At 44.6% G+C, this 72,089-nt stretch overlaps 2 protein-coding genes across 7 annotated transcripts in view; one reads left to right on the top strand and one right to left on the bottom strand.

The window, feature by feature from the left end:
- card11 (caspase recruitment domain family, member 11) overlaps window positions 1-11,567 on the bottom strand; it is a 140,091-nt gene extending 128,524 nt beyond the window's left edge. The window contains exon 1 of the mRNA XM_055912603.1: window positions 11,356-11,567. Within this exon, the coding sequence (XP_055768578.1) occupies window positions 11,356-11,404 (49 nt within the window). The 5' untranslated portion in view covers window positions 11,405-11,567. The remainder of the gene's footprint in view (window positions 1-11,355) is intronic.
- A 5,548-nt stretch (window positions 11,568-17,115) lies between these two features.
- ap5z1 (adaptor related protein complex 5 subunit zeta 1) lies at window positions 17,116-61,267 on the top strand. Of its 6 annotated transcripts, XM_055912604.1 has the most exons (14): window positions 17,116-17,271; window positions 31,366-31,503; window positions 34,186-34,369; window positions 36,033-36,177; window positions 43,549-43,661; window positions 43,919-44,093; window positions 49,360-49,500; window positions 52,675-52,712; window positions 54,236-54,398; window positions 54,501-54,679; window positions 56,934-57,076; window positions 58,626-58,744; window positions 60,693-60,820; window positions 60,928-61,267. In XM_055912604.1, the coding sequence occupies exons 1-14, from the start codon at window positions 17,231-17,233 to the stop codon at window positions 61,084-61,086; spliced, it is 1,866 nt and encodes a 621-aa protein (XP_055768579.1). In that variant the 5' UTR covers window positions 17,116-17,230; the 3' UTR covers window positions 61,087-61,267. The 6 variants fall into 6 exon arrangements, with proteins under 6 accessions (XP_055768579.1, XP_055768583.1, XP_055768582.1 ...); XM_055912607.1 differs by lacking the exon at window positions 60,928-61,267 and having other exon boundaries at window positions 17,117-17,271; window positions 58,655-58,744; window positions 60,693-60,781; XM_055912605.1 differs by lacking the exons at window positions 17,116-17,271; window positions 31,366-31,503 and adding an exon at window positions 33,676-33,732.
- Window positions 61,268-72,089: the final 10,822 nt, after the last annotated feature.

The raw sequence follows: 72,089 nt of genomic DNA, 5'->3' as shown, positions 1-72,089 counted from the left end.
AACTCTAACTCTAACTAACCATAATACAACTCTAACCCTAACTAACCATAATACAACTCTAACTAACCATAATACAACTCTAACTCTAACTTACCATGATACAACTCTAACTAACCATAATACAACTCTAACCCTAACTAACCATAATACAACTCTAACTAACCATAATACAACTCTAACCCTAACTAACCATAATACATCTCTAACTAACCATAATACAACTCTAACTCTAACTAACCATAATACAACTCTAACTAACATAATACAACTAACTCTAACTAACCATAATACAACTCTAACCCTAACTAACAATAATACAACTCTAACCCTAACTAACCATAATATAACTCTAACTAACCATAATACAACTCTAACTCTACTAACCATAATACAACTCTAACTAACCATAATACAACTCTAACTAACCATAACACAACTCTAACTAACCATAATACAACTCTAACTCTAACTAACCATAATACAACTCTAACCCTAACTAACCATAATACAACTCTAACTAACCATAATACAACTCTAACTCTAACTTACCATAATACAACTCTAACTAACTATAATACAACTCTAACCCTAACTAACCATAATACAACTCTAACTAACCATAATACAACTCTAAACCTAACTAACCATAATACAACTCTAACTCTAACTAACCATAATACAACTCTAACTAACCATAAAACAACTCTAACTAACCATAACACAACTCTAACTAACCACAATATAACTCTAACTCTAACTAACCATAATACAACTCTAACTTACCGTAAAACAACTCTAACTAACCATAATATAACTCTAACTAACCATAATACAACTCTAACTCTAACTAACCATAATACAACTCTAACTAACCATAATACAACTCTAACTAACCATAACACAACTCTAACTAACCATAATACAACTCTAACTCTAACTAACCATAATACAACTCTAACCCTAACTAACCATAATACAACTCTAACTAACCATAATACAACTCTAACTCTAACTTACCATGATACAACTCTAACTAACCATAATACAACTCTAACCCTAACTAACCATAATACAACTCTAACTAACCATAATACAACTCTAACCCTAACTAACCATAATACATCTCTAACTAACCATAATACAACTCTAACTCTAACTAACCATAATACAACTCTAACTAACATAATACAACTAACTCTAACTAACCATAATACAACTCTAACCCTAACTAACAATAATACAACTCTAACCCTAACTAACCATAATATAACTCTAACTAACCATAATACAACTCTAACTCTAACTAACCATAATATAACTCTAGCTAACCATAATACAACTCTAACTAACCATAATACACCTCTAACTAACCATAATACAACTCTAACTCTAACTAACCATAATACAACTCTAACTCTAACTAACCATAATACAACCCTAACTAACCATAATACAACTCTTACTAACCATAATACAACTCTAACTAACCATAATACAACTCTAACTCTAACTAACCATAATACAACTCTAACTCTAACTAACCATAATACAACTCTAACCCTAACTAACCATAATACAACTCTAACTCTAACTAACCATAATACAACTCTAACCCTAACTAACCATAATACAACTCTAACTCTAACTAACCATAATACAACTCTAACCCTAACTAACCATAATACAACTCTAACTCTAACTAACCATAATACAACTCTAACCCTAACTAACCATAATACAACTCTAACTCTAACTAACCATAATATAACTCTAACTCTAACTAACCGTAATACAACTCTAACTAACCATAATACAACTCTAACTCTAACTAACCATAATATAACTCTAACTCTAACTAACCATAATACAACTCTAACTCTAACTAACCATAATACAACTCTAACTAACCTTAATACACCTCTAACTAACCATAATACAACTCTAACTCTAACTAACCATAATACAACTCTAACTCTAACTAACCATAATACAACTCTAACCCTAACTAACCATAATACAACTCCAACTAACCATAATACAACTCTAACTAACCATAACACAACTCTAACTAACGATAATACAACTCTAACCCTAACTAACCATAATACAACTCTAACCCTAACTAACCATAATACAACTCCAACTAACCATAATACAACTCTAACTCTAACTAACCATAACACAACTCTAACCCTAACTAACCATAATACAACTCTAACTAACCATAATACAAGTCTAACCCTAACTAACCATAATACAACTCTAACCCTAACTAACCATAATATAACTCTAACTAACCATAATACAACTCTAACTAACCATAATACAACTCCAACTAACCATAATACAACTCTAACTAACCATAACACAACTCTAACTAACGATAATACAACTCTAACCCTAACTAACCATAATACAACTCTAGCTCTAACTAACCATAATACAACCCTAACTAACCATAATACAACTCTAACTAACCATAATACAACTCTAACTAACCATAATACAACTCTAACTAACCATAATACAACTCTAACTAACCATAATACAACTCTAAATAACCATAATACAACTCTAACTAACTAACCATAACACAACTCTAACTCTAACTAACCATAATACAACTCTAACTCTAACTAACCATAATACAACTCTAACTAACCATAATACAACAATAACTCTAACTAACCATAATACAACTCTAACTAACCGTAATACAACTCTAACTCTAACTAACCATAATATAACTCTAACCCTAACTAACCATAATACAACTCTAACTAACCATAATACAACTCTAACTCTAACTAACCATAATACAACTCTAACTCTAAATAACCATAATACAACTCTAACTAACCATAATACATCTCTAACTAACCATAATACAACTCTAACTAACCATAATACAACTCTAACTCTAACTAACCATAATACAACTCTAACTAACCATAATACACCTCTAACTAACCATAATACAACTCTAACTCTAACTAACCATAATACAACTCTAACTCTAACTAACCATAATACAACCCTAACTAACCATAATACAACTCTTACTAACCATAATACAACTCTAACTAACCATAATACAACTCTAACTCTAACTAACCATAATACAACTCTAACTCTAACTAACCATAATACAACTCTAACCCTAACTAACCATAATACAACTCTAACTCTAACTAACCATAATACAACTCTAACCCTAACTAACCATAATACAACTCTAACTCTAACTAACCATAATACAACTCTAACCCTAACTAACCATAATACAACTCTAACTCTAACTAACCATAATACAACTCTAACCCTAACTAACCATAATACAACTCTAACTCTAACTAACCATAATATAACTCTAACTCTAACTAACCGTAATACAACTCTAACTAACCATAATACAACTCTAACTCTAACTAACCATAATATAACTCTAACTCTAACTAACCATAATACAACTCTAACTCTAACTAACCATAATACAACTCTAACTAACCTTAATACACCTCTAACTAACCATAATACAACTCTAACTCTAACTAACCATAATACAACTCTAACTCTAACTAACCATAATACAACTCTAACCCTAACTAACCATAATACAACTCCAACTAACCATAATACAACTCTAACTAACCATAACACAACTCTAACTAACGATAATACAACTCTAACCCTAACTAACCATAATACAACTCTAACCCTAACTAACCATAATACAACTCCAACTAACCATAATACAACTCTAACTCTAACTAACCATAACACAACTCTAACCCTAACTAACCATAATACAACTCTAACTAACCATAATACAAGTCTAACCCTAACTAACCATAATACAACTCTAACCCTAACTAACCATAATATAACTCTAACTAACCATAATACAACTCTAACTAACCATAATACAACTCCAACTAACCATAATACAACTCTAACTAACCATAACACAACTCTAACTAACGATAATACAACTCTAACCCTAACTAACCATAATACAACTCTAGCTCTAACTAACCATAATACAACCCTAACTAACCATAATACAACTCTAACTAACCATAATACAACTCTAACTAACCATAATACAACTCTAACTAACCATAATACAACTCTAACTAACCATAATACAACTCTAAATAACCATAATACAACTCTAACTAACTAACCATAACACAACTCTAACTCTAACTAACCATAATACAACTCTAACTCTAACTAACCATAATACAACTCTAACTAACCATAATACAACAATAACTCTAACTAACCATAATACAACTCTAACTAACCGTAATACAACTCTAACTCTAACTAACCATAATATAACTCTAACCCTAACTAACCATAATACAACTCTAACTAACCATAATACAACTCTAACTCTAACTAACCATAATACAACTCTAACTCTAAATAACCATAATACAACTCTAACTAACCATAATACATCTCTAACTAACCATAATACAACTCTAACTAACCATAATACAACTCTAACTCTAACTAACCATAATACAACTCTAACTAACCATAATACACCTCTAACTAACCATAATACAACTCTAACTCTAACTAACCATAATACAACTCTAACTCTAACTAACCATAATACAACCCTAACTAACCATAATACAACTCTTACTAACCATAATACAACTCTAACTAACCATAATACAACTCTAACTCTAACTAACCATAATACAACTCTAACTCTAACTAACCATAATACAACTCTAACCCTAACTAACCATAATACAACTCTAACTCTAACTAACCATAATACAACTCTAACCCTAACTAACCATAATACAACTCTAACTCTAACTAACCATAATACAACTCTAACCCTAACTAACCATAATACAACTCTAACTCTAACTAACCATAATACAACTCTAACCCTAACTAACCATAATACAACTCTAACTCTAACTAACCATAATATAACTCTAACTCTAACTAACCGTAATACAACTCTAACTAACCATAATACAACTCTAACTCTAACTAACCATAATATAACTCTAACTCTAACTAACCATAATACAACTCTAACTCTAACTAACCATAATACAACTCTAACTAACCTTAATACACCTCTAACTAACCATAATACAACTCTAACTCTAACTAACCATAATACAACTCTAACTCTAACTAACCATAATACAACTCTAACCCTAACTAACCATAATACAACTCCAACTAACCATAATACAACTCTAACTAACCATAACACAACTCTAACTAACGATAATACAACTCTAACCCTAACTAACCATAATACAACTCTAACCCTAACTAACCATAATACAACTCCAACTAACCATAATACAACTCTAACTCTAACTAACCATAACACAACTCTAACCCTAACTAACCATAATACAACTCTAACTAACCATAATACAAGTCTAACCCTAACTAACCATAATACAACTCTAACCCTAACTAACCATAATATAACTCTAACTAACCATAATACAACTCTAACTAACCATAATACAACTCCAACTAACCATAATACAACTCTAACTAACCATAACACAACTCTAACTAACGATAATACAACTCTAACCCTAACTAACCATAATACAACTCTAGCTCTAACTAACCATAATACAACCCTAACTAACCATAATACAACTCTAACTAACCATAATACAACTCTAACTAACCATAATACAACTCTAACTAACCATAATACAACTCTAACTAACCATAATACAACTCTAAATAACCATAATACAACTCTAACTAACTAACCATAACACAACTCTAACTCTAACTAACCATAATACAACTCTAACTCTAACTAACCATAATACAACTCTAACTAACCATAATACAACAATAACTCTAACTAACCATAATACAACTCTAACTAACCGTAATACAACTCTAACTCTAACTAACCATAATATAACTCTAACCCTAACTAACCATAATACAACTCTAACTAACCATAATACAACTCTAACTCTAACTAACCATAATACAACTCTAACTCTAAATAACCATAATACAACTCTAACTAACCATAATACATCTCTAACTAACCATAATACAACTCTAACTAACCATAATACAACTCTAACTCTAACTAACCATAATACAACTCTAACCCTAACTAACCATAATACAACTCTAACTAACCATAATACAACTCTAACTAACCATAATACAACTCTAACTAACCATAATACAACTCTAACTAACCATAATACAACTCTAACTAACCATAATACAACTCTAACTCTAACTAACCATAATACAACTCTAACCCTAACTAACCATAATACAACTCTAACTAACCATAATACAACTCTAACCCTAACTAACCATAATACAACTCTAACTAACCATAACACAACTCTAACTCTAACTAACCATAATACAACTCTAACTCTAACTAACCATAATACAACTCTAACTAACCATAATACAACAATAACTCTAACTAACCATAATACAACTCTAACTAACCGTAATACAACTCTAACTCTAACTAACCATAATATAACTCTAACCCTAACTAACCATAATACAACTCTAACTAACCATAATACAACTCTAACTCTAACTAACCATAATACAACTCTAACTCTAAATAACCATAATACAACTCTAACTAACCATAATACATCTCTAACTAACCATAATACAACTCTAACTCTAACTAACCATAATACAACTCTAACCCTAACTAACCATAATACAACTCTAACTAACCATAATACAACTCTAACTAACCATAATACAACTCTAACTAACCATAATACAACTCTAACTAACCATAATACAACTCTAACTAACCATAATACAACTCTAACTCTAACTAACCATAATACAACTCTAACCCTAACTAACCATAATACAACTCTAACTAACCATAATATAACTCTAACCCTAACTAACCATAATACAACTCTAACTAACCATAATACAACTCTAACCCTAACTAACCATAATACAACTCTAACTAACCATAATACAACTCTAACTAACCATAATACAACTCTAACTCTAACTAACCATAATACAACTCTAACCCTAACTAACCATAATACAACTCTAACTAACCATAATACAACTCTAACCCTAACTAACCATAATACAACTCTAACTAACATAATACAACTCTAACCCTAACTAACCATAATACAACTCTAACTAACCATAATACAACTCTAACCCTAACTAACCATAATACAAATCTAACTCTAACTAACCATAATACAACTCTAACTCTAGCTAACCATAATACAACTCTAAATCTAACTAACCATAATACAACTCTAACTAACCATAATACAACTCTAACTAACCATAATACAACTCTAACTAACCATAACACAACTCTAACTAACCATAATACAACTTTAACCCTAACTAATACAACCCCAACCCTAACTAGCCTAACTAGCCACGGTATATACTATATACGTACAGTCCTGTACTATACTCTACTATACTGACGGTATATACTATACACTATACTATACTGACTGTATATACTATATACTATACTATATTGACTGTATATACTATATACTGTACTATACTGTACTATACTGACTGTATATACTATACTGACTGTATTTACTATATAATATACTATATTGACTGGATATACTATATACTGTACTATACTGACTGTATGTACTATATACTATACTATACTGACTGTATATACTATACTATACTATACTATACTATACTATACTATACTGACTGTATATACTATATACTATACTATACTGACTGTGTATACTAAGTCTATGCACATCTCTTTGGTCTTGTTGGTATTGAGGACCAAGTGTGATTCCTCACACCACTCTACAAAGTCATCTATAACCGAGCCATGATGTTCCTCATCATGCAACAGGCTGATCAAGGCAGTGTCATCAGCGAACTTAACGAGGTGTCTGTCAGGATGGGAACTAGTACAACTATTAGTATACAAGATGTACAGGAGTGGAGACAAAACACATCCCTGAGGAGAGCCTGTGTTGGTGGTGGAGTGGGGACAAAACACATCCCTGAGTTGAGCCTGTGTTGGTGGTGGAGTGGGGACAAAACACATCCCTGAGGAGAGTCTGTGTTGGTGGTGGAGTGGAGACAAAACACATCCCTGAGGAGAGTCTGTGTTGGTGGTGGAGTGGGGACAAAACACATCCCTGAGGAGAGCCTGTGTTGGTGATGGAGTGGGGACAAAACACATCCCTGAGGAGAGCCTGTGTTGGTGGTGGAGTGGGGACAAAACACATCCCTGAGGAGAGCCTGTGTTGGTGATGGAGTGGGGACAAAACACATCCCTGAGGAGAGTCTGTGTTGGAGTGGGGACAAAACACATCCCTGAGGAGAGTCTGTGTTGGTGATGGAGTGGGGACAAAACACATCCCTGAGGAGAGTCTGTGTTGGTGGTGGAGTGGAGACAAAACACATCCCTGAGGAGAGCCTGTGTTGGTGGTGGAGTGGAGACAAAACACATCTCTGAGGAGAGTCTGTGTTGGTGGTGGAGTGGAGACAAAACACATCCCTGAGGAGAGCCTGTGTTGGTGGTGGAGTGGGGACAAAACACATCCCTGAGGAGAGCCTGTGTTGGTGATGGAGTGGAGACAAAACACATCTCTGAGGAGAGCCTGTGTTGGTGGTGGAGTGGGGACAAAACACATCCCTGAGGAGAGCCTGTGTTGGTGGTGAAGTGGAGACAAAACACATCCCTGAGGAGAGTCTGTGTTGGTGGTGAAGTGGAGACAAAACACATCCCTGAGGAGAGTCTGTGTTGGTGGTGGAGTGGGGACAAAACACATCTCTGAGGAGAGCCTGTGGTGGAGTGGGGACAAAACACATCCCTGAGGAGAGCCTGTGCTGGTGGTGGAGTGGAGACAAAACACATCCCTGAGGAGAGCCTGTGGTGGAGTGGGGACAAAACACATCTCTGAGGAGAGCCTGTGTTGGTGGTGGAGTGGAGACAAAACACATCCCTGAGGAGAGCCTGTGGTGGAGTGGGGACAAAACACATCCCTGAGGAGAGCCTGTGGTGGAGTGGGGACAAAACACATCTCTGAGGAGAGCCTGTGTTGGTGGTGGAGTGGAGACAAAACACATCTCTGAGGAGAGCCTGTGTTGGAGTGGGGACAAAACACATCCCTGAGGAGAGCCTGTGTTGGTGGTGAAGTGGGGACAAAACACATCCCTGAGTTGAGCCTGTGGTGGTGGAGTGGGGACAAAACACATCTCTGAGGAGAGACTGTATTGGAGTGGGGACAAAACACATCACTGTGGAGAGCCTGTGTTGGTGGTGGAGTGGAGACAAAACACATCCCTGAGGAGAGTCTGTGTTGGTGGTGGAGTGGGGACAAAACACATCCCTGAGGAGAGTCTGTGGTGGAGTGGGGACAAAACACATCCCTGAGGAGAGCCTGTGTTGGTGGTGGAGTGGAGACAAAACACATCCCTGAGGAGAGTCTGTGTTGGTGGTGGAGTGGAGACAAAACACATCCCTGAGGAGAGTCTGTGTTGGTGGTGGAGTGGGGACAAAACACATCCCTGAGGAGAGTCTGTGTTGGTGTTGGAGTGGGGACAAAACACATCCCTGAGGAGAGCCTGTGTTGGTGGTGGAGTGGAGACAAAACACATCTCTGAGGAGAGTCTGTGTTGGTGGTGGAGTGGAGACAAAACACATCCCTGAGGAGAGTCTGTGTTGGTGGTGGAGTGGGGACAAAACACATCTCTGAGGAGAGCCTGTGTTGGTGGTGGAGTGGAGACAAAACACATCCCTGAGGAGAGCCTGTGTTGGTGGTGGAGTGGGGACAAAACACATCCCTGAGGAGAGCCTGTGTTGGTGGTGGAGTGGGGACAAAACACATCCCCGAGGAGAGTCTGTGTTGGTGGTGGAGTGGGGACAAAACACATCCCCGAGGAGAGTCTGTGTTGGTGGTGGAGTGGGGACAAAACACATCTCTGAGGAGAGTCTGTGTTGGTGGTGGAGTGGGGACAAAACACATCCCCGAGGAGAGCCTGTGTTGGTGGTGGAGTGGGGACAAAACACATCCCCGAGGAGAGCCTGTGTTGGTGGTGGAGTGGGGACAAAACACATCCCCGAGGTGAGCCTGTGTTGGTGGTGGAGTGGGGACAAAACACATCCCTGAGGAGAGTCTGTGTTGGTGGTGCGTATGTCCGACACGTGGGGACCTATTATGACTCGCTGTGACCGTTCACAGGAACCGGCTCAGGAAGTCCAACTGCCACAAAACCAGCCCCCCATCTAAGGAGAAGTCCCGAATGAGTCTCTGTGCCAGAATGTAAGGCTACGATACTATACTATACTGACTGTGAATACTATATCCTGTACTATACTATACTGTACTATTCTGACTGTGTATACTTTATGCTTACTGTACTGTACTATACTGTACTATACTGACTGTATATACTATATACTTGCTGTACTATACTGTTCTATACTGACTGTATATACTATATACGTACTGTACTGTACTATTCTGTACTATACTGACTGTATATACTATATACTTACTGTACTGTACTATTCTGTACTATACTGGCTGTATATACTATATACTTACTATACTGTACTATTCTGTACTATACTGGCTGTATATACTATATACTATACTACACTATACTGACTGTATATACTTACTGTACTGTACTATACTATACTGACTGTTTGTACTATATACTTACTGTACTGTACTATACTATAGTGACTATATGTACTATATACTTACTGTACTGTACTATACTGACTGTATATACTATATACTTACTGTACTGTACTATTCTGTACTATACTGGCTGTATATACTATATACTATACTACACTATACTGACTGTATATACTTACTGTACTGTTCTATACTATACTGACTATATGTACTATATACTTACTGTACTGTACTATACTGTACTATACTGACTCAGTATTAGGGTCTCTCTCCTCTCTCTACGGCATGGCATTCACTCTATCTTTCTGTTTCCTGTAGTCTCTGTTTCTCTCCTCCATTTCTCTCTCTCTCCTCTCTCTACAGCATGGCATTCACTCTATCTTTCTGTTTCCTGTAGTCTCTGTTTCTCTCCTCCATTTCTCTCTCTCTCCTCTCTCTACGGCATGGCATTCACTCTATCTTTCTGTTTTCCTGTAGTCTCTGTTTCTCTCCTCCATTTCTCTCTCTCTCCTCTCCATCGTTTTGGTTAAACTGATACACATGACTATTAGATAATTAAACTATTTAAATCTTTACATCTTTACCCAGCGTTACCCAGCTTAGCAGTTGAAAACATAAATGAATTAAAGTTATTTACCTGACAAAGACGACGAACTGACTGTAGAGAGTCGCTGACACCCAGGCATCTAACGCTGCTCAGAGAGAGAGAGAGAGAGAGAGAGAGAGGTTTACTCCATTCTAAACAAACTGATGTTTATCTGAGGACCGATCAGCTGGACTGAGAAGTTAATTTTTACTACCAAAATGTCACCTGCCACACACACAGACACAGAAAGAGCGGGGGCGGGATGAGGGCGAAAATAACAAGTGCATCGCGCTGAGCGGCGGAGTGTGAAAGAGCCAATAACACCCCTTTGAATTGAATTGAGATAGAGAGAGAGAGAGAGAGAGAGAGAGAGAGAGAGAGAGAGAGAGAGAGAGAGAGAGAGAGAGAGAGAGAGAGAGAGAGAGAGAGAGAGAGAGAGAGAAATAGAGAGAGAGAAATAGAGAGAGAGAGAAATAGAGAGAGAGAGAGAGAGAGAGAGAAATAGAGAGAGAGAGAGAGAGAGAGGGAGGGAGAGAGAGAGATAGAGAGAAAGAGAAATAGAGAGAGAAAGAGAAAGAGAGAGAGAGAAATAGAGGGAGGGAGAGAGAGAAATAGAGGGAGGGAGAGAGAGAGGGAGAGAAAGACAGAGAGAGAGAGAGAGAGAGAGAGAGAGAGAGAGAGAGAGAGAGAGAGAGAGAGAGAGAGAGAGAGAGAGAGAGAGAGAGAGAGAGAGAGAGAGAGACAGAGAGAGAGAGAGAGAGAGAGAGAGAGAGAGAGAGAGAGAGAGAGAGAGAGAGAGAGAGAGAGAGAGAGAGAGAGAGAGAGAGAGAGAGAGAGAGAATAAATTGTTCTTTAAAAAAAAATCCCATATTTGCCACCATTTCCATTTGACAATAAGTTTGTTTTAGAAGTTACAGCTCTCCAAAAGACTCTACAGAGTCAATACAATGGATCTGGACTGGACCCGGGGGAGGTTTGTTCTCCAAAAGACTCTACAGAGTCAATACAATGGATCTGGACTGGACCCGGAGGAGGTTTGTTTGCGGAGCGCGCTACCTAGTTCTGCTTTGCATAGACTGTGAAGTCACTGTGGAGAGCCCATAGAGGTAGATAGAGGACTCATCTTTGTATATGAGCCATTATAGAGCCCTACAGTGGAGGTGTCAAAATACCCATAAAACCTAGCGGTCAAACAGGGAAATGGTTCCAATGGTTTTTCCACCATTCATTTTCCACATAGGGGATTTAAGAAACTCTTTAAATAAGGGCTGTGTTTTGTGTAGGCTTACCCTGGCCTGACGTTTTGGTAACCATGGAGGCTTACCCTGGCCTGACGTTTTGGTAACCATGGAGGCTCACCCTGGCCTGACGTTTTGGTAACCATGGAGGCTCACCCTGGCCTGACGTTTTGGTAACCATGGAGGCTCACCATTGGCCTGATGTTTTGGTAACCATGGAGGCTCACCCTGGCCTGATGTTTTGGTAACCATGGAGGATCACCCTGTCCTGATGTTTTGGTAACCATGGAGAATCACCCTGGAGTGACGTTTTGGTAACCATGGAGAATCACCCTGGCCTGGAGGATTTGTTAACAGGTATTGATCCTGCAGGTCATCTCTAACAGGTATTGATCCTGCAGGTCATCTCTAACAGGTATTGATCCTGTAGGTCATCGCTAACAGGTATTGATCCTGTAGGTCATCTCTAACAGGTATTGATCCGGTATTGATCCTGCAGGTCATCTCTAACAGGTATTGATCCGGTATTGATCCTGCAGGTCATCTCTAACAGGTATTGATCCTGTAGGTCATCTCTAACAGGTATTGATCCTGCAGGTCATCTCTAACAGGTATTGATCCTGTAGGTCATCTCTAACAGGTATTGATCCTGTAGGTCATCTCTAACAGGTATTGATCCTGCAGGTCATCTCTAACAGGTATTGATCCTGCAGGTCATCTCTAACAGGTATTGATCCTGCAGGTAATCTCTAACAGGTATTGATCCTGCAGGTCATCTCTAACAGGTATTGATCCTGTAGGTCATCTCTAACAGGTATTGATCCTGCAGGTCATCTCTAACAGGTATAGATCCTGCAGGTCATCTCTAACAGGTATTGATCCTGCAGGTCATCGCTAACAGGTATTGATCCGGTATTGATCCTGTAGGTCATCTCTAACAGGTATTGATCCTGTAGGTCATCTCTAGCAGGTATTGATCCTGCAGGTCATCTCTAACAGGCATTGATCCTGCACGTCATCTCTAACAGGTATTGATCCTACAGGTCATCTCTAACAGGTATTGATCCTGCAGATCATCTCTAGCAGGTATTGATCCGGTATTGATCCTGTAGGTCATCTCTAACAGGTATTGATCCTGCAGGTCATCTCTAACGGGTATTGATCCTGCAGGTCATCTCTAACAGGTATTGATCCTGTAGGTCATCTCTAACAGGTATTGATCCTGTAGGTCATCTCTAACAGGTATTGATCCTGCAGGTCATCTCTAACAGGTATTGATCCTGTAGGTCATCTCTAACAGGTATTGATCCTGCAGGTCATCTCTAACAGGTATTGATCCTGCAGGTCATCGCTAACAGGTATTGATCCTGCAGGTCATCTCTAACAGGTATTGATCCTACAGGTCATCTCTAACAGGTATTGATCCTGCAGGTCATCTCTAACAGGTATTGATCCTGCAGGTCATCTCTAACAGATATTGATCCTGCAGGTCATCGCTAACAGGTATTGATCCTGCAGGTCATCTCTAACAGGTATTGATCCTGCAGGTCATCTCTAACAGGTATTGATCCTGCAGGTCATCTGTAACAGGTATTGATCCTGCAGGTCATCTCTAGCTGACACCTTTGTTAATTCTTTCATTACAATGAAAGAATACCATGCTATTGTTTGAAGAGAGTGCCCAATTTTGAACATGAAAAGTTATTAATAAACAAATTAGGATAATGCAATAGTATTACCGGGACACCACCCAGAGGATAATGCAATAGTATTACCAGGATGTCACCCAGAGGATAATGCAATAGTATTACCAGGACGCCACCCAGAGGATAATGCAATAGTATCACCAGGACGTCACCCAGAGGATAATGCAATAGTATTACCAGGACGCCACCCAGAGGATAATGCAATGGTATCACCAGGACGCCACCCAGAGGATAATGCAATAGTATTACCGGGACACCACCCAGAGGATAATGCAATAGTATTACCGGGAACACGCTGTCAAACATGTCGATCCAGAGCAGTCATCTCTAGCTGACACCTTTGTTAACAGGTATTGTGTCAATTTAAAAATTGCACAAGACAGTTCACAGAAATGTCCATTTAGAACTTATTCGGGATCGGTGTCCCTTCCATGGGACGGTTGAGCCAGCGTAGGCTAATGAGATTAGCATGAGATTGTAAGTAACAAGAAAACCTACCAGGACATAGACATATCTGATATTGGCAGAAAGCTTAAATTCTTGTTAATCTAACTGCACTGTCCAATTTACAGTAGCTATTACAATGAAATAATACCATGCTATTGTTTGAAGAGAGTGCCCAATTTTGAACATGAAAAGTTATTAATAAACAAATTAGGATAATGCAATAGTATTACCGGGACACCACCCAGAGGATAATGCAATAGTATTACCAGGACGTCACCCAGAGGATAATGCAATAGTATTACCGGGACGCCACCCAGAGGATAATGCAATAGTATCACCAGGACGCCACCCAGAGGATAATGCAATGGTATCACCAGGACGCCACCCAGAGGATAATGCAATAGTATTACCGGGACACCACCCAGAGGATAATGCAATAGTATTACCGGGACACCACCCAGAGGATAATGCAATAGTATTACCGGGACACCACCCAGAGGATAATGCAATAGTATTACCGGGACACCACCCAGAGGATAATGCAATAGTATTACCGGGACACCACCCAGAGGATAATGCAATAGTATTACCAGGACACCACCCAGAGGATAATGCAATAGTATTACCAGGACGCCACCCAGAGGATAATGCAATAGTATTACCAGGACGTCACCCAGAGGATAATGCAATAGTATTACCGGGACACCACCCAGAGGATAATGCAATAGTATTACCAGGACGCCACCCAGAGGATAATGCAATAGTATTACCAGGACGTCACCCAGAGGATAATGCAATAGTATTACCGGGACGCCACCCAGAGGATAATGCAATAGTATCACCAGGACGCCACCCAGAGGATAATGCAATAGTATTACAAGGACACCACCCAGAGGATAATGCAATAGTATTACCAGGACGCCACCTAGAGGATAATGCAATAGTATTACCAGGACGTCACCCAGAGGATAATGCAATAGTATTACCGGGACACCACCCAGAGGATAATGCAATAGTATTACCGGGACACCACCCAGAGGATAATGCAATAGTATTACCAGGACGCCACCCAGAGGATAATGCAATAGTATTACCAGGACGTCACCCAGAGGATAATGCAATAGTATTACCAGGACGCCACCCAGAGGATAATGCAATAGTATCACCAGGACGCCACCCAGAGGATAATGCAATAGTATTACCAGGACGCCACCCAGAGGATAATGCAATAGTATTACCATTACTCCAACACCCTACTCAGCAAATTGGATGCAGTCTATCACAGTGCCATCCGTTTTGTCACCAAAGCCCCATATACTACCCACTACTGCGACCTGTATGCTCTCGTTGTCTGGTCCTCGCTACATATTCGTCGCCAAACGCACTGGCTTCAGGTCATCTATAAGTCTTTGCTAGGTAAAGCCCCGCCTTATCTCAGCTCACTGGTCACCATAGCAACACCCACCCGTAGCACGCGCTCCAGCAGGTATATCTCACTGGTCATCCCCAAAGCCAACACCTCCTTTGGCCGCCTTTCCTTCCAGTTCTCTGCTGCCAATGACTGGAACAAATTGCAAAAATCACTGAAGCTGGAGACTTATATCTCCCTCACTAGCTTTAAGCATCAGCTGTCAGAGCAGCTTAAGAAACAGTGTTGTGTCTTTTTGGGGCATTGTATTCATGTAGATTTATAATCAAACACATTTATGAAGATTTTACACTATTATGGAGAGATGTACTGCTTGGATTCTTTACTTAGGATAGAAAGAAGTTGAAACTATTTTATGTAATTCATTTCATTATTCTTTTGACCAAATTTCATATTCACAAATGTACATTTACAAACAAAACATTTTATTACCTTGCAAAAATAAATTGAACATTATTTTAAGACAATTAAATACTCTGGTGACAAAAAAGCTGTTAGAATTATCAGTGTGTATGTTAAGGTCGTTGTGTAATGTGATATTGTACCCTTAGCCCCGCCCTTAGCCCCGCCCTTAGACCAAATGTCCTTTTTATATTCTATATATATACTTGTGTTCCCCATATACTTTTTGTATCGATTTGATGTTAATAAAATAATAATACAAAATAATATGTATATTTTTGTAACTCGTTGGCAGCCATATTGGATTTTGTATACGCTGATGTCCCTGGAACAGTGACCACGTCTGTGTAGATGTCCGGGTGGCGCAGCGGTCTAAGGTACTGCATCACAGTGCAAGAGGTATCACTACAGTCCCTGGTTCAAATCCAGGATGTATCACATCCGGCCATGAATGGGGGTCCCTATAGGGCGGCGCACAATTGGCCCAGCATCGTCCGGTTTTGGCCGGGGTAGGCCGTCATTGTAAATAAGTATTTGTTCTGACTTGCCTAATTAAATAACGGTTAAAAACTACAGCGTAATGAAATACGTCACGATGTTAACGGCAGACTCGCTGACAACGCGGAACTAGTAGAGGATTCACGTGATTGTCAGTCGGACATGTTTCCCCAGCGGACAATTTACAACTCGTCTGGACGGCTACGATGTATTCAGCAGGAACAGAGAGTTTGATCAAACAAGCCAGGTAAGACCCAGCACCGGCAGTTAGCGGTGTTCAGAACAGAGTCAAGCCGGGGAAAGAACACTGTTCTCCGCCTGCTTCTGTCCGTTGTACCCCGCTGCTGTCATGTTGTTTGGTGTTAGCTTGCTCTTGTCACTGCGCAAACACAAACCGAGTTGCAAGGTACACTGGAACATAAATATAAACGCAACAATTTCAAAGATTTTAGTGAGTTACAGGAATATAAGGAAATCAGTCTATTGAAATAAAAATATTTTAGGCCCTGATCAATATATTTCACGTGACTGAGAATACAGATCTGTTGGTAACAGATACTTTAAAAAAGGGGCGTGGATAAGAAAACGCGTCAGTATCTGTTGTGACCACAATTGTCCTCGTGCAGCGCATCTCCTTCGCATAGAGTTGATCAGGCTGTTGATTGTGGAATGTTGTCCCACTCTTCAATGTTAAATAAAACAAATACAATATAAATGGCTGTGAGAAGTTGCTGGATATTGGCGGGAACTGGAACACGCTGTCAAACATGTCGATCCAGAGCATCCCAAACATGCTCAGTGGGTGACATGTCTGATGAGGATGCAGGTCATGGAAGAACTGGGACATTTTCAGCTGCCAGGAATTGTGTTCATATCCTTGCGATGTGGGGCCGTGCTTTATCATGCTGAAACATGAGGTGATGGCGGTGGATGAATTTTGGCTCCCGAGTGGCGCAGCGGTCTAAGGCACTGCATCTCAGTGCAAGAGGCGTCACTACAGTCCCTGGGCTGAATCCAGGCTGTATCACATCCGGCTGTGATTGGGAGTCCCATAGGGTGGAGCAAAATTGGCCCAGCGTCGTCCGTGTTTGGCCGGGGTAGGCCGTCATTAAAAAATAAGAATTTGTTCTTAACTGACTTGTCTAATTAAATAAATAACAAATTAAATGAATGGCGATGGGCCACGGTATCTCTGTACATTAAAATTGCCATTGATAAAATGCAATTGTGTTCGTTGTCCGTAGCTTACGCCTGCCCATACGATAACCCCACCGCCACCATGGGGAACTCTGTTCACAGTATTGACATCAGCAAACCGCTCGCCATCAGCAAACCGCTCGCCATCAGCAAACCGCTCGCCATCAGCAAACCGCTCGCCATCAGCAAACCGCTCGCCATCAGCAAACCGCTCGCCATCAGCAAACCGCTCGCCATCAGCAAACCGCTCGCCATCAGCCCGGTACAGCTGAAACGTGGATTAATACGTGAAGAGCACACTTCTCCAGTGGCCATCGAAGGTGAGTCGGTCACGACCCTGATGAGGATGACAAGCACGACCCCTGGGGTGAGGATGACGTGCACGACCCCTGGGGTGAGGATGACGGTCACGACCCCGGTGAGGATGACGAGCACGACCCCTGGGGTGAGGATGACGAGTACGACCCCTGGGGTGAGGATGACGGTCACGACCCTGGGGTGAGGATGACGAGCACGACCCCTGGGGTGAGGATGACGAGCACACGAATGAGCTTCCCTGAGACTGTTTCTGACAGTTTGAGCAGGAAGTTATTTGGTTGTGCAAACTCAGTTTCATCAGCTGGTACTGTATTGACATAGTACTGGTACTGTATTGACATAGTACTGGTACTGTATTGACACAGTGCTGGTACTGTATTGACACAGTGCTGGTACTGTATTTACACAGTGCTGGTACTGTATTTACACAGTGCTGGTACTGTATTTACACAGTGCTGGTACTGTATTTACACAGTGCTGGTACGGTATTTACAGTACATTTACAGTACATAATTTACATTCATTTCAATTAACAGGTGTGTAATTTCTTTCCTTCTTAATGCATTTGAGCCAGTCAGTAGTGACAAGGTAGGAGTGGTATACAGAAGATAGCCATATCTGGTAAAAGACCAAGTCTATATTATGGCAAGAACCTGACATGTAGCTAGCATTTATAAACAGGCATATAACACCAGACTAGCCTGACATGTAGCTAGCATTTATAAACAGGCAATTAACACCAGACTAGCTTGACATGTAGCTAGCATCTGTAAACAGGCGTATAACACCAGACTAGCCTGACATGTAGCTAGGATCTGTAAACAGGCATATAACACCAGACTAGCCTGACATGTTGCTAGCATCTGTAAACAGGCATATAACACCAGACTAGCCTGACATGTAGCTAGCATCTGTAAACAGGCATATAACACCAGACTAGCCTGACATGTAGCTAGCATTTATAAACAGGCACATAACACCAGACTAGCCTGACATGTAGCTAGCATCTGTAAACAGGCGTATAACACCAGACTAGCCTGACATGTAGCTAGGATCTGTAAACAGGCATATAACACCAGACTAGCCTGACATGTTGCTAGCATCTGTAAACAAGCATATAACACCAGACTAGCCTGACCTGTAGCTAGCATCTGTAAACAAGCACATAACACCAGACTAGCTTGACATGTAGCTAGCATCTGTAAACAGGCGTATAACACCAGACTAGCCTGACATGTAGCTAGGATCTGTAAACAGGCGTATAACACCAGACTAGCCTGACATGTTGCTAGCATCTGTAAACAAGCGTATAACACCAGACTAGCCTGACCTGTAGCTAGCATCTGTAAACAAGCATATAACACCAGACTAGCCTGACATGTAGCTAGCATCTGTAAACAGGCATATAACACCAGACTAGCCTGACATGTAGCTAGCATTTATAAACAGGCACATAACACCAGACTAGCCTGACATGTAGCTAGCATCTGTAAACAGGCACATAACACCATACTAGCCTGACATGTAGCTAGCATCTGTAAACAGGCGTATAACACCAGACTAGCCTGACATGTAGCTAGGATCTGTAAACAGGCATATAACACCAGACTAGCCTGACATGTTGCTAGCATCTGTAAACAAGCATATAACACCAGACTAGCCTGACCTGTAGCTAGCATCTGTAAACAAGCACATAACACCAGACTAGCCTGACATGTAGCTAGCATCTGTAAACAGGCATATAACACCAGACTAGCCTGACATGTAGCTAGCATTTATAAACAGGCTTATAACACCAGACTAGCTTGACATGTAGCTAGCATCTGTAAACAGGCGTATAACACCAGACTAGCCTGACATGTAGCTAGGATCTGTAAACAGGCGTATAACACCAGACTAGCCTGACATGTTGCTAGCATCTGTAAACAAGCGTATAACACCAGACTAGCCTGACCTGTAGCTAGCATCTGTAAACAAGCATATAACACCAGACTAGCCTGACATGTAGCTAGCATCTGTAAACAGGCATATAACACCAGACTAGCCTGACATGTAGCCAGCATCTGTAAACAAGCATATAACACCAGACTAGCCTGACATGTAGCTAGCATCTGTAAAAAGGCATATAACACCAGACTAGCCTGACATGTAGCTAGCATTTATAAACAGGCACATAACACCAGACTAGCCTGACATGTAGCTAGCATCTGTAAACAGGCGTATAACACCAGACTAGCCTGACATGTAGCTAGCATCTGTAAACAGGCACATAACACCATACTAGCCTGACATGTAGCTAGCATCTGTAAACAGGCGTATAACACCAGACTAGCCTGACATGTAGCTAGGATCTGTAAACAGGCATATAACACCAGACTAGCCTGACATGTTGCTAGCATCTGTAAACAAGCATATAACACCAGACTAGCCTGACCTGTAGCTAGCATCTGTAAACAAGCACATAACACCAGACTAGCCTGACCTGTAGCTAGCATCTGTAAACAAGCATATAACACCAGACTAGCCTGACATGTAGCTAGCATCTGTAAACAGTCATATAACACCAGACTAGCCTGACATGTAGCCAGCATCTGTAAACAAGCATATAACACCAGACTAGCCTGACATGTAGCTAGCATCTGTAAACAGGCATATAACACCAGACTAGCCTGACATGTAGCTAGCATTTATAAACAGGCACATAACACCAGACTAGCCTGACATGTAGCTAGCATCTGTAAACAGGCGTATAACACCAGACTAGCCTGACATGTAGCTAGCATCTGTAAACAGGCACATAACACCATACTAGCCTGACATGTAGCTAACATCTGTAAACAGGCGTATAACACCAGACTAGCCTGACATGTAGCTAGGATCTGTAAACAGGCATATAACACCAGACTAGCCTGACATGTTGCTAGCATCTGTAAACAAGCATATAACACCAGACTAGCCTGACCTGTAGCTAGCATCTGTAAACAAGCACATAACACCAGACTAGCCTGACATGTAGCTAGCATCTGTAAACAGGTATATAACACCAGACTAGCCTGACATGTAGCTAGCATTTATAAACAGGCATATAACACCAGACTAGCCTGACATGTAGCTAGCATCTGTAAACAGGCGTATAACACCAGACTAGCCTGACATGTAGCTAGCATCTGTAAACAGGCACATAACACCAGACTAGCCTGACATGTAGCTAGCATCTGTAAACAGGCATATAACACCAGACTAGCCTGACATGTAGCTAGCATCTGTAAACAGGCATATAACACCAGACTAGCCTGACATGTAGCTAGCATCTGTAAACAGGCACATAACACCAGACTAGCCTGACATGTAGCTAGCATCTGTAAACAGGCACATAACACCATACTAGCCTGACATGTAGCTAGCATCTGTAAACAGGCATATAACACCAGACTAGCCTGACATGTAGCTAGCATCTGTAAACAGGCACATAACACCAGACTAGCCTGACATGTAGCTAGCATCTGTAAACAGGCATATAACACCATACTAGCCTGACATGTAGCTAGCATCTGTAAACAGGCATATAACACCAGACTAGCCTGACATGTTGCTAGCATCTGTAAACAAGCATATAACACCAGACTAGCCTGACCTGTAGCTAGCATCTGTAAACAAGCACATAACACCAGACTAGCCTGACATGTAGCTAGCATCTGTAAACAGGCATATAACACCAGACTAGCCTGACATGTAGCTAGGATCTGTAAACAGGCATATAACACCAGACTAGCCTGACATGTTGCTAGCATCTGTAAACAAGCATATAACACCAGACTAGCCTGACCTGTAGCTAGCATCTGTAAACAAGCATATAACACCAGACTAGCCTGACATGTAGCTAGCATCTGTAAACAGTCATATAACACCAGACTAGCCTGACATGTAGCCAGCATCTGTAAACAAGCATATAACACCAGACTAGCCTGACATGTAGCTAGCATCTGTAAACAGGCATATAACACCAGACTAGCCTGACATGTAGCTAGCATCTATAAACAGGCACATAACACCAGACTAGCCTGACATGTAGCTAGCATCTGTAAACAGGCGTATAACACCAGACTAGCCTGACATGTAGCTAGGATCTGTAAACAGGCATATAACACCAGACTAGCCTGACCTGTAGCTAGCATCTGTAAACAAGCACATAACACCAGACTAGCCTGACATGTAGCTAGCATCTGTAAACAGGCATATAACACCAGACTAGCCTGACATGTAGCTAGCATTTATAAACAGGCATATAACACCAGACTAGCCTGACATGTAGCTAGCATCTGTAAACAGGCGTATAACACCAGACTAGCCTGACATGTAGCTAGCATCTGTAAACAGGCACATAACACCATACTAGCCTGACATGTAGCTAGCATCTGTAAACAGGCACATAACACCATACTAGCCTGACATGTAGCTAGCATCTGTAAACAGGCACATAACACCAGACTAGCCTGACATGTAGCTAGCATTTATAAACAGGCATATAACACCAGACTAGCCTGACATGTAGCTAGCATTTATAAACAGGCATATAACACCAGACTAGCCTGACATGTAGCTAGCATCTGTAAACAGGCACATAACACCATACTAGCCTGACATGTAGCTAGCATCTGTAAACAGGCACATAACACCATACTAGCCTGACATGTAGCTAGCATCTGTAAACAGGCACATAACACCAGACTAGCCTGACATGTAGCTAGCATCTGTAAACAAGCATATAACACCAGACTAGCCTGACATGTAGCTAGCATCTGTAAACAGGCATATAACACCAGACTAGCCTGACATGTAGCTAGCATCTGTAAACAGGCACATAACACCAGACTAGCCTGACATGTAGCTAGCATCTGTAAACAGGCATATAACACCATACTAGCCTGACATGTAGCTAGCATCTGTAAACAGGCATATAACACCAGACTAGCCTGACATGTAGCTAGCATCTGTAAACAGGCACATAACACCAGACTAGCCTGACATGTAGCTAGCATCTGTAAACAGGCATATAACACCATACTAGCCTGACATGTAGCTAGCATCTGTAAACAGGCATATAACACCAGACTAGCCTGACATGTAGCTAGCATCTGTAAACAGGCACATAACACCAGACTAGCCTGACATGTAGCTAGCATCTGTAAACAGGCGTATAACACCAGACTAGCCTGACATGTAGCTAGCATCTGTAAACAGGCACATAACACCATACTAGCCTGACATGTAGCTAGCATCTGTAAACAGGCACATAACACCATACTAGCCTGACATGTAGCTAGCATCTGTAAACAGGCACATAACACCAGACTAGCCTGACATGTAGCTAGCATCTGTAAACAGGCACATAACACCAGACTAGCCTGACATGTAGCTAGCATTTATAAACAGGCATATAACACCAGACTAGCCTGACATGTAGCTAGCATTTATAAACAGGCATATAACACCAGACTAGCCTGACATGTAGCTAGCATCTGTAAACAGGCACATAACACCATACTAGCCTGACATGTAGCTAGCATCTGTAAACAGGCACATAACACCATACTAGCCTGACATGTAGCTAGCATCTGTAAACAGGCACATAACACCAGACTAGCCTGACATGTAGCTAGCATCTGTAAACAGGCATATAACACCAGACTAGCCTGACATGTAGCTAGCATCTGTAAACAGGCATATAACACCAGACTAGCCTGACATGTAGCTAGCATCTGTAAACAGGCACATAACACCAGACTAGCCTGACATGTAGCTAGCATCTGTAAAGAGGCACATAACACCATACTAGCCTGACATGTAGCTAGCATCTGTAAACAGGCATATAACACCAGACTAGCCTGACATGTAGCTAGCATCTGTAAACAGGCACATAACACCAGACTAGCCTGACATGTAGCTAGCATCTGTAAACAGGCATATAACACCATACTAGCCTGACATGTAGCTAGCATCTGTAAACAGGCATATAACACCAGACTAGCCTGACATGTTGCTAGCATCTGTAAACAAGCATATAACACCAGACTAGCCTGACCTGTAGCTAGCATCTGTAAACAGGCACATAACACCAGACTAGCCTGACATGTAGCTAGCATCTGTAAACAGGCACATAACACCATACTAGCCTGACATGTAGCTAGCATCTGTAAACAGGCACATAACACCATACTAGCCTGACATGTAGCTAGCATCTGTAAACAGGCACATAACACCAGACTAGCCTGACATGTAGCTAGCATTTATAAACAGGCATATAACACCAGACTAGCCTGACATGTAGCTAGCATTTATAAACAGGCATATAACACCAGACTAGCCTGACATGTAGCTAGCATCTGTAAACAGGCACATAACACCATACTAGCCTGACATGTAGCTAGCATCTGTAAACAGGCACATAACACCATACTAGCCTGACATGTAGCTAGCATCTGTAAACAGGCACATAACACCAGACTAGCCTGACATGTAGCTAGCATCTGTAAACAGGCATATAACACCAGACTAGCCTGACATGTAGCTAGCATCTGTAAACAGGCATATAACACCAGACTAGCCTGACATGTAGCTAGCATCTGTAAACAGGCACATAACACCAGACTAGCCTGACATGTAGCTAGCATCTGTAAAGAGGCACATAACACCATACTAGCCTGACATGTAGCTAGCATCTGTAAACAGGCATATAACACCAGACTAGCCTGACATGTAGCTAGCATCTGTAAACAGGCACATAACACCAGACTAGCCTGACATGTAGCTAGCATCTGTAAACAGGCATATAACACCATACTAGCCTGACATGTAGCTAGCATCTGTAAACAGGCATATAACACCAGACTAGCCTGACATGTTGCTAGCATCTGTAAACAAGCATATAACACCAGACTAGCCTGACCTGTAGCTAGCATCTGTAAACAGGCACATAACACCAGACTAGCCTGACATGTAGCTAGCATCTGTAAACAGGCACATAACACCATACTAGCCTGACATGTAGCTAGCATCTGTAAACAGGCATATAACACCAGACTAGCCTGACATGTAGCTAGCATCTGTAAACAGGCACATAACACCAGACTAGCCTGACATGTAGCTAGCATCTGTAAACAGGCATATAACACCATACTAGCCTGACATGTAGCTAGCATCTGTAAACAGGCATATAACACCAGACTAGCCTGACATGTTGCTAGCATCTGTAAACAAGCATATAACACCAGACTAGCCTGACCTGTAGCTAGCATCTGTAAACAAGCACAAAACACCAGACTAGCCTGACATGTAGCTAGCATCTGTAAACAGGCATTTAACACCAGACTAGCCTGACATGTAGCTAGGATCTGTAAACAGGCATATAACACCAGACTAGCCTGACATGTTGCTAGCATCTGTAAACAAGCATATAACACCAGACTAGCCTGACCTGTAGCTAGCATCTGTAAACAGGCACATAACACCAGACTAGCCTGACATGTAGCTAGCATCTGTAAACAGGCACATAACACCATACTAGCCTGACATGTAGCTAGCATCTGTAAACAGGCATATAACACCAGACTAGCCTGACATGTAGCTAGCATCTGTAAACAGGCACATAACACCAGACTAGCCTGACATGTAGCTAGCATCTGTAAACAGGCATATAACACCATACTAGCCTGACATGTAGCTAGCATCTGTAAACAGGCATATAACACCAGACTAGCCTGACATGTTGCTAGCATCTGTAAACAAGCATATAACACCAGACTAGCCTGACCTGTAGCTAGCATCTGTAAACAAGCACATAACACCAGACTAGCCTGACATGTAGCTAGCATCTGTAAACAGGCATTTAACACCAGACTAGCCTGACATGTAGCTAGGATCTGTAAACAGGCATATAACACCAGACTAGCCTGACATGTTGCTAGCATCTGTAAACAAGCATATAACACCAGACTAGCCTGACCTGTAGCTAGCATCTGTAAACAAGCACATAACACCAGACTAGCCTGACATGTAGCTAGCATCTGTAAACAGGCATATAACACCAGACTAGCCTGACATGTAGCTAGCATTTATAAACAGGCATATAACACCAGACTAGCTTGACATGTAGCTAGCATCTGTAAACAGGCGTATAACACCAGACTAGCCTGACATGTAGCTAGGATCTGTAAACAGGCGTATAACACCAGACTAGCCTGACATGTTGCTAGCATCTGTAAACAAGCGTATAACACCAGACTAGCCTGACCTGTAGCTAGCATCTGTAAACAAGCATATAACACCAGACTAGCCTGACATGTAGCTAGCATCTGTAAACAGTCATATAACACCAGACTAGCCTGACATGTAGCCAGCATCTGTAAACAAGCATATAACACCAGACTAGCCTGACATGTAGCTAGCATCTGTAAACAGGCATATAACACCAGACTAGCCTGACATGTAGCTAGCATCTATAAACAGGCACATAACACCAGACTAGCCTGACATGTAGCTAGCATCTGTAAACAGGCGTATAACACCAGACTAGCCTGACATGTAGCTAGGATCTGTAAACAGGCATATAACACCAGACTAGCCTGACCTGTAGCTAGCATCTGTAAACAAGCACATAACACCAGACTAGCCTGACATGTAGCTAGCATCTGTAAACAGGCATATAACACCAGACTAGCCTGACATGTAGCTAGCATTTATAAACAGGCATATAACACCAGACTAGCCTGACATGTAGCTAGCATCTGTAAACAGGCGTATAACACCAGACTAGCCTGACATGTAGCTAGCATCTGTAAACAGGCACATAACACCATACTAGCCTGACATGTAGCTAGCATCTGTAAACAGGCACATAACACCATACTAGCCTGACATGTAGCTAGCATCTGTAAACAGGCACATAACACCAGACTAGCCTGACATGTAGCTAGCATTTATAAACAGGCATATAACACCAGACTAGCCTGACATGTAGCTAGCATTTATAAACAGGCATATAACACCAGACTAGCCTGACATGTAGCTAGCATCTGTAAACAGGCACATAACACCATACTAGCCTGACATGTAGCTAGCATCTGTAAACAGGCACATAACACCATACTAGCCTGACATGTAGCTAGCATCTGTAAACAGGCACATAACACCAGACTAGCCTGACATGTAGCTAGCATCTGTAAACAAGCCAATAACACCAGACTAGCCTGACATGTAGCTAGCATCTGTAAACAGGCATATAACACCAGACTAGCCTGACATGTAGCTAGCATCTGTAAACAGGCACATAACACCAGACTAGCCTGACATGTAGCTAGCATCTGTAAACAGGCATATAACACCATACTAGCCTGACATGTAGCTAGCATCTGTAAACAGGCATATAACACCAGACTAGCCTGACATGTAGCTAGCATCTGTAAACAGGCACATAACACCAGACTAGCCTGACATGTAGCTAGCATCTGTAAACAGGCATATAACACCATACTAGCCTGACATGTAGCTAGCATCTGTAAACAGGCATATAACACCAGACTAGCCTGACATGTAGCTAGCATCTGTAAACAGGCACATAACACCAGACTAGCCTGACATGTAGCTAGCATCTGTAAACAGGCGTATAACACCAGACTAGCCTGACATGTAGCTAGCATCTGTAAACAGGCACATAACACCATACTAGCCTGACATGTAGCTAGCATCTGTAAACAGGCACATAACACCATACTAGCCTGACATGTAGCTAGCATCTGTAAACAGGCACATAACACCAGACTAGCCTGACATGTAGCTAGCATCTGTAAACAGGCACATAACACCAGACTAGCCTGACATGTAGCTAGCATTTATAAACAGGCATATAACACCAGACTAGCCTGACATGTAGCTAGCATTTATAAACAGGCATATAACACCAGACTAGCCTGACATGTAGCTAGCATCTGTAAACAGGCACATAACACCATACTAGCCTGACATGTAGCTAGCATCTGTAAACAGGCACATAACACCATACTAGCCTGACATGTAGCTAGCATCTGTAAACAGGCACATAACACCAGACTAGCCTGACATGTAGCTAGCATCTGTAAACAGGCATATAACACCAGACTAGCCTGACATGTAGCTAGCATCTGTAAACAGGCATATAACACCAGACTAGCCTGACATGTAGCTAGCATCTGTAAACAGGCACATAACACCAGACTAGCCTGACATGTAGCTAGCATCTGTAAACAGGCATATAACACCATACTAGCCTGACATGTAGCTAGCATCTGTAAACAGGCATATAACACCAGACTAGCCTGACATGTAGCTAGCATTTATAAACAGGCATATAACACCAGACTAGCCTGACATGTAGCTAGCATCTGTAAACAGGCACATAACACCATACTAGCCTGACATGTAGCTAGCATCTGTAAACAGGCACATAACACCATACTAGCCTGACATGTAGCTAGCATCTGTAAACAGGCACATAACACCAGACTAGCCTGACATGTAGCTAGCATCTGTAAACAGGCATATAACACCAGACTAGCCTGACATGTAGCTAGCATCTGTAAACAGGCATATAACACCAGACTAGCCTGACATGTAGCTAGCATCTGTAAACAGGCACATAACACCAGACTAGCCTGACATGTAGCTAGCATCTGTAAAGAGGCACATAACACCATACTAGCCTGACATGTAGCTAGCATCTGTAAACAGGCATATAACACCAGACTAGCCTGACATGTAGCTAGCATCTGTAAACAGGCACATAACACCAGACTAGCCTGACATGTAGCTAGCATCTGTAAACAGGCATATAACACCATACTAGCCTGACATGTAGCTAGCATCTGTAAACAGGCATATAACACCAGACTAGCCTGACATGTTGCTAGCATCTGTAAACAAGCATATAACACCAGACTAGCCTGACCTGTAGCTAGCATCTGTAAACAGGCACATAACACCAGACTAGCCTGACATGTAGCTAGCATCTGTAAACAGGCACATAACACCATACTAGCCTGACATGTAGCTAGCATCTGTAAACAGGCACATAACACCATACTAGCCTGACATGTAGCTAGCATCTGTAAACAGGCACATAACACCAGACTAGCCTGACATGTAGCTAGCATCTGTAAACAGGTATATAACACCAGACTAGCCTGACATGTAGCTAGCATCTGTAAACAGGCATATAACACCAGACTAGCCTGACATGTAGCTAGCATCTGTAAACAGGCACATAACACCAGACTAGCCTGACATGTAGCTAGCATCTGTAAACAGGCATATAACACCATACTAGCCTGACATGTAGCTAGCATCTGTAAACAGGCATATAACACCAGACTAGCCTGACATGTAGCTAGCATCTGTAAACAGGCACATAACACCAGACTAGCCTGACATGTAGCTAGCATCTGTAAACAGGCATATAACACCATACTAGCCGGACATGTAGCTAGCATCTGTAAACAGGCATATAACACCAGACTAGCCTGACATGTAGCTAGCATCTGTAAACAGGCACATAACACCAGACTAGCCTGACATGTAGCTAGCATCTGGAAACAGGCGTATAACACCAGACTAGCCTGACATGTAGCTAGCATCTGTAAACAGGCGTATAACACCAGACTAGCCTGACATGTAGCTAGCATCTGTAAACAGGCGTATAACACCAGACTAGCCTGACATGTAGCTAGCATCTGTAAACAGGCGTATAACACCAGACTAGCCTGACATGTAGCTAGCATCTGTAAACAGGCGTATAACACCAGACTAGCCTGACATGTAGCTAGCATCTGTAAACAGGCGTATAACACCAGACTAGCCTGACATGTAGCTAGCATCTGTAAACAGGCGTATAACACCAGACTAGCCTGACATGTAGCTAGCATCTGTAAACAGGCGTATAACACCAGACTAGCCTGACATGTAGCTAGCATCTGTAAACAGGCGTATAACACCAGACTAGCCTGACATGTAGCTAGCATCTGTAAACAGGCGTATAACACCAGACTAGCCTGACATGTAGCTAGCATCTGTAAACAAGCGTATAACACCAGACTAGCCTGACATGTAGCTAGCATCTGTAAACAGGCGTATAACACCAGACTAGCCTGACATGTAGCTAGCATCTGTAAACAGGCGTATAACACCAGACTAGCCTGACATGTAGCTAGCATCTGTAAACAGGCGTATAACACCAGACTAGCCTGACATGTAGCTAGCATCTGTAAACAGGCGTATAACACCAGACTAGCCTGACATGTAGCTAGCATCTGTAAACAGGCGTAAAACACCAGACTAGCCTGACATGTAGCTAGCATCTGTAAACAGGCGTATAACACCGGATCCAGAAGTTGAAACGTCGTCGTTAGCTAGAGTCAAAAATACTCGGCTACTCTGGCTCCCTCTAGTGGATATCCACTACACTGACTTCCTCTCTGGGTGGGACGCAGCAAACGATTCCACCCATGTGCCTTTTACGCACGTAGATCAACAGAGAGGAGCTTGTAGTCGCCTTTAGGCAGCTAACTTGCCAAACTATTCTGATTTATTTTTTTAAAGATAAGCTTGAAATGGGTGGGGTCAAATTGACTCAACAACCAACACGTTTAGGTTTCTTAATGAATCAGAAAATCACCAGTTATTTGTGGTTGATAATCAACGTTAGCTATCTCCTTGACCCTGCCTTGTCGTATACCTCTCTGGAGTCGTTCAGCACTGACCCGGAGCTGCATGAAGGTGACGGCTGTGATGTTGTTTCCAGGGAGATCGGGGAGGAGGAGCTACAGAAGTTCTACAGCAGGATCACCAAGCAGCTGACGGGTAAAGAACACGGCCATGATGTCATCGACTCACTCCAGAGACTACACCTGATCATGGCCTCCACCAAGTACACTAGGAGGTACCCTAAACCCTAAACCCTAACTGACTACACCTGATCATGGCCTCCACCAAGTACACTAGGAGGTACCCTACACCCTAAACCCTAACTAACTACACCTGATCATGGCCTCCACCAAGTACACTAGGAGGTACCCTACACCCTACACCCTAACTGACTACACCTGATCATGGCCTCCACCTAGTACACTAGGAGGTACCCTACACCCTACACCCTAAACCCTAACTGACTACACCTGATCATGGCCTCCACCTAGTACACTAGGAGGTACCCTACACCCTACCTGACTACACCTGATCATGGCCTCCACCAAGTACACTAGGAGGTACCCTACACCCTACACCCTAAACCCTAACTGACTACACCTGATCATGGTCTCCACCTAGTACACTAGGAGGTACCCTACACCCTACACCCTAAACCCTAACTGACTACACCTGATCATGGCCTCCACCAAGTACACTAGGAGGTACCCTACACCCTAACTGACTACACCTGATCATGGCCTCCACCTAGTACACTAGGAGGTACCCTACACCCTACACCCTAAACCCTAACTGACTACACCTGATCATGGCCTCCACCAAGTACACTAGGAGGTACCCTACACCCTACACCCTAACTGACTACACCTGATCATGGCCTCCACCTAGTACACTAGGAGGTACCCTACACCCTACACCCTAACTGACTACACCTGATCATGGCCTCCACCTAGTACACTAGGAGGTACCCTACACCCTAAACCCTACACCCTAACTGACTACACCTGATCATGGCCTCCACCTAGTACACTAGGAGGTACCCTACACCCTACACCCTAAACCCTAACTGACTATACCTGATCATGGCCTCCACCTAGTACACTAGGAGGTACCCTACACCCTACCTGACTACACCTGATCATGGCCTCCACCAAGTACACTAGGAGGTACCCTACACCCTACACCCTAAACCCTAACTGACTACACCTGATCATGGCCTCCACCTAGTACACTAGGAGGTACCCTACACCCTACCTGACTACACCTGATCATGGCCTCCACCAAGTACACTAGGAGGTACCCTACACCCTACACCCTAAACCCTAACTGACTACACCTGATCATGGTCTCCACCTAGTACACTAGGAGGTACCCTACACCCTACACCCTAAACCCTAACTGACTACACCTGATCATGGCCTCCACCAAGTACACTAGGAGGTACCCTACACCCTAACTGACTACACCTGATCATGGCCTCCACCTAGTACACTAGGAGGTACCCTACACCCTACACCCTAACTGACTACACCTGATCATGGCCTCCACCTAGTACACTAGGAGGTACCCTACACCCTACACCCTAACTGACTACACCTGATCATGGCCTCCACCTAGTACACTAGGAGGTACCCTACACCCTAAACCCTACACCCTAACTGACTACACCTGATCATGGCCTCCACCTAGTACACTAGGAGGTACCCTACACCCTACACCCTAACTGACTACACCTGATCATGGCCTCCACCTAGTACACTAGGAGGTACCCTACACCCTAAACCCTACACCCTAACTGACTACACCTGATCATGGCCTCCACCTAGTACACTAGGAGGTACCCTAAACCCTAAACCCTAACTGACTACACCTGATCATGGCCTCCACCTAGTACACTAGGAGGTACCCTACACCCTAAACCCTACACCCTAACTGACTACACCTGATCATGGCCTCCACCTAGTACACTAGGAGGTACCCTACACCCTACACCCTAAACCCTAACTGACTACACCTGATCATGGCCTCCACCAAGTACACTAGGAGGTACCCTACACCCTACATCCTAACTGACTACACCTGATCATGGCCTCCACCTAGTACACTAGGAGGTACCCTACACCCTACACCCTAACTGACTACACCTGATCATGGCCTCCACCTAGTACACTAGGAGGTACCCTACACCCTAAACCCTACACCCTAACTGACTACACCTGATCATGGCCTCCACCTAGTACACTAGGAGGTACCCTACACCCTAAACCCTACACCCTAACTGACTACACCTGATCATGTCCTCCACCAAGTACACTAGGAGGTACCCTACACCCTACACCCTAAACCCTAACTGACTACACCTGATCATGGCCTCCACCAAGTACACTAGGAGGTACCCTACACCCTAAACCCTAAACCCTAACTGACTACACCTGATCATGGCCTCCACCAAGTACACTAGGAGGTACCCTACACCCTAAACCCTAACTGGCTACACCTGATCATGGCCTCCACCTAGTACACTAGGAGGCACCCTACACCCTAAACCCTAACTGACTACACCTGATCATGGCCTCCTAGCACCAAGTACACTAGGAGGTACCCTACACCCTACACCCTAAACCCTAACTGACTACACCTGATCATGGCCTCCACCTAGTACACTAGGAGGTACCCTACACCCTAAACCCTAGCACCAAGTCCACCTGGATGTAAGCCTGTGTCTCTGGTCCTGGAGAGGGTTGCAGTCTGTCATATCTGTAAAGAATGGAAGACCATAGTTTAATTTTCATGTGTATTATAGCTGGGCTGGAACAAAAACCTGCACGCTTGCCTTCCCCGTGGTATTGGGTGGTCAGAGGCGTGTTGTCACGGTAGCATGTTGTCACGGTAACCTGTGTATACGTGTTGTCCACAGGCTGCCAGTGGAGCTGCATCAGCGTCTCCTGTCGCTTTGTGTGTCTTCCTCTGTGGAGCAGCTGACTGTGTTGACCTCAGCAGTCCTCAGAGAAACACTGCCCCCCTCTGGTCCGGGGCAGATCTACACCCTACATGACTCCAGCCCTTTAACCAGTCACACTGCTGCCGTAGCGCTGTCACAGGTACACATCCGTACTGAATAGGCTAGTGCCGAGTCCCCTACAAACATGTTGATACCCCTACCCGAGGTATAGCAAAGCCCAACCACGTCCTTCCATATCTCTTAACATCTCTCATATATGAAATGGATGGTCGTGTCAAAATATTTTACTGTAAAGGTGGTTAAATTGATAGATATTGTGACACACCTCCTTTAACTCATTATTTTTGGTAGGCGTTCAATACACAAGTCAGATGTCCTCTGGTTCAGTGCTGTGTGGTCCTGTCAGATGTCCTCTGGTTCAGTGCTGTGTGGTCCTGTCAGATGTCCTCTGGTTCAGTGCTGTGTGGTCCTGTCAGATGTCCTCTGGTTCAGTGCTGTGTGGTCCTGTCAGATGTCCTCTGGTTCAGTGCTGTGTGGTCCTGTCAGATGTCCTCTGGTTCAGTGCTGTGTGGTCCTGTCAGATGTCCTCTGGTTCAGTGCTGTGTGGTCCTGTCAGATGTCCTCTGGTTCAGTGCTGTGTGGTCCTGTCAGATGTCCTCTGGTTCAGTGCTGTGTGGTCCTGTCAGATGTTCTCTGGTTCAGTGCTGTGTGGTCCTGTCAGATGTCCTCTGGTTCAGTGCTGTGTGGTCCTGTCAGATGTTCTCTGGTTCAGTGCTGTGTGGTCCTGTCAGATGTCCTCTGGTTCAGTGCTGTGTGGTCCTGTCAGATGTCCTCTGGTTCAGTGCTGTGTGGTCCTGTCAGATGTCCTCTGGTTCAGTGCTGTGTGGTCCTGTCAGATGTCCTCTGGTTCAGTGCTGTGTGGTCCTGTCAGATGTCCTCTGGTTCAGTGCTGTGTGGTTCTCCTGCCTGACAACGAATAATACAGTAGCACCTTGTGTCAGTAGCTGTTGGAATCTGTAAAACAGCTGATACTGTGTGTATTTCTGCCAGGCAGGACCATACAGGAATGAATGAGAGAACATCAGGCAGGACCATACAGGAATGAATGAGAGAACATCAGGCAGGACCATACAGGAATGAATGAGAGAACATCAGGCAGGACCATACAGGAATGAATGAGAGAACATCAGGCAGGACCATACAGGAATGAATGAGAGAACATCAGGCAGGACCATACAGGAATGAATGAGAGAACATCAGGCAGGACCATACAGGAATGAATGAGAGAACATCTGACTCAGTGTGTATTGAACAGCTACTGTAAAGGGAAGTTTACATTCATCATAAATATTCCTAGTTGATGTTTAAGAAATATTGTATCTGTGTGTTTACAGGTCCACAATGCTTTAAGATATTCTAACGCTGTTTGTTTGTGTATGTAGGGCAGACAACTGACTGCTTGTATTCCTCATTTGACCGATATCAGAGCTTTTCACACAACCGTCCATTTCATATAAGGTTGGGCTTTGTTATACCTCGGGTAGAGGTGTCTCAAAACATAAAACCCTGTTGGAGGATTGGCCACTAGCCTATGAAACTCTGTCTCTCTGTCTCTTTCACTGTCTCTGTCTGTCTCTCTGTCGCTCTGTCTCTCTGTCTGTCTCTGTCGCTCTGTCTCTCTCTGTCACTCTCTCTGTCTCTCTGTCTCTCTCTGTTTCTCTCTCTCTGTCACTCTTTCTGTCTCTTTCTCTCTCTCTGTCTCTCTATTTCTCTCTCTCTGTCTCTCTCTCTCTCTTTCTCAGACGGGGTCTAAAGAAGACCTGTCAGCTCTCTCCTCTCTCCTCCTGCGAAGTTTGGAGGGACGACCAGCAGGCATACTCTCTCACCTTCACACTCTGCCTCTTCTCAACACCATCATCACCTACTGCCCAGAGAGCCTTACTGAAGGTAAAACAAACACAGGCGTGTATCTGTGTGTGAGAAATTGCATAGAGCTTGTGATCCAACTTGTAAGTCGCTCTGGATAAGAGCGTCTGCTAAACGACTTAAATGTAAATGTAAATGTAATTATGTGATTCTCCCTTGTTGTGTGTCTGTCGTTCTCTGCAAACATCAAAGCAGTAACTTGCTCCTTCAGGTTCATGCTCTACAACATTCAAACTCAACTCTGGACCTGGAAGCCAGTTCCACTCCTTTTTGTCGTTGTTCCCCTCTGAACAGGGACTGATTTAGACCTGGGGCACCAGGTGGGTGATTCCCCTCTGAACAGGGACTGATTTAGACATGAGATGCCAGGTGGGTGTAATTAACCTCTCAACAGCCAGTGAAACTGCTGGGCGCCAAATTCAAATACAGAAATACTCATTATAAAAATTCAGAAAACAAAACATATTTTACATAGGTTTAAAGATGAACTTTTTGTGAATCCAACCACGGTGTCAGATTTAAAAAATGCTTTACGGCGAAAGCATACCGTACGACTATTTGAGAACATAGCCCACTAGATAAATCATTACAAACAGTAACCAGCCAAGTAGAAGAGTTACACAAGTCAGAAATAGAGATAAAATTAATCCCTTACCTTTGATGATCTTCACATGGTTGCACTCAGCAGACATTCATTTACTCAATAAATGTTCCTTTTGTTTGATAAAGTCTCTTTATATCCAAAAACCTCCGTTTTGTTCGCACGTTTTCTTCAGTAATCCACAGGCTCAAACGCAGTCAAAACAGGCAGACAAAAAAATCCAAATTGTATCCGTAAAGTTCATAGAAACATGTCAAACAATGTTTATATTCAACCCTCAGGATGTTTTCAGCCTAAATAATCGATAATATTTCAACCGGACAATAATGTCGTCAATTTAAAAGGTAAACAAGAAACGCAATCTCTCGGTCTCGCACATGAAAAAGCTCTGTGACACTTTAGGGTCCACTCATTCAGACTGCTCTTACTTCCTCATTTTTCTAAATACAAGCCTGAAACAATTTCTAAAGACTGTTGACATCTAGTGGAAGGCATAGGAAGTGCAAGTTGAGTCCTAAGTCAATGGATACTGTAATGGCATTGAATAGTAAACTACAAAACCACTTCCTGAATGGATTTTTCTCAGGTTTTCGCCTGCCAAATCAGTTCTGTTATACTCAGACACTATTTTAACAGTTTTGGAAACTTAAGAGTGTTTTCTATCCAAATCGACCAGTTATATGCATATCATATCTTCTGGACCCGAGATGCAGGCAGTTTCATTTGGGCATTTCATCCAAAATTCCGAATGCTGCCCCCTACCCTAGAGAAGTTAATGATCAGGTGGAACAGAAACAGAGGGTCCAGACCTCGTAGGGTCAGAGTTGAATACCTCTGGTCTACAACATCCGTAGAGTACGACCCCTACTTCTAATCCAGACACGTGTCATCTCCCGTCTGGACTACTGCAACTCTCTGTTGGCAGGGCTCCCTGCTTGTGCCATCAAACCCCTGCAACTTATCCAGAACGCTGCAGCCCGCCTGGTTTTCAACCTTCCCAAGTTCTCCCATGTCACCCTGCTCCTCTGAACACTCCACTGGTCTCCAGTCAGAACTCATATCCACTACAACACCATGGTGCTTCACTAAGGAACAGCAAGAGGAGCTGCCCCTCCCTCCTTCAGGGGAAAACCTCTGAACACTCCACTGGTCTCCAGTCAGAACTCATATCCACTACAACACCATGGTGCTTCACTAAGGAACAGCAAGAGGAGCTGCCCCTCCCTCCTTCAGGTTATGCTCCAACCCTACACCCCAAACAGAGCACTCCGTTCTGCCACCTCTGGTCTCTTGGCCCTCCCACCCCTACGGGAGGCAGCTCCCTCTCAGCCCAGTCCAAGCTCGTCTCTGTCCTGGTACCCCAATGGTGGAACCAGCTTCCCCCTGAAGCTAGGACAACAGAGACCCTGCCCATCTTCCCTCTGATGCTAGGACAACAGAGACCCTGCCCATCTTCCCCCTGAAGCTAGGACAACAGAGACCCTGCCCATCTTCCCCCTGAAGCTAGGACAACAGAGACCCTGCCCATCTTCCCCCTGAAGCTAGGACAACAGAGACCCTGCCCATCTTCCCCCTGAAGCTAGGACAACAGAGACCCTGCCCATCTTCCCCCTGAAGCTAGGACAACAGAGACCCTGCCCATCTTCCCCCTGAAGCTAGGACAACAGAGACAGGGTTCTGGCATCTTCCAAAAACGACTTTATTGAGGAAAAATGTACTTGCTATGAATATACTAACTACTGTAATATGTGGTTGTCTCACCTAGCTATCTGAATGTACTAACTACTGTGATATGTGGTTGTCCCACCTAGCTATCTGAATATACAAACTACTGTGATATGTGGTTGTCCCACCTAACTATCTGAATATACTAACTACTGTGATATGTGGTTGTCCCACCTAGCTATCTGAATATACTAACTACTGTGATATGTGGTTGTCCCACCTAGCTATCTGAATATACTAACTACTGTGATATGTGGTTGTCCCACCTAGCTATCTGAATATACAAACTACTGTGATATGTGGTTGTCCCACCTAGCTATCTGAATATACTAACTACTGTGATATGTGGTTGTCCCACCTAGCTATCTGAATATACTAACTACTGTGATATGTGGTTGTCCCACCTAGCTATCTGAATATACTAACTACTGTGATATGTGGTTGTCCCACCTAGCTATCTGAATATACTAACTACTGTGATATGTGGTTGTCCCACCTAGCTATCTGAAGATGAATATACTAACTACTGTGATATGTGGTTGTCCCACCTAGCTATCTGAATATACTAACTACTGTGATATGTGGTTGTCCCACCTAGCTATCTGAATATACTAACTACTGTGATATGTGGTTGTCCCACCTAGCTATCTGAATATACTAACTACTGTAATATGTGGTTGTCCCACCTAGCTATCTGAATATACTAACTACTGTGATATGTGGTTGTCCCACCTAGCTATATGAATATACTAACTACTGTGATATGTGGTTGTCCCACCTAGCTATATGAATATACTAACTACTGTGATATGTGGTTGTCCCACCTAGCTATCTGAATATACTAACTACTGTGATATGTGGTTGTCCCACCTAGCTATCTGAATATACTAACTACTGTGATATGTGGTTGTCCCACCTAGCTATCTGAAGATGAATATACTAACTACTGTGATATGTGGTTGTCCCACCTAGCTATCTGAATATACTAACTACTGTGATATGTGGTTGTCTCACCTAGCTATCTGAATATACTAACTACTGTGATATGTGGTTGTCCCACCTAGCTATCTGAATATACTAACTACTGTGATATGTGGTTGTCCCACCTAGCTATCTGAATATACTAACTACTGTGATATGTGGTTGTCCCACCTAGCTATATGAATATACTAACTACTGTGATATGTGGTTGTCTCACCTAGCTATCTGAATATACTAACTACTGTAATATGTGGTTGTCTCACCTAGCTATCTGAATATACTAACTACTGTAATATGTGGTTGTCCCACCTAGCTATATGAATATACTAACTACTGTAATATGTGGTTGTCTCACCTAGCTATCTGAATATACTAACTACTGTGATATGTGGTTGTCCCACCTAGCTATCTGAATATACTAACTACTGTGATATGTGGTTGTCTCACCTAGCTATCTGAATATACTAACTACTGTGATATGTGGTTGTCCCACCTAGCTATCTGAATATACTAACTACTGTGATATGTGGTTGTCCCACCTAGCTATCTGAATATACTAACTACTGTGATATGTGGTTGTCTCACCTAGCTATCTGAATATACTAACTACTGTGATATGTGGTTGTCCCACCTAGCTATCTGAATATACTAACTACTGTGATATGTGGTTGTCCCACCTAGCTATATGAATATACTAACTACTGTGATATGTGGTTGTCTCACCTAGCTATCTGAATATACTAACTACTGTAATATGTGGTTGTCTCACCTAGCTATCTGAATATACTAACTACTGTAATATGTGGTTGTCCCACCTAGCTATCTGAATATACTAACTACTGTAATATGTGGTTGTCTCACCTAGCTATCTGAATATACTAACTACTGTAATATGTGGTTGTCCCACCTAGCTATATGAATATACTAACTACTGTGATATGTGGTTGTCTCACCTAGCTATCTGAATATACTAACTACTGTGATATGTGGTTGTCTCACCTAGCTATCTGAATATACTAACTACTGTGATATGTGGTTGTCTCACCTAGCTATCTGAATATACTAACTACTGTAATATGTGGTTGTCTCACCTAGCTATCTGAATATACTAACTACTGTGATATGTGGTTGTCCCACCTAGCTATCTGAATATACTAACTACTGTGATATGTGGTTGTCCCACCTAGCTATCTGAATATACTAACTACTGTGATATGTGGTTGTCCCACCTAGCTATCTGAATATACTAACTACAGTAATATGTGGTTGTCTCACCTAGCTATCTGAATATACTAACTACTGTGATATGTGGTTGTCCCACCCAGCTATCTGAATATACTAACTACTGTGATATGTGGTTGTCCCACCTAGCTATCTGAATATACTAACTACTGTGATATGTGGTTGTCCCACCTAGCTCTATGAATATACTAACTACTGTGATATGTGGTTGTCTCACCTAGCTATCTGAATATACTAACTACTGTGATATGTGGTTGTCCCACCTAGCTATCTGAATATACTAACTACTGTGATATGTGGTTGTCCCACCTAGCTATATGAATATACTAACTACTGTGATATGTGGTTGTCTCACCTAGCTATCTGAATATACTAACTACTGTAATATGTGGTTGTCTCACCTAGCTATCTGAATATACTAACTACTGTAATATGTGGTTGTCCCACCTAGCTATCTGAATATACTAACTACTGTAATATGTGGTTGTCTCACCTAGCTATCTGAATATACTAACTACTGTAATATGTGGTTGTCCCACCTAGCTATCTGAATATACTAACTACTGTGATATGTGGTTGTCCCACCTAGCTATCTGAATATACTAACTACTGTGATATGTGGTTGTCCCACCTAGCTATCTGAATATACTAACTACTGTGATATGTGGTTGTCTCACCTAGCTATCTGAATATACTAACTACTGTGGTATGTGGTTGTCCCACCTAGCTATCTGAATATACTAACTACTGTGATATGTGGTTGTCTCACCTAGCTATCTGAATATACTAACTACTGTGATATGTGGTTGTCTCACCTAGCTATCTGAATATACTAACTACTGTAATATGTGGTTGTCTCACCTAGCTATCTGAATATACTAACTACTGTGATATGTGGTTGTCCCACCTAGCTATCTGAATGTACTAACTACTGTGATATGTGGTTGTCCCACCTAGCTATCTGAATATACTAACTACTGTGATATGTGGTTGTCCCACCTAGCTATCTGAATATACTAACTACTGTGATATGTGGTTGTCCCACCTAGCTATCTGAATATACTAACTACCGTGATATGTGGTTGTCCCACCTAGCTATCTGAATATACTAACTACTGTGATATGTGGTTGTCCCACCTAGCTATATGAATATACTAACTACTGTGATATGTGGTTGTCCCACCTAGCTATATGAATATACTAACTACTGTGATATGTGGTTGTCTCACCTAGCTATCTGAATATACTAACTACTGTAATATGTGGTTGTCTCACCTAGCTATCTGAATATACTAACTACTGTAATATGTGGTTGTCCCACCTAGCTATCTGAATATACTAACTACTGTAATATGTGGTTGTCTCACCTAGCTATCTGAATATACTAACTACTGTAATATGTGGTTGTCCCACCTAGCTATCTGAATATACTAACTACTGTGATATGTGGTTGTCCCACCTAGCTATCTGAATATACTAACTACTGTGATATGTGGTTGTCTCACCTAGCTATCTGAATATACTAACTACTGTGATATGTGGTTGTCTCACCTAACTATCTGAATATACTAACTACTGTGATATGTGGTTGTCCCACCTAGCTATCTGAATATACTAACTACTGTGATATGTGGTTGTCCCACCTAGCTATCTGAATATACTAACTACTGTGATATGTGGTTGTCCCACCTAGCTATCTGAATATACTAACTACAGTAATATGTGGTTGTCTCACCTAGCTATCTGAATATACTAACTACTGTGATATGTGGTTGTCCCACCCAGCTATCTGAATATACTAACTACTGTGATATGTGGTTGTCCCACCTAGCTATCTGAATATACTAACTACTGTGATATGTGGTTGTCCCACCTAGCAATCTGAATATACTAACTACTGTGATATGTGGTTGTCCCACCTAGCTATCTGAATATACTAACTACTGTGATATGTGGTTGTCCCACCTAGCTATATGAATATACTAACTACTGTGATATGTGGTTGTCCCACCTAGCTATCTGAATATACTAACTACTGTGATATGTGGTTGTCCCACCTAGCTATCTGAATATACTAACTACAGTAATATGTGGTTGTCTCACCTAGCTATCTGAATATACTAACTACTGTGATATGTGGTTGTCCCACCCAGCTATCTGAATATACTAACTACTGTGATATGTGGTTGTCCCACCTAGCTATCTGAATATACTAACTACTGTGATATGTGGTTGTCCCACCTAGCTAACTGAATATACTAACTACTGTGATATGTGGTTGTCCCACCTAGCTAACTGAATATACTAACTACTGTGATATGTGGTTGTCCCACCTAGCTATATGAATATACTAACTACTGTGATATGTGGTTGTCCCACCTAGCTATATGAATATACTAACTACTGTGATATGTGGTTGTCCCACCTAGCTATCTGAATATACTAACTACTGTGATATGTGGTTGTCCCACCTAGCTATCTGAATATACTAACTACTGTGATATGTGGTTGTCCCACCTAGCTATCTGAATATACTAACTACTGTGGTATGTGGTTGTCCCACCTAGCTATCTGAATATACTAACTACTGTGATATGTGGTTGTCCCACCTAGCTATCTGAATATACTAACTACTGTGATATGTGGTTGTCCCACCTAGCTATATGAATATACTAACTACTGTGATATGTGGTTGTCCCACCTAGCTATCTGAATATACTAACTACTGTGATATGTGGTTGTCTCACCTAGCTATCTGAATATACTAACATGTTAATGTAACTGTAAGTCTCTCTAGATAAGATTGTCTGCTAAATGACTAACGTGTGTGTGTGTGTGTGTAGATCATGTGACCCTGCTCAGTAAGAGGCTTGTTGATTGGCTGCGCTACGCCAGCGTTCAGCAGGGAGGTGTGGCTTCATCAGGAGGGTTTTTCACTGGCCCTCGAATACGTCAGGTGACCTCTAATTAACCAATCAAATCACTGCATATTTTTACATGCACAACTGTAATGAAATGTCTGGATTTTCTAAATTTTGTGTGTGTGTGTGTGTGTGTGTGTGTGTGTGTGTGTGTGTGTGTGTGTGTGTGTGTGTGTGTGTGTGTGTGTGTGTGTGTGTGTGTGTGTGTGTGTGTGTGTGTGTGTGTGTGTGTGTGTGTGTGTGTGTGTGTGTGTGTGTGTGTGTGTGTGTGTGTGTGTGTGTGTGTGTGTAGCCGGGGCCGGTGGTGGAGCTGGACGGCTGTGTGTGTGGTGATTTCTTCACAGTGCTGTGTGTCAGCCAAGCCTTCTCAGACGACCAATGGATGAACCTCTACAGTTTCTCTCTGCTACGCCATTGGCTGATCACGTACCACAACGTAGCGGACGGCAACAACAGCACAGACGCAGGTGTGTGTGGGGGGGGGGGGTTATATTAGGTCTCCTTCCATGGTAAGGTGTGTGGGGGGGTTATATTAGGTCTTCTTCCATGGTAAGGTGTGTGGGGGGGTTATATTAGGTCTTCTTCCATGGTAAGGTGTGTGGGGGGGTTATATTAGGTCTCCTTCCATGGTATGGTGTGTGGGGGGGTTATATTAGGTCTTCTTCCATGGTAAGGTGTGTGGGGGGGTTATATTAGGTATTCTTCCATGGTAAGGTGTGTGGGGGGGTTATATTAGGTCTCCTTCCATGGTAAGGTGTGTGGGGGGGGGTTATATTAGGTCTCCTTCCATGGTAAGGTGTGTGGGGGGGTTATATTAGGTCTTCTTCCATGGTAAGGTGTGTGTGGGGGGGTTATATTAGGTCTCCTTCCATAGTAAGGTGTGTGGGGGGGTTCTCCTTCCATGGTAAGGTGTGTGTGGGGGGGTTATATTAGGTCTTCTTCCATGGTAAGGTGTGTGGGGGGGTTATATTAGGTCTCCTTCCATGGTAAGGTGTGTGGGGGGGTTATATTAGGTCTCCTTCCATGGTAAGGTGTGTGGGGGGGTTATATTAGGTCTTCTTCCATGGTAAGGTGTGTGGGGGGGTTATATTAGGTCTTCTTCCATGGTAAGGTGTGTGGGGGGGTTATATTAGGTCTTCTTCCATGGTAAGGTGTGTGGGGGGGTTATATTAGGTCTTCTTCCATGGTAAGGTGTGTGGGGGGGTTATATTAGGTCTTCTTCCATGGTAAGGTGTGTGGGGGGGTTATATTAGGTCTTCTTCCATGGTAAGGTGTGTGGGGGGGTTATATTAGGTCTTCTTCCATGGTAAGGTGTCTAAGCTGTACTCACACTCCACTGCTCTGATTTAAATCACATTGTAAAGCCAGGCACCACACCACTGTGTAAATCCTTACATCGTTGAGCCTCTCAGCTGGGCTGTACTGACTGACTGACTGGCTGGCTGGTCTATTCTGGCTGACTGGGTGGAATAACTGACTGGCTGGTCTATTCTGGCTGGCTGGGCTGTTCTGACTGGGTGGAATAATTGACTGGCTGGTCTATTCTGGCTGGCTGGGCTGTTCTGACTGACTGGCTGGTCTATTCTGGTTGGTTGGCTGGCTGGGCTGTTCTGACTGGGTGGAATAACTGACTGGCTGGGCTGTTCTGACTGACTGGGTGGAATAACTGACTGGCTGGTCTATTCTGGCTGACTGACTGGCTGTCTAGCTGGCTGATTGGCTGTCTAGCTGGCTGTCTCGTTGACTTGCTGGCTGACTGGCTGTCTAGCTGGCTGTCTAGGTGGCTGACTGGCTGGCTGTCTAGCTGGCTGACTGATTGGCTGACTGGCTGTCTAGCTGACTGATTGGCTGACTGGCTGTCTAGGTGACTGATTGGCTGACTGGCTGGCTGTCTAGCTGGCTGTCTGGCTGACTGATTGGCTGACTGGCTGTCTAGCTGACTGATTGGCTGATTGACTGTCTAGGTGGCTGATTGGCTGGCTGTCTAGCTGGCTGACTGGCTGACTGATTGGCTGACTGGCTGGCTAGCTGACTGACTGGCTAGCTGACTGACTGGCTGCCTAGCTGACTGATTGGCTGTCTAGCTGACTGATTGGCTAACTGACTGATTGGCTGACTGTACTGGCTGGTTGACTGTGCTGGCTGGCTGACTGACTGACTACTGGCTGGCTGGCTGACTGTGCTGGCTGGCTGACTGTGCTGGCTGGCTGACTGACTAACTGCTGGCTGACTGACTACTGGCTGGCTGACTACTGGCTGGCTGACTGACTGACTACTGGCTGGCTGACTGTGCTGGCTGGCTGACTGACTAACTGCTGGCTGACTGACTACTGGCTGGCTGACTGTACTGGCTGGCTGTACTGGCTGACTACTGACTGTACTGGCTGACTACTGGCTGGCTACTGACTGACTGGCTGGCTGGCTGACTGTACTGGCTGGCTGACTACTGGCTGGCTGGCTGACTGTACTGGCTGACTGGCTGACTACTGGCAGGCTGACTAACTAACTACTGGCTGTCTGGCTGACTACTGTCTGGCTGACTACTGGCTGGCTGACTGGCTGGCTGACTGTACTGGCTGGCTGACTGTACTGGCTGACTACTGGCTGGCTGACTACTGGCTGGCTGGCTGACTGTACTGGTTGGCTGGCTGACTGTACTGGCTGACTACTGGCTGGCTGGCTGACGGCTGGCAGACAGTACTGGCTGGCTGACTGGCTGACTACTGGCTGGCTGGCTGGTTGACTGTACTGGCTGACTGGCTGACTGCTGGCTGGCTGACTGTACTGGCTGGCTGGCTGGCTGCTGGCTGGCTGACTGTACTGGCTGACTGACTGTACTGGCTGGCTGTACTGGCTGGCTGCTGGCTGGCTGACTGTACTGGCTGACTGTACTGACTGACTGTACTGGCTGACTGTACTGGCTGGCTGACTGCTGGCTGACTGTACTGGCTGGCTGGCTGGCTGGCTGACTGTACTGGCTGGCTGGCTGACTGTACTGGCTGGCTGGCTGGCTGACTACTGGCTGACTATTGGCTGGCTGGCTGACTATTGGCTGGCTGGCTGACTATTGGCTGGCTGACTACTGGCTGTCTGGCTGACTACTGGCTGGCTGACTACTGACTGGCTGGCTACTGGCTGGCTGGCTGACTACTGGCTGGCTGGCTGGCTGGCTGACTACTGGCTGGCTGGCTGACTGTACTGGCTGACTGGCTGGCTGACTGCTGGCTGGCTGACTGTACTGGCTGGCTGACTACTGGCTGGCTGGCTGACTGACTGTACTGGCTGACTACTGGCTGGCTGGCTGACTGTACTGGCTGACTGGCTGGCTGGCTGGCTGACTGCTGGCTGGCTGACTGTACTGGCTGGCTGCTGGCTGACTACTGGCTGGCCAGCTGACTGTACTGGCTGACTGTACTGGCTGACTGGCTGGCTGTACTGGCTGGCTGACTACTGACTGTACTGGCTGACTGTACTGGCTGACTGGCTGGCTGACTTTCACTGGCTGACTTTCATTGGCTGGCTGGCTGACTACTGGCTGGCTGACTACTGGCTGGCTGGCTGACTGTCTATTAGATGGCTCAGACCTTCAGCCTACCTGACTGACTGTCTATTAGATGGCTCAGACCTTCAGCCTACCTGACTGACTGTCTATTAGATGGCTCAGACCTTCAGCCTACCTGACTGACTGTCTATTAGATCAGACCTTCAGCCTACCTGACTGACTGTCTATTAGATCAGACCTTCAGCCTACCTGACTGACTGTCTATTAGATGGCTCAGACCTTCAGCCTACCTGACTGACTGTCTATTAGATGGCTCAGACCTTCAGCCTACCTGACTGACTGTCTATTAGATTAGACCTTCAGCCTACCTGACTGACTGTCTATTAGATTAGACCTTCAGCCTACCTGACTGACTGTCTATTAGATTAGACCTTCAGCCTACCTGACTGACTGTCTATTAGATCAGACCTTCAGCCTACCTGACTGACTGTCTATTAGATCAGACCTTCAGCCTACCTGACTGACTGTCTATTAGATCAGACCTTCAGCCTACCTGACTGACTGTCTATTAGATTAGACCTTCAGCGTACCTGACTGACTGTCTATTAGATCAGACCTTCAGCCTACCTGACTGACTGTCTATTAGATCAGACCTTCAGCCTACCTGACTGACTGTCTATTAGATCAGACCTTCAGCCTACCTGACTGACTGTCTATTAGATCAGACCTTCAGCCTACCTGACTGACTGTCTATTAGATCAGACCTTCAGCCTACCTGACTGACTGTCTATTAGATCAGACCTTCAGCCTACCTGACTGACTGTCTATTAGATCAGACCTTCAGCCTACCTGACTGACTGTCTATTAGATCAGACCTTCAGCCTACCTGACTGACTGTCTATTAGATCAGACCTTCAGCCTACCTGACTGACTGTCTATTAGATCAGACCTTCAGCCTACCTGACTGACTGTCTATTAGATCAGACCTTCAGCCTACCTGACTGACTGTCTATTAGATCAGACCTTCAGCCTACCTGACTGACTGTCTATTAGATGGCTCAGACCTTCAGCCTACCTGACTGTCTGTCTATTAGATCAGACCTTCAGCCTACCTGACTGACTGTCTATTAGATCAGACCTTCAGCCTACCTGACTGACTGTCTATTAGATCAGACCTTCAGCCTACCTGACTGACTGTCTATTAGATCAGACCTTCAGCCTACCTGACTGACTGTCTATTAGATCAGACCTTCAGCCTACCTGACTGACTGTCTATTAGATCAGACCTTCAGCCTACCTGACTGACTGTCTATTAGATCAGACCTTCAGCCTACCTGACTGACTGTCTATTAGATTAGACCTTCAGCCTACCTGACTGACTGTCTATTAGATTAGACCTTCAGCCTACCTGACTGACTGTTTATTAGATCAGACCTTCAGCCTACCTGACTGACTGTCTATTAGATCAGACCTTCAGCCTACCTGACTGACTGTCTATTAGATCAGACCTTCAGCCTACCTGACTGACTGTCTATTAGATGGCTCAGACCTTCAGCCTACCTGACTGTCTGTCTATTAGATCAGACCTTCAGCCTACCTGACTGACTGTCTATTAGATCAGACCTTCAGCCTACCTGACTGACTGTCTATTAGATCAGACCTTCAGCCTACCTGACTGACTGTCTATTAGATCAGACCTTCAGCCTACCTGACTGACTGTCTATTAGATCAGACCTTCAACCTACCTGACTGACTGTCTATTAGATCAGACCTTCAGCCTACCTGACTGACTGTCTATTAGATCAGACCTTCAGCCTACCTGACTGACTGTCTATTAGATCAGACCTTCAGCCTACCTGACTGACTGTCTATTAGATCAGACCTTCAGCCTACCTGACTGACTGTCTATTAGATCAGACCTTCAGCCTACCTGACTGACTGTCTATTAGATCAGACCTTCAGCCTACCTGACTGACTGTCTATTAGATCAGACCTTCAGCCTACCTGACTGACTGTCTATTAGATCAGACCTTCAGCCTACCTGGCTGTCTGTCTATTAGATCAGACCTTCCTCCTACCTGACTGTCTATTAGATCAGACCTTCAGCCTACCTGACTCTTCAACTATTAAACATGTCATGGAATTGTTTCATTACGCTCATCTTACAGTGTGTTGCTTTAACTGGTCAGTCCAGTCCACCCCTGACCTCTAACCCTTGACCTCTCTCCCAGATGACAGGTCGGAGGTGGACGGCTCTGTGGTTTCCATGGTTTCAGCCACGTCCTCCTCCAGCAGACTCCTTCCTCCTAAAGAACGTCTGAGAGAGAAGAGTTTCCAGTACTGCCAACGCCTCATAGAACAGAGTGACCGCAGTATGTACCCTACACCCTAACCCCTACACTACTGCCTCATAGAACAGAGTGACCGCAGTATGTACCCTACACCCTAACCCCTACACTACTGCCTCATAGAACAGAGTGACCGCAGTATGTACCCTACACCCTAACCCCTACACTACTGCCTCATAGAACAGAGTGACCGCAGTATGTACCCTACACCCTAACCCCTACACTACTGCCTCATAGAACAGAGTGACCGCAGTATGTACCCTACACCCTAACCCCTACACTACTGCCTCATAGAACAGAGTGACCGCAGTATGTACCCTACACCCTAACCCCTACACTACTGCCTCATAGAACAGAGTGACCGCAGTATGTACCCTAACCCCTACACTACTGTCTCGTAGAACAGAGTGACCGCAGTATGTACCCTACACCCTAACCCCTACACTACTGCCTCATAGAACAGAGTGACCGCAGTATGTACCCTACACCCTAACCCCTACACTACTGCCTCATAGAACAGAGTGACCGCAGTATGTACCCTACACCCTAACCCCTACACTACTGCCTCATAGAACAGAGTGACCGCAGTATGTACCCTAACCCCTACACTACTGCCTCATAGAACAGAGTGACCGCAGTATGTCCCCTACACCCTAACCCCTACACTACTGCCTCATAGAACAGAGTGACCGCAGTATGTCCCCTACACCCTAACCTCTACACTACTGCCTCATAGAACAGAGTGACCGCAGTATGTACCCTACACCCTAACCCCTACACTACTGCCTCATAGAACAGAGTGACCGCAGTATGTACCCTACACCCTAACCCCTACACTACTGCCTCATAGAACAGAGTGACCGCAGTATGTACCCTACACCCTAACCCCTACACTACTGCCTCATAGAACAGAGTGACCGCAGTATGTACCCTACACCCTAACCCCTACACTACTGCCTCATAGAACAGAGTGACCGCAGTATGTACCCTACACCCTAACCCCTACACTACTGCCTCATAGAACAGAGTGACCGCAGTATGTACCCTACACCCTAACCCCTACACTACTGCCTCATAGAACAGAGTGACCGCAGTATGTACCCTACACCCTAACCCCTACACTACTGCCTCATAGAACAGAGTGACCGCAGTATGTACCCTACACCCTAACCCCTACACTACTGCCTCGTAGAACAGAGTGACCGCAGTATGTACCCTACACCCTAACCCCTACACTACTGCCTCGTAGAACAGAGTGACCGCAGTATGTACCCTACACCCTAACCCCTACACTACTACCTCGTAGAACAGAGTGACCGCAGTATGTACCCTACACCCTAACCCCTACACTACTGCCTCGTAGAACAGAGTGACCGCAGTATGTACCCTACACCCTAACCCCTACACTACTGCCTCGTAGAACAGAGTGACCGCAGTATGTACCCTACACCCTAACCCCTACACTACTGCCTCGTAGAACAGAGTGACCGCAGTATGTACCCTACACCCTAACCCCTACACTACTGCCTCATAGAACAGAGTGACCGCAGTATGTACCCTACACCCTAACCCCATACACTACTGCCTCATAGAACAGAGTGACCGCAGTATGTACCCTACACCCTAACCCCATACACTACTGCCTCATAGAACAGAGTGACCGCAGTATGTACCCTACACCCTAACCCCTACACTACTGCCTCGTAGAACAGAGTGACCGCAGTATGTACCCTACACCCTAACCCCTACACTACTGCCTCATAGAACAGAGTGACCGCAGTATGTACCCTACACCCTAACCCCTACACTACTGCCTCGTAGAACAGAGTGACCGCAGTATGTACCCTACACCCTAACCCCTATACTACTGCCTCGTAGAACAGAGTGACCGCAGTATGTACCCTACACCCTAACCCCTACACTACTGCCTCGTAGAACAGAGTGACCGCAGTATGTACCCTACACCCTAACCCCTACACTACTGCGTCATAGAACAGAGTGACCGCAGTATGTACCCTACACCCTAACCCCATACACTACTGCCTCATAGAACAGAGTGACCGCAGTATGTACCCTACACCCTAACCCCATACACTACTGCCTCGTAGAACAGAGTGACCGCAGTATGTACCCTACACCCTAACCCCTACACTACTGCCTCGTAGAACAGAGTGACCGCAGTATGTACCCTACACACTAACCCCTACACTACTGCCTCGTAGAACAGAGTGACCACAGTATGTACCCTACACCCTAACCCCTACACTACTGCCTCGTAGAACAGAGTGACCGCAGTATGTACCCTACACCCTAACCCCTACACTACTGCCTCGTAGAACAGAGTGACCGCAGTATGTACCCTACACCCTAACCCCTACACTACTGCCTCGTAGAACAGAGTGACCGCAGTATGTACCCTACACCCTAACCCCTACACTACTGCCTCGTAGAATAGAGTGACCGCAGTATGTACCCTACACCCTAACCCCTACACTACTGCCTCATAGAACAGAGTGACCGCAGTATGTACCCTACACCCTAACCCCTACACTACTGTCTCGTTGAACAGAGTGACCGCAGTATGTACCCTACACCCTAACCCCTACACTACTGCCTCATAGAACAGAGTGACCGCAGTATGTACCCTACACCCTAACCCCTACACTACTGCCTCGTTAAACAGAGTGACCGCAGTATGTACCCTAACCCCTACACTACTGCCTCGTAGAACAGAGTGACCGCAGTATGTACCCTACACCCTAACCCCTACACTACTGCCTCGTTGAACAGAGTGACCGCAGTATGTACCCTACACCCTAACCCCTACACTACTGCCTCGTTGAACAGAGTGACCGCAGTATGTACCCTACACCCTAACCCCTACACTACTGCCTCGTAGAACAGAGTGACCGCAGTATGTACCCTACACCCTAACCCCTACACTACTGCCTCGTAGAACAGAGTGACCGCAGTATGTACCCTACACCCTAACCCCTACACTACTGCCTCGTTGAACAGAGTGACCGCAGTATGTACCCTACACCCTAACCCCTACACTACTGCCTCGTAGAACAGAGTGACCGCAGTATGTACCTTACACCCTAACCCCTACACTACTGCCTCGTTGAACAGAGTGACCGCAGTATGAAATCCCAATGTGTCCCTGTGTGTTGTAAAGACTGTTTTCTTCTGTTTCAGAGGCGCTGAAGAGAACAGACACAGAGCTACAGAAAGCAGTGAGCTTCAACCTGTCACCTACAATCAACCTATAACCCTCTACCCCTACACCACCCTAACCCTCTACACCATACAGTCATACTATACTATATATATATCATATCAATCAACCTATAACCCTCTACCCCGACACCACCCTAACCCTCTACACCATACAGTCATACTATACTATATATATATCATATCAATCAACCTATAACCCTCTACCCCTACACCACCACCACCCTAACCCTAACCATACAGTCATACTATACTATATATATATCATGTCCTCTACAATCACACACCATACAGTCATACTGCTGTAGTAACCCTGTCCTCTACAATCACACACAGTCATACTGCTGTAGTAACCCTGTCCCCTACAATCACACACCATACAGTCATACTGCTGTAGTAACCCTGTCACCTACAATCACACACCATACAGTCATACTGCTGTAGTAACCCTGTCACCTACAATCACACACCATACAGTCATACTGCTGTAGTAACCCTGTCCTCTACAATCACACACCATACAGTCATACTGCTGTAGTAACCCTGTCCTCTACAATCACACACAGTCATACTGCTGTAGTAACCATGTCCCCTACAATCACACACCATACAGTCATACTGCTGTAGTAACCCTGTCCTCTACAATCACACACAGTCATACTGCTGTAGTAACCCTGTCCTCTACAATCACACACCATACAGTCATACTGCTGTAGTAACCCTGTCCCCTACAATCACACACAGTCATACTGCTGTAGTAACCCTGTCCCCTACAATCACACACAGTCATACTGCTGTAGTAACCCTGTCCTCTACAATCACACACAGTCATACTGCTGTAGTAACCCTGTCCTCTACAATCACACAGTCATACTGCTGTAGTAACCCTGTCCCCTACAATCACACACCATACAGTCATACTGCTGTAGTAACCCTGTCCTCTACAATCACACACCATACAGTCATACTGCTGTAGTAACCCTGTCCTCTACAATCACACCATACAGTCATACTGCTGTAGTAACCCTGTCCTCTACAATCACACACCATACAGGCATACTGCTGTAGTAACCCTGTCCTCTACAATCACACACCATACAGTCATACTGCTGTAGTAACCCTGTCCTCTACAATCACACACAGTCATACTGCTGTAGTAACCCTGTCCTCTACAATCACACACCATACAGTCATACTGCTGTAGTAACCCTGTCCTCTCAATCACACACCATACAGTCATACTGCTGTAGTAACCCTGTCCTCTACAATCACACACCATACAGTCATACTGCTGTAGTAACCCTGTCCCCTACAATCACACCATACAGTCATACTGCTGTAGTAACCCTGTCCCCTACAATCACACACAGTCATACTGCTGTAGTAACCCTGTCCTCTACAATCACACACCATACAGTCATACTGCTGTAGTAACCCCGTCCTCTCTCTCTGTGTGTGTGTGTGTGTGTGTGTGTGTGTGTGTGTGTGTGTGTGTGTGTGTGTGTGTGTGTGTGTGTGTCAGTGCCTGGTGGAGGCGGTGCGTATCCTGGACGGTGTGTGTTTGGAGGATGCAGGGTGTGTGTATCGTGCATTCCCGTGTGTTAAGTCACTGTTCGGCCGTCTGAACTCTGACCTGTCCTGCGGCCGAGTCCTCCTGCCCATCGCTCAGTTCTACCTCAACCACGGTGAGGAGGTGTGTGTGTGTAGGGGAGACTGCAACGGGGGACAGTGAGTGTGTACTTACTGTGTGTGTGTGTGTGTGTGTGTGTGTGTGTGTGTGTGTGTAGGGGAGACTGCAGCGGTGGACAGTGAGTGTGTGTGGACGTGTGTGTTTGGTGTTCTCCCAGCAGAGTGTTTCAACGACCCCTATCTGGCCCACGAGACGCTGTCCTTCATCAGAGCCAATCAGCTGCAGCTACACTCCTCCGTACCGCTCTACACCCGCTACTTCCCTAACCTGCTCAAGGTAACACCCCCCCCCCCCCATTATAACACTCTAGACACGCTACTTCCCTAACCTGCTCAAGGTAACACCCCCCCCCATTATGACACGCTACTTCCCTAACCTGCTCAAGGTAAAACCCCCCCCCCCCCCCCCCCCCCATTATAACACTCTAGACACCCTACTTCCCTAACCTGCTCAAGGTAACCCCCCCCCCCCCCCCATTATAACACTCTAGACACCCTACTTCCCTAACCTGCTCAAGGTAACACCCCCCCCCCATTATGACACCCTACTTCCCTAACCTGCTCAAGGTAACACCCCCCCCCCCCCCCCCCCATTATAACACTCTAGACACCCTACTTCCCTAACCTGCTCAATGTATCACCCCCCCCCCATTATGAAACCCTACTTCCCTAACCTGCTCAAGGTAACACCCCCCCCCCCCCCCCCCCCCCCATTTTAACACTCTAGACACCCTACTTCCCTAACCTGCTCAAGGTAACACCCCCCCCATTATAACACTCTAGACACCCTACTTCCCTAACCTGCTCAAGGTAACACCCCCCCCCCCCCATTATGACACCCTACTTCCCTAACCTGCTCAAGGTAACACCCCCCCCCCCCATTATAACACTCTAGACACCCTACTTCCCTAACCTGCTCAAGGTAACACCCCCCATTATAACACTCTAGACACCCTACTTCCCTAACCTGCTCAAGGTAACACCCCCCCCCCCCCATTATAACACTCTAGACACCCTACTACCCTAACCTGCTCAAGGTAACACCCCCCCCATTATAACACTCTCGACACCCTACTACCCTAACCTGCTCAAGGTAACACCCCCCCATTATAACACTCTAGACACCCTACTTCCCTAACCTGCTCAAGGTAACACCCCCCCCCCCCCCCCATTATAACACTCTAGACACCCTACTTCCCTAACCTGCTCAAGGTAACACCCCCCCCCCCCCCCATTATAACACTCTAGACACCCTACTTCCCTAACCTGCTCAAGGTAACACCCCCCCCCATTATAACACTCTAGACACCCTACTTCCCTAACCTGCTCAAGGTAACACCCCCCCCCCCCATTATAACACTCTAGACACCCTACTTCCCTAACCTGCTCAAGGTAACACCCCCCCCCCATTATAACACTCTAGACACCCTACTTCCCTAACCTGCTCAAGGTAACACCCCCCCCCCATTATAACACTCTAGACACCCTACTTCCCTAACCTGCTCAAGGTAACACCCCCCCCCCCCCCCCATTATAACACTCTAGACACCCTACTTCCCTAACCTGCTCAAGGTAACACCCCCCCCCCCCCCATTATAACACTCTAGACACCCTACTACCCTAACCTGCTCAAGGTAACACCCCCCCCATTATAACACTCTAGACACCCTACTACCCTAACCTGCTCAAGGTAACTCCCCCCCCATTATAACACTCTAGACACCCTACTACCCTAACCTGCTCAAGGTAACACCCCCCCCCATTATAACACTCTAGACACCCTACTTCCCTAACCTGCGCAAGGTAACCCCCCCCCCCCCCCCCCCCCCCCCCATTATAACACCCTACTTCCCTAACCTGCTCAAGGTAACACCCCCCCCCCCATTATAACACTCTAGACACCCTACTTGGTATCTGACTATGTGTTATAGTTCCTAGCGTGGGACAGTCCAGGCCTGGTATCTGACTATGTGTTGTAGTTCCTAGCGTGGGACAGTCCAGGCCTGGTATCTGACTATGTGTTGTAGTTCCTAGCGTGGGACAGTCCAGGCCTGGTATCTGACTATGTGTTATAGTTCCTAGCGTGGGACAGTCCAGGCCTGGTATCTGACTATGTGTTGTAGTTCCTAGCGTGGGACAGTCCAGGCCTGGTATCTGACTATGTGTTGTAGTTCCTAGCGTGGGACAGTCCAGGCCTGGTATCTGACTATGTGTTGTAGTTCCTAGCGTGGGACAGTCCAGGCCTGGTATCTGACAGTGTGTATGTGTTGTAGTTCCTAGCGTGGGACAGTCCAGGCCTGGTATCTGACTATGTGGATGTGTTGTAGTTCCTAGCGTGGGACAGTCCAGGCCTGGTATCTGACTATGTGTTGTAGTTCCTAGCGTGGGACAGTCCAGGCCTGGTATCTGACAGTGTGTATGTGTTGTAGTTCCTAGCGTGGGACAGTCCAGGCCTGGTATCTGACTATGTGGATGTGTTGTAGTTCCTAGCGTGGGACAGTCCAGGCCTGGTATCTGACTATGTGTTGTAGTTCCTAGCGTGGGACAGTCCAGGCCTGGTATCTGACTATGTGGATGTGCTGCCCTCTCTGGTCACGGCTGGGACTGCAGTTGAGCTGCTACACTCTCTACTGGACTTGCCTTGTCTCACTGCTGCTCTCACCCTACAGCTCAGGTACACACACATATACAGTTGAACTCTGAGGTTTACATACACCTTAGCCAAATACATTTCAACTCAATTCCTGACATTTAATCCTAGTAAAAATTCCCTGTCTTATGTCAGTTAGGATCACCACTTTATTTTAAGAATGTGAAATTTCAGAATAATAGTAGAGAGAATGATTTATTTCAGCTTTTATTTCACATTCCCAGTGGGTCAGAAGTTTGCAATCACTCAATTAGTATTTGGTAGCATTGCCTTTAAATTGTTTAACTTGGGTTAAACGTTTCGGGTAGCCTTCCACAAGCTTCCCACAGTAAGTTGGGTGAATTTTGGCCCATTCCTCCTGACAGAGCTGGTGTAACTGAGTCAGGTTTGTAGGCCTCCTTGCTCGCACATGCTTTTTCAGTTCTGCCCACACATTTTCTATGGGATTGAGGTCAGGGCTTTGTGATGACCTCTCCAATACTTTGACTTTGTTGTCCTTAAGCCATTTTGCCACAACTTTGGAAGTATGCTTGGGGTCATTGTCCATTTGGAAGACCCATTTGGGACCAAGCTTTAACTTCCTGACTGATGTCTTGAGATGTTGCTTCAATATATTCACATAATTTTCCTACCTCATGATGCCATCTATTTTGTGAAGTGCACCAGTCCCTCCTGCAGCAAAGCATCCCCACAACATGATGCTGCCACCCCCGTGCTTCACGGTTGGGATGGTGTTCTTCGGCTTGCAAGCCTCCCCTTTTTCCTCCAAACATAACGATGGTCATTATGGCCAAACAGTTCTATTTTTGTTTCATCAGACCAGAGGACATTTCTCCAAAAAGTACGATCTTTGTCCCCATGTGCAGTTGCAAACCGTAGTCTGGCTTTTTATGGCGGTTTTGTAGCAGTGGCTTCTTCCTTGCTGAGCTGCCTTTCAGGATATGCCGATATAGGACTCGTTTTACTGTGGATATAGATACTTTTGTACCCGTTTCCTCCAGCATCTTCACAAGGTCCTTTGCTGTTGTTCTGGGATTGATTTGCACTTTTCGCACAAAGTACGTTCATTGACTCAAATGATGTCAATTAGCCTATCAGAAGCTTTTACGCCATGATGTCATTTTCTGGAGTTTTCCAAGCTGTTTAAAGGCACAGTCAACTTAGTGTATGTAAACTTCTGACCCACTGGAATTGTGATACAGTGAATTATAAGTGAAATAATCTGTCTGTAAACAATTGTTGGAGAAATGACTTGTGTCATGCACAAAGTAGATGTCCTAACCGACCAAAACTATAGTTTGTTAACAAGAAATTTGTGGAGTGGTTGAAAAACGAGTTTTAATAAAGTGTATGTAAACTTCCGACTTCAACTATATTCTAATATTTTATTTGAACACAGAAATGTATAATTGTACAGCTGTATAAATACGTAGTGTATTCTAAGTTGATGTGTGTAAGGTATCTGTCTGTAAGATGGTGTAGTAACAAATCAATCAATAACATACACCATGTTCCTAGAAGCATTTCAGGGAACCATCAGAGCAGAGAAATGTAACACGGTGATGTGTGTCAGGTCTGCATGCTTCCCTGTGTCTGAGCCAGGGGGCCGTGGCCTGTCATCGCTGGAAGCGTTCCGAAGCCCCGCCCATAGAGGCCTCTTCCTGTTCCTGTTGAGAGGGGAGGCAGGGTCTGGTAATACTACTAATACTACAGTAATACTGCAATACCACTACTACTGTACTACTATAATACCACTACTGTAATACTACAATACACCTACTGCAATACCACTACTGTACTACCACTACTGTAATACCACTACTACTGTACTACCACTACTGTAATACCACTACTACTGTAATACCACTACTGTAATACCACTACTACTGTAATACCACTACTGTAATACTGTAATACCACTACTGTAATACCACTGTACTACCACTACTGTAATACCACACCTACTGTAATACCACTACTACTGTAATACCACTACTGTAATACCACTACTGTAATACTACTACTGTAATACTATAATACTACTACTGTAATACCACTACTATAATACTGTAATACTACTACTGTAATACCACTACTGTAATACCACTACTATAATACTGTAATACCACTACTGTAATACCACTACTACTGTAATACTATAATACCACTACTGTAATACCACTACTACTATAATACCACTACTGTAATACTGTACTACCACTACTGTAATACCACACCTACTGTAATACCACACCTACTGTAATACCACTACAACTGTAATACCACTACTGTAATACCACTACTGTAATACTACTACTGTAATACCACTACTACTGTAATACTATAATACTACTACTGTAATACCACTACTATACTACTGTAATACCACTACTACTGTAATACTATAATACCACTACTGTAATACTATAATACACCTACTGCAATACCACTACTGTACTACCGTAATGCCACTACTGTAAAACACCTACTGTAATACCACTACTACTGTACTACTATAATACCACTACTGTAATACAACTACTACTGTAATACCACTACTACTGTAATACTATAATACCACTACTGTAATACTACTACTACTGTAATACTATAATACCACTACTGTAATACTATAATAAACCTACTGCAATACCACTACTGTACTACCGTAATGCCACTACTGTAAAACACCTACTGTAATACCACTACTACTGTACTACTGTACTACTATAATACCACTACTGTAATACCACTACTGTAATACTACTACTGTAATACCACTACTACTGTAATACTATAATACTACTACTGTAATACCACTACTATAATACTGTAATACCACTACTGTAATACCACTACTACTGTAATACTATAATACACCTACTGCAATACCACTACTGTACTACCGTAATGCCACTACTGTAAAACACCTACTGTAATACCACTACTACTGTACTACTATAATACAACTACTACTGTAATACCACTACTACTGTAATACTATAATACCACTACTGTAATACTACTACTACTGTAATACTATAATACCACTACTGTAATACTATAATACTACTACTATAATACCACTACTACTGTACTACTGTAATACCACTACTGTAATACTACTACTGTAATACTACTACTGTAATACTACTACTGTAATACAACTACTACTGTAATACCACTACTACTGTAATACTATAATACCACTACTGTAATACTACTACTGTAATACCACTACTACTGTACTACTGTAATACCACTACTGTAATACTACTACTATAATACTGTAATACCACTACTACTGTAATGCCACTACTGTAATGTCACTACTGTAATACACCTACTGTAATACTACTACTGTAATACCACTACTACTGTACTACTGTAATACCACTACTGTAATACTACTACTATAATACTGTAATACCACTACTGTAATACTACTACTATAATACTGTAATACCACTACTGTAATACTACTACTATAATACTATAATACACCTACTGTAATACACCTACTATAATACCACTACTATAATACTGTAATGCCACTACTATAATACCACTACTGTAATGCCACTACTGTAATACACCTACTGTAATGCCACTACAGTAACATTACTCTATTTCTCCCCAGGTGATACCATGGACAGACTGAGCGTGCTCCATGACCTGCTGATGGAGGCAGCCGATTGGTCCAGAGTCATCCAATCAGCTCAAAGTGTTCCAGTGCTGCTGCACGTCTACTTCAACACAGTTACCACGGTAACACACACACACACACACACACACAGGCTACAACCAGAATAAGTCAGAGATAAAACATGTATTTTGTGTATATAAGTGTGTGTGTGGTGTGTGTGTGTGTGTAGGTATCAGATGAGAGGTTGCTGGCCCAGCTGGTGTTGGTGCTGCTGGAGAGAAGCAGTCTGTTGCTCAACATCCCCAAATACACTGCAGAGATACACCGGTCAGTAGACACACCACAACACACTAATACATCGGTCAGTACACACACCACAACACACTAATACACTGGTCAGTACACACACCACAACACTAATACACCGGTCAGTACACACACCACAACACTAATACACCGGTCAGTACACACACCACACCACTAATACACCGGTCAGTACACACACCACACCACTAATACACCGGTCAGTACACACACCACACCACTAATACCCTGTAGACGATGTGGAGGGTAGTACCCTGTAGACGATGTGGATCAGTACCCTGTAGACGATGTGGATCAGTACCCTGTAGACGATGTGGATCAGTACCCTGTAGACGATGTGGATCAGTACCCTGTAGACGATGTGGATCAGTACCCTGTAGACGATGTGGAGGGTAGTACCCTGTAGACGATGTGGATCAGTACCCTGTAGACGATGTGGATCAGTACCCTGTAGACGATGTGGATCAGTACCCTGTAGACGATGTGGAGGGTAGTACCCTGTAGACGATGTGGGTCAGTACCCTGTAGACGATGTGGATCAGTACCCTGTAGACGATGTGGATCAGTACCCTGTAGACGATGTGGAGGGTAGTACCCTGTAGACGATGTGGGTCAGTACCCTGTAGACGATGTGGATCAGTACCCTGTAGACGATGTGGAGGGTAGTACCCTGTAGACGATGTGGATCAGTACCCTGTAGACGATGTGGATCAGTACCCTGTAGACGATGTGGATCAGTACCCTGTAGACGATGTGGATCAGTACCCTGTAGACGATGTGGATCAGTACCCTGTAGACGATGTGGATCAGTACCCTGTAGACGATGTGGAGGGTAGTACCCTGTAGACGATGTGGAGGGTAGTACCCTGTAGACGATGTGGAGGGTTAGTACCCTGTAGACGATGTGGAGGGTTAGTACCCTGTAGACGATGTGGAGGGTTAGTACCCTGTAGACGATGTGGATCAGTACCCTGTAGACGATGTGGATCAGTACCCTGTAGACGATGTGGGTCAGTACCCTGTAGACGATGTGGAGGGTAGTACCCTGTAGACGATGTGGATCAGTACCCTGTAGACGATGTGGATCAGTACCCTGTAGACGATGTGGATCAGTACCCTGTAGACGATGTGGATCAGTACCCTGTAGACGATGTGGATCAGTACCCTGTAGACGATGTGGGTCAGTACCCTGTAGACGATGTGGAGGGTAGTACCCTGTAGACGATGTGGAGGGTAGTACCCTGTAGACGATGTGGAGGGTTAGTACCCTGTAGACGATGTGGAGGGTTAGTACCCTGTAGACGATGTGGAGGGTTAGTACCCTGTAGACGATGTGGATCAGTACCCTGTAGACGATGTGGATCAGTACCCTGTAGACGATGTGGGTCAGTACCCTGTAGACGATGTGGAGGGTAGTACCCTGTAGACGATGTGGATCAGTACCCTGTAGACGATGTGGATCAGTACCCTGTAGACGATGTGGATCAGTACCCTGTAGACGATGTGGATCAGTACCCTGTAGACGATGTGGGTCAGTACCCTGTAGACGATGTGGAGGGTAGTACCCTGTAGACGATGTGGAGGGTAGTACCCTGTAGACGATGTGGAGGGTAGTACCCTGTAGACGATGTGGATCAGTACCCTGTAGACAATGTGGATCAGTACCCTGTAGACGATGTGGATCAGTACCCTGTAGACGATGTGGGTCAGTACCCTGTAGACGATGTGGGTCAGTACCCTGTAGACGATGTGGATCAGTACCCTGTAGACGATGTGGATCAGTACCCTGTAGACGATGTGGATCAGTACCCTGTAGGCGATGTGGATCAGTACCCTGTAGACGATGTGGATCAGTACCCTGTAGACGATGTGGGTCAGTACCCTGTAGACGATGTGGGTCAGTACCCTGTAGACGATGTGGGTCAGTACCCTGTAGACGATGTGGATCAGTACCCTGTAGACGATGTGGATCAGTACCCTGTAGACGATGTGGATCAGTACCCTGTAGGCGATGTGGATCAGTACCCTGTAGACGATGTGGATCAGTACCCTGTAGACGATGTGGGTCAGTACCCTGTAGACGATGTGGGTCAGTACCCTGTAGACGATGTGGAGGGTTAGTACCCTGTAGACGATGTGGAGGGTTAGTACCCTGTAGACGATGTGGAGGGTTAGTATCCTGTAGACGATGTGGATCAGTACCCTGTAGACGATGTGGATCAGTACCCTGTAGACGATGTGGGTCAGTACCCTGTAGACGATGTGGAGGGTAGTACCCTGTAGACGATGTGGATCAGTACCCTGTAGACGATGTGGATCAGTACCCTGTAGACGATGTGGATCAGTACCCTGTAGACGATGTGGATCAGTACCCTGTAGACGATGTGGGTCAGTACCCTGTAGACGATGTGGAGGGTAGTACCCTGTAGACCACATATGTCAGAGTCAAGGCCCGCGGGCCACATCCGGCCCGCGAGAAGGTTTTTTACGGCCCCTGGGATGATCTTGATTTATTATTAGAACCGGCCCGCAGACCGCAGCAAGCCGGCAGCCCGCAGATCTTTTACACGCACCAATACTACATTTCCCACAATGCAACGGTGACGCACCGAGCAGTAGGCTGCTTCATTTCAATATTTATTGGCACAGCAGTCGTCAGCATCACAGTAAAATTAACTTTCAGATACCCATCAAAAATGGCAAAACGGAAGGTGGACACTGAGAACCGGGGGTTTCAAACAAGGTGGGAGTCGGAGTATATGTTCACGGAGGTAGCTGGAAAACCTGTGTGTCTTCTGTGTGGAGAAAGTGTGGCGGTACTGAAAGAGTATAATCTGAGACGACATTATGAAACGAAACACGCGGACAAAAACAAGAATATGGACATGGAACAAAGGCTACAAAAGGCAGAGGAATTAAAACGAGGCCTCAAATCTCGACAGGCTCTGTTCAAAAAAGCCAAATCACAAGGCCAGGCTGCTGTCAAGGCCAGTTTTATTTTGGCAGAAGAGATCGCTAAATCAGCCCGGCCATTTACGGAGGGGGATTTCATCAAAAACTGCATGATTAAAGTTTGTGACGAAGTTTGCCCAGAAAAAAGGCAACTCTTTTTAAATGTGAGTCTGAGCAGAAACACCATTGCCGAGAGAGTAGACCAGTTGTCCATCAATCTAAAAGAGCAGCTTGTGAAAAAGGGAAAAGATTTCATTGCATATTCCTTGGCTGTGGATGAGAGCACCGACATTTCTGACATTGCCCAGTTGTCAATTTTCATCCGCGGAGTGGACTCCAGCCTAAGCGTGACAGAGGAGTTTTTGGCTTTACGTCCTATGCATGGCACAACTACGGGGCATGATTTGTATGAAGAGGTGTCAAGATGTGTAAATGAGATGGAGCTGCCTTGGGAAAAACTCGTGGGTTTGACAACCGACGGAGCACCTGCGATGTGTGGACACAGGAGCGGACTGGTGGCGAAGATACGGGAAAAGATGCAAGAGGAAAACGCGACAGGTGAGCTGACAGCTTATCATTGTATCATACACCAGGAAGCGTTGTGCGGTAAAGCCTTGAAAATGGAGCATGTAATGAGCATCATCACGCGCACAGTTAACTTTATCAGAGCCAAAGGTTTGAATCACCGCCAGTTCAAGGCATTTCTGACGGAGTTAGAAACGGAGCATGGTGATTTGCCTTATCACACAGAGGTGCGATGGCTAAGCCAGGGAAAGGTGCTTCAAAGATGTTTCGAGCTTCGTGAGGAGATTTGTCTGTTCTTGGACAGCAAAGGGAAAGACACAACACAACTCCGAGACGAAATGTTTCTGTGTGAAATGGCTTTTCTGTGTGACATTACGAGTCATCTGAATGCAATGAACTTGCAGCTGCAGGGTCGGGATCATGTCATCTCTGATATGTACAGTACAGTGAAGGCATTTAAAACCAAACTGACTCTGTGGGAGACGCAGATGCGGAAAGAAAATTTGAGCCACTTTCCCAGCTGCCAGACCATGAAAGAGAAGCTCTCTACCAGTGCGTTCCCGAGCGCACAGTTGGCTGATAAAATAGGTATGCTTGCCGCTGACTTTCGACGCCGATTTGCTGACTTTGAAGCACAAAAAAGCAGGTTGGAACTGCTCGGTAACCCATTTGCTGTTGACGTGGAAAGCTCACCACCAAACCTCCAAATGGAGTTGATTGACCTCCAATGCAATGATGCACTGAGGGCAAAATATGCGGCAGTGGGTGCTGCGGAGTTCGCCCGTTTCCTCCCCGACACAATGCCCCAGCTGCGCATCCAGGCTGCTCAAACGTTGTCTATGTTTGGCAGCACATACCTGTGTGAACAACTGTTTTCTTTGATGAACCTGAACAAAACATCACACAGAAGTTGACTTACTGCTGAACACCTCCACTCAATTCTGAGGATTTCCTCAGCTCAGAGCCTTACCCCGAACATTGATGAACTTGTGGAAAAGATGGGACACCACCAAGTATCACCCTCAACCTCAAACAAGTGAACATTACTGTGCAATCACATATTTAGAGTTTTTACTCAGTTCAAGTTTAAAAGTTAAAGTTTAATATTTGTTTTCACTGCATGTTACTTCTCCTTAAACAAAGTGTTGTTTTTGATTAATAGATTTTTGCACTTTATTTTATTGTATTTCAATCCAATTATATTTTAAAAATATTTCAGTTGAGTGGATGATAGAAAATTGCTATTATTGATTTTTTCTTTGAAGTAAATTTAGCCCACTTTTGCTAAAATAGAAAATATAGGCTACTGATGGTGCCTTGAATACCGGTTTCTTTCATTTAATGTTCATGTTATGGGGATTTTTATATAAAGGAAATTTGTCTTTTGTGTCTGTTGAAAATTAAAGATTACTGACAGAGCCATAAGAAAATATTGCTTTATTTATCTGATCATATTGGAATATATTTGTTAGGTTTTCAGTAGGTTCAATTAGGTTCACTAGACTATATGCGTCATTTAAAAATTTTTCAATGAACATTCGAACAGTCCGGCCCTCGGCTTGTAGCTAAATTTTTTATTTGGCCCTCCGTCCATTTGACTTTGACACCCCTGCTGTAGACGATGTGGAGGGTAGTACCCTGTAGACGATGTGGAGGGTAGTACCCTGTAGACGATGTGGAGGGTAGTACCCTGTAGACGATGTGGATCAGTACCCTGTAGACGATGTGGATCAGTACCCTGTAGACGATGTGGGTCAGTACCCTGTAGACGATGTGGGTCAGTACCCTGTAGACGATGTGGAGGGTAGTACCCTGTAGACGATGTGGATCAGTACCCTGTAGACGATGTGGATCAGTACCCTGTAGACGATGTGGATCAGTACCCTGTAGACGATGTGGGTCAGTACCCTGTAGACGATGTGGATCAGTACCCTGTAGACGATGTGGATCAGTACCCTGTAGACGATGTGGATCAGTACCCTGTAGACGATGTGGATCAGTACCCTGTAGACGATGTGGGTCAGTACCCTGTAGACGATGTGGAGGGTAGTACCCTGTAGACGATGTGGAGGGTAGTACCCTGTAGACGATGTGGATCAGTACCCTGTAGACGATGTGGATCAGTACCCTGTAGACGATGTGGATCAGTACCCTGTAGACGATGTGGGTCAGTACCCTGTAGACGATGTGGGTCAGTACCCTGTAGACGATGTGGAGGGTAGTACCCTGTAGACGATGTGGATCAGTACCCTGTAGACGATGTGGATCAGTACCCTGTAGACGATGTGGATCAGTACCCTGTAGACGATGTGGGTCAGTACCCTGTAGACGATGTGGATCAGTACCCTGTAGACGATGTGGATCAGTACCCTGTAGACGATGTGGATCAGTACCCTGTAGACGATGTGGATCAGTACCCTGTAGACGATGTGGGTCAGTACCCTGTAGACGATGTGGAGGGTAGTACCCTGTAGACGATGTGGATCAGTACCCTGTAGACGATGTGGATCAGTACCCTGTAGACGATGTAGATCAGTACCCTGTAGACGATGTGGATCAGTACCCTGTAGACGATGTGGATCAGTACCCTGTAGACGATGTGGATCAGTACCCTGTAGACGATGTGGGTCAGTACCCTGTAGACGATGTGGGTCAGTACCCTGTAGACGATGTGGATCAGTACCCTGTAGACGATGTGGGTCAGTACCCTGTAGACGATGTGGGTCAGTACCCTGTAGACGATGTGGAGGGTAGTACCCTGTAGACGATGTGGGTCAGTACCCTGTAGACGATGTGGATCAGTACCCTGTAGACGATGTGGGTCAGTACCCTGTAGACGATGTGGGTCAGTACCCTGTAGACGATGTGGAGGGTAGTACCCTGTAGACGATGTGGATCAGTACCCTGTAGACGATGTAGATCAGTACCCTGTAGACGATGTGGATCAGTACCCTGTAGACGATGTGGATCAGTACCCTGTAGACGATGTAGATCAGTACCCTGTAGACGATGTGGATCAGTACCCTGTAGACGATGTGGATCAGTACCCTGTAGACGATGTGGAGGGTAGTACCCTGTAGACAATGTGGGTCAGTACCCTGTAGACGATGTGGAGGGTAGTACCCTGTAGACGATGTGGGTCAGTACCCTGTAGACGATGTGGATCAGTACCCTGTAGACGATGTGGATCAGTACCCTGTAGACGATGTGGATCAGTACCCTGTAGACGATGTGGGTCAGTACCCTGTAGACGATGTGGGTCAGTACCCTGTAGACGATGTGGAGGGTAGTACCCTGTAGACGATGTGGATCAGTACCCTGTAGACGATGTGGATCAGTACCCTGTAGACGATGTGGATCAGTACCCTGTAGACGATGTGGATCAGTACCCTGTAGACGATGTGGATCAGTACCCTGTAGACGATGTGGATCAGTACCCTGTAGACGATGTGGGTCAGTACCCTGTAGACGATGTGGGTCAGTACCCTGTAGACGATGTGGAGGGTAGTACCCTGTAGACGATGTGGGTCAGTACCCTGTAGACGATGTGGATCAGTACCCTGTAGACGATGTGGGTCAGTACCCTGTAGACGATGTGGGTCAGTACCCTGTAGACGATGTGGAGGGTAGTACCCTGTAGACGATGTGGATCAGTACCCTGTAGACGATGTAGATCAGTACCCTGTAGACGATGTGGATCAGTACCCTGTAGACGATGTGGATCAGTACCCTGTAGACGATGTGGATCAGTACCCTGTAGACGATGTGGATCAGTACCCTGTAGACGATGTGGATCAGTACCCTGTAGACGATGTGGATCAGTACCCTTTAGACGATGTGGAGGGTAGTACCCTGTAGACAATGTGGGTCAGTACCCTGTAGACGATGTGGAGGGTAGTACCCTGTAGACGATGTGGAGGGTAGTACCCTGTAGACGATGTGGATCAGTACCCTGTAGACGATGTGGATCAGTACCCTGTAGACGATGTGGATCAGTACCCTGTAGACGATGTGGGTCAGTACCCTGTAGACGATGTGGATCAGTACCCTGTAGACGATGTGGATCAGTACCCTGTAGACGATGTGGATCAGTACCCTGTAGACGATGTGGATCAGTACCCTGTAGACGATGTGGGTCAGTACCCTGTAGACGATGTGGAGGGTAGTACCCTGTAGACGATGTGGATCAGTACCCTGTAGACGATGTGGATCAGTACCCTGTAGACGATGTAGATCAGTACCCTGTAGACGATGTGGATCAGTACCCTGTAGACGATGTGGATCAGTACCCTGTAGACGATGTGGATCAGTACCCTGTAGACGATGTGGGTCAGTACCCTGTAGACGATGTGGGTCAGTACCCTGTAGACGATGTGGATCAGTACCCTGTAGACGATGTGGGTCAGTACCCTGTAGACGATGTGGGTCAGTACCCTGTAGACGATGTGGAGGGTAGTACCCTGTAGACGATGTGGGTCAGTACCCTGTAGACGATGTGGATCAGTACCCTGTAGACGATGTGGGTCAGTACCCTGTAGACGATGTGGGTCAGTACCCTGTAGACGATGTGGAGGGTAGTACCCTGTAGACGATGTGGATCAGTACCCTGTAGACGATGTAGATCAGTACCCTGTAGACGATGTGGATCAGTACCCTGTAGACGATGTGGATCAGTACCCTGTAGACGATGTGGATCAGTACCCTGTAGACGATGTGGATCAGTACCCTGTAGACGATGTGGGTCAGTACCCTGTAGACGATGTGGGTCAGTACCCTGTAGACGATGTGGAGGGTAGTACCCTGTAGACGATGTGGGTCAGTACCCTGTAGACGATGTGGATCAGTACCCTGTAGACGATGTGGGTCAGTACCCTGTAGACGATGTGGGTCAGTACCCTGTAGACGATGTGGAGGGTAGTACCCTGTAGACGATGTGGATCAGTACCCTGTAGACGATGTAGATCAGTACCCTGTAGACGATGTGGATCAGTACCCTGTAGACGATGTGGATCAGTACCCTGTAGACGATGTAGATCAGTACCCTGTAGACGATGTGGATCAGTACCCTGTAGACGATGTGGATCAGTACCCTGTAGACGATGTGGAGGGTAGTACCCTGTAGACAATGTGGGTCAGTACCCTGTAGACGATGTGGAGGGTAGTACCCTGTAGACGATGTGGGTCAGTACCCTGTAGACGATGTGGATCAGTACCCTGTAGACGATGTGGATCAGTACCCTGTAGACGATGTGGATCAGTACCCTGTAGACGATGTGGGTCAGTACCCTGTAGACGATGTGGGTCAGTACCCTGTAGACGATGTGGAGGGTAGTACCCTGTAGACGATGTGGATCAGTACCCTGTAGACGATGTGGATCAGTACCCTGTAGACGATGTGGATCAGTACCCTGTAGACGATGTGGATCAGTACCCTGTAGACGATGTGGATCAGTACCCTGTAGACGATGTGGGTCAGTACCCTGTAGACGATGTGGGTCAGTACCCTGTAGACGATGTGGAGGGTAGTACCCTGTAGACGATGTGGGTCAGTACCCTGTAGACGATGTGGATCAGTACCCTGTAGACGATGTGGGTCAGTACCCTGTAGACGATGTGGGTCAGTACCCTGTAGACGATGTGGAGGGTAGTACCCTGTAGACGATGTGGATCAGTACCCTGTAGACGATGTAGATCAGTACCCTGTAGACGATGTGGATCAGTACCCTGTAGACGATGTGGATCAGTACCCTGTAGACGATGTGGATCAGTACCCTGTAGACGATGTGGATCAGTACCCTGTAGACGATGTGGATCAGTACCCTGTAGACGATGTGGATCAGTACCCTGTAGACGATGTGGAGGGTAGTACCCTGTAGACAATGTGGGTCAGTACCCTGTAGACGATGTGGAGGGTAGTACCCTGTAGACGATGTGGGTCAGTACCCTGTAGACGATGTGGATCAGTACCCTGTAGACGATGTGGATCAGTACCCTGTAGACGATGTGGATCAGTACCCTGTAGACGATGTGGATCAGTACCCTGTAGACGATGTGGATCAGTACCCTGTAGACGATGTGGATCAGTACCCTGTAGACGATGTGGATCAGTACCCTGTAGACGATGTGGATCAGTACCCTGTAGACGATGTGGGTCAGTACCCTGTAGACGATGTGGAGGGTAGTACCCTGTAGACGATGTGGATCAGTACCCTGTATACGATGTGGATCAGTACCCTGTAGACGATGTGGATCAGTACCCTGTAGACGATGTGGATCAGTACCCTGTAGACGATGTGGATCAGTACCCTGTAGACGATGTGGGTCAGTACCCTGTAGACGATGTGGATCAGTACCCTGTAGACGATGTGGGTCAGTACCCTGTAGACGATGTGGGTCAGTACCCTGTAGACGATGTGGGTCAGTACCCTGTAGACGATGTGGATCAGTACCCTGTAGACGATGTGGATCAGTACCCTGTAGACGATGTGGGTCAGTACCCTGTAGACGATGTGGGTCAGTACCCTGTAGACGATGTGGATCAGTACCCTGTAGACGATGTGGGTCAGTACCCTGTAGACAATGTGGGTCAGTACCCTGTAGACAATGTGGGTCAGTACCTTGTATACGATGTGGAGGGTAGTACCCTGTATACGATGTGGATCAGTACCCTGTATACGATGTGGATCAGTACCCTGTATACGATGTGGGTCAGTACCCTGTATACGATGTGGGTCAGTACCCTGTATACGATGTGGGTCAGTACCCTGTATACGATGTGGAGGGTTAGTACCCTGTATACGATGTGGGTCAGTACCCTGTAGACGATGTGGGTCAGTACCCTGTATACGATGTGGGTCAGTACCCTGTATACGATGTGGAGGGTTAGTACCCTGTATACGATGTGGATCAGTACCCTGTATACGATGTGGGTCAGTACCCTGTATCCGATGTGGGTCAGTACCCTGTATACGATGTGGGTCAGGACCCTGTATACGATGTGGAGGGTTAGTACCCTGTATACGATGTGGAGGGTCAGTACCCTGTAGACGATGTGGATCAGTACCCTGTAGACGATGTGGAGGGTAGTACCCTGTAGACGATGTGGGTCAGTACCCTGTAGACGATGTGGAGGGTAGTACCCTGTAGACAATGTGGGTCAGTACCCTGTAGACAATGTGGGTCAGTACCCTGTATACGATGTGGAGGGTAGTACCCTGTATACGATGTGGATCAGTACCCTGTATACGATGTGGATCAGTACCCTGTATACGATGTGGGTCAGTACCCTGTATACGATGTGGGTCAGTACCCTGTATACGATGTGGAGGGTTAGTACCCTGTATACGATGTGGGTCAGTACCCTGTATACGATGTGGAGGGTTAGTACCCTGTATACGATGTGGGTCAGTACCCTGTAGACGATGTGGGTCAGTACCCTGTAGACGATGTGGGTCAGTACCCTGTATACGATGTGGGTCAGTACCCTGTATACGATGTGGAGGGTTAGTACCCTGTATACGATGTGGATCAGTACCCTGTATACGATGTGGGTCAGTACCCTGTATCCGATGTGGATCAGTACCCCGTATA

Source organism: Salvelinus fontinalis, unplaced genomic scaffold, assembly GCF_029448725.1.
Source record: "Salvelinus fontinalis isolate EN_2023a unplaced genomic scaffold, ASM2944872v1 scaffold_0191, whole genome shotgun sequence".
NCBI lineage: Eukaryota > Metazoa > Chordata > Actinopteri > Salmoniformes > Salmonidae > Salvelinus > Salvelinus fontinalis.
Note: the sequence above shows the minus strand (reverse complement) of the source record. Positions and strands in the feature narration are given on the sequence as shown.

Coding starts and splice junctions, on each gene's coding strand:
- ap5z1 (XM_055912604.1), top strand. CDS start 17,231: ATGTATTCAGCAGGAACAGAGAGTTTGATCAAACAAGCCAG. Junction 54,399..54,500: donor TCAGTTCTACCTCAACCACG/GTGAGGAGGTGT, acceptor GTGTGTGTGTAG/GGGAGACTGCAGCGGTGGAC. Junction 54,680..56,933: donor ACTTCCCTAACCTGCTCAAG/GTAACACCCCCC, acceptor TATGTGTTGTAG/TTCCTAGCGTGGGACAGTCC.